This window comes from Apium graveolens, chromosome 2, assembly GCF_009905375.1.
Source record: "Apium graveolens cultivar Ventura chromosome 2, ASM990537v1, whole genome shotgun sequence".
Lineage (NCBI taxonomy): Eukaryota > Viridiplantae > Streptophyta > Magnoliopsida > Apiales > Apiaceae > Apium > Apium graveolens.
The window spans coordinates 218,605,068-218,677,156 of record NC_133648.1 but is presented as its reverse complement, the minus strand read 5'-3'; positions in this window follow the sequence as shown (position 1 = coordinate 218,677,156).

The window sequence follows — 72,089 nt, the reverse complement described above, 5'->3', positions numbered from 1 at the left end:
TATCCCAGGTCACCACACCTTCCCCTTCCAAAGCTTTCTTTGATTCCCACTAGTAATTGGCTTCACCTTTGAGAAAGTAGCTGGCAAAATCCATCTTCTGTTCTTTCTCAACTTTCACCAACGTGAAATCCTTTTCCATCTCCTTCGGCCAAGCTCTTGCCTTTGTAGGATCTGTGGAACCGACAATTTCTAGAGGCTTTATTGCTTGAAATTGCTTGAAAGTGACTATAGGTGCTGCTGGTGGTACTTGATGTCCTGGATGAGTGGCTTGCTGTAACATCTGTTGTTGGAACTGCTGCTGTTGCTGCTGCATTTGTTGTTGCATCATCAACATCTGCTGTTGCATGAGATGAAACATCTGATCCATTTGGTTATTATTGTTTTGGCCCTCGGTATTTTCATTAGACGAGTCGGGTCATACTTTTCTTTTGGGTGCCATCTTTCTGATAATAAAACAAAGGGGTTCTCTTAATAACAATATACTAAACAGGTGTTATGGAATGGAAACAGTCTTTACAATATTAAAACAATGTTAAAACAGTTGATATGGGGAAAGAAAACAATTTATTAAATATCTAAATAAATAAAATAGTGCGATATCTAAATAAATCCTTTTTAAAGTACTTTTAAAATTTTTGAAAACATAAAGGGTACAACATGATTGTAAATAAAACATCTTTAAAATATGTATTGGTAAAATAATGAAATAAATGTAAATGCTTAAATGACTGGAAAATAAAGAAAACCTGAAAAGGTTCATCTTATATATATATGGGTAGGACACCAGCTGCAGGTGTCAATGCTTGATACAAAAGCCTATGATATGTCAGTCGTACTACTATTGCTATCAGTCAAAACTAGTAGCTACAATCATACAAAATAGTCATACAATACTATGCTGCCTCTATCTACAAAAATATACAAGATAGAAGACTCCTCCGTCTGCTAGTCTCAGAATCCTGATGGCACATGGCTCAGCTCCTCCTGCAATGCCTCTAACACTGCCTCCATAAGTCCCATCGCCCTACGGTATGCTACCTCTGCACTCATATCCTGCTGCCTCAGATCCGTAAGCTGCTGAGAACTAACTCTGTGAATCTGGCGTAGCCTCTCCCTCAATATGTAGTCTGGGTGAAGTGCTCGAACGGGACCATCCGCCTGGGTCTCAAACAATCCAAGGATCTCTCTACACTAGTTCTGCCATCTAATCCTCTCCTCTCTCTCTGCCTGAAAACGCTGATATGTAACTGTATGATGCTCATGAAGATCTGTGCGGGAACCTCGAGAAGGTAATGGGCCATCTACTACTACATCGTCCATGAACTCCGGTTGTGAAAACTGATATACCCCGGGAACAGGGGCCTAGATAGCTAAAGGGGCAGGAAATAAGACAGGCTGCTCCATAGGTGCATACACTGGTGGCTCTGCCTCAGGCTCTATCGGTGGAATCTCTGGAATCTCGACTGGTGGCATAGGAATCTGGGGCTTTAGATCCTCCCACTGCGGAAGATCAATCATGTCAGGAATATCGAACATCGGAAACTCTAGTGGTGGAAAATCTGGTATCTCTGGCTCAAAATATGGAAAATAATCATCAAAATCTGGTACCTCTGGTGGAAGTGGCATCTCTAGTACTGGTCCAGGTGGCAATCATGGAGGTGGTGGCAATGGAGGAAAGATCTTCTCTGACACTGGAGCCACTACTGGTGCAACCACTGGATCTGTCTCGGTCCGCTCCGTAGAAGATGATAAAGAATCTATCTAATATACATAACAATAATAACACAAAAACAATCAAATCACAATCCTAAAACTCATAACTTCCAATCACATAAACAAACAATCCTAACACTCTTACTTCTATCCTATCTGATCTTCCTATCTTATCTTAATCCTAACGTTCTTGTTTTCAAGGGTCAAAACTTAAGCTCTGATGCCAACTATAACACCCTCCAAATCCGGGGTATAGATTTGGGGTATTATTAATAACAACTACAAACTAAACCTGCACAAGCGGAATATAAATATGATAATTACCCCGAACTACTGCTACTCAGGATCTTTTAAGGTTAAGAGTTGAAAACAAGAACCACACACTAACTTTATTACAAACCCAAATAAAAACAATCTGTCTCAAGAACTCTCTTTGTTATAAAACTTTATTCTATCTACATTCTCACCACACAACTTTTATTCAAACTACACAAAACTTTTATTCAACCCAACATTACTACTTATCCTGTTACACCTGATCTGGTAACTCAAAGCTCTCTTCGGGAATAGGAAGGAACACTCTTGGTATAAGAGGGTCCCGCTGCTTGACTCGCTTCTTGACTACGCGGGTCCTGATGGGTTTCATTCTCTACCTTAACTGTAAAACAATAGGAATAACAATAAAAAGGGATGAGCCAAAATTGCTCAACAAGTCTGCAACAATATATATAGTATAAAGAGAGAGAAATAAGTGAACCAATAAGCTGCTGGTTTGAATAACCATCTGTATCTGTATAGGATAATAATTTGCCAACACTGACGAGTGCCAAATAAACAAGACTGGAAACAAGAACCAACATATGCACTATAACCTGCTGATCAGTCAGGATACAGTGCGAATCTATACCCAACTGCATAGACCCAACCAATATAAGGATTACTCAGTCAACTATGGCGTATTAATTAAAGGTCTGGGTAAAACCCAGTCCGCATCGTAACCATCCAGTCCAAAGCCTAGCATCTGGAACAATCGGAATGCTTTTGATGTATCCCAATACTAGGATATATCAAAGTATATGTAACAAGGGTAAAAGTATAGGAATACGAATAAAGGATTCAGTAAATTGGGAGGAATCAAGAATCAAAGTGAAATAGAAACAAGATTCAATAATTGTGTAACAATATATATGAACAAAATTATCAAAGATAACTGATATGGGAAAATGAGATATAATCCACTATTCTGAATTGAGAATAGGGGAAATCTTGCCTTGCGCGTACTTAACCTGGTTCAACTCAGCGCCTTCTGTCCCTAGCCTGATCGGCCTTGCTGACACTGAACCAATCATAGAAAGATAGTCGTTTAGATAACTTACTATATACGTGTATCTCGAATTGATACCACGTAACCTTATCAGTCTACCCATGCGTTTCTATCTGACTTGCATATAGACACATATAATTATATAGCACGTAAGGTTCACATAACCATGTAAAGCACATAGCACATAAATCACATAATTAATTTTTGGAATCGATTCTAGACTCATATCTGCATTAACTAGCCCTATCTGATTTTATTGCAATTTTTCGGGATTTATTTGACTCGATTCTACCCCTAATAGGGCCTATGAACAATTAATTATCACAAGACCACTCTCTTCCGGAAGAAATTATAACTTACAATTATTTTTATTGGATTCGTTTCATTTTTCTGAGTCTAGGGTCTTCGTTTCGCTCAAATCGGACTAACGGTTTAATTATTATGAATTAAACAAGATTTAATTAATTAATAATTAATTATAAATAATTAATCATAATTAAATAATCCTTTATTATATTTTTAAATAATTAACTAATAATTATTGTATTTTAAAATAATTAATCCCTAATTATTAGGATTAATTACTATTTATTACAATTATTTACAAATTAATAATACTTACTCCATCAGATCGATTATTTATAAATAAACAATCGATACAACTAACTGATACGCTATTTATCGAATAAATACTAATTACTCGAATTATAATCTAACTCAACGATTAACTACTCGTATAAATACGAGCTTCTCACTATTCTCGAATACTATCGAATCGCTAGTATTACTATACCTATACGATTAATTAATCAATTAATTAACTGTATTTAATTATACGATACGAACAATTATTACGACATTCTTCGAATAAATTATTGCTCGAATAATAATTCTCATTATCGAATCACTACTCGTATGAATACGAGTTACTCGTAATATTAACTAATTATCGGATTATTAATCATATTATTTAATCCTAATTTATTAATTAATTACCTAATTATTAATTAATTACCTAATTATTAATTAATTACATAACTAATAAATAATTAGATAAATAATTAAATAATTAATTAAATAATTAAATTCGAATTTATAAATTAATAAGATAATTTAGAAATTAATTATAATAATTTTCAGAATTTAAAACTGATTTTTAATTAATTATTAGAATTACTAAAACTGATTTTCTGATTTTAGAAAATATAATAAATAAATAATATATCAGAAACATGTTTCAGGGTTTCAGATTAGGGTTTTTAGGATTAAACCCGGGTCGAAACCGGGTTGGAAACCGGGTCGAACCCCGGTCGCGAAGAACACCCATGGCTGCCCAGAAACCCGACGCCGGCGGGGATTTTTTGGCGATTCGAACGACGAACCACCAACACAATTCCAGGCTCGTTCTGCTCCGTTTTCTCCTCGCCAAAGCTTCGAGACCAGCCCCAGCCTATTTTCTCCTTCGTTCAGCGACCACGACGCCGGAAACGCAAGAACAGCGGCGGCGTCGCCGCTTTCCGGCGAGCAGAAAACAGACACCAACAGGCACGAAACCGGTGCCCTTCGACTCCAAAATCGACGATCTACACTTCCCCCTCAACGATTTCATCAACCAATCACTCAATCGTAAAACCCGAATTCAAAGATCAAAACCGAAAAACGAAATTAAAATCAAGTAATCAAATACTAAAAATAATTGCATAATCAGAAACTACGATTCCCGGGCTTCAGTTTGACTACTTACATGTGCGATTTGGATGCCGGAATCACCTTCAAATCCGTGATTGAATTTCTGCCCTGTTCTTCACCAACAAACCCTAATTTCAGAGAATTGGGGAATTTCTTGATTTTTCTGATTTTTTTATGATTAATTAACTAATTAATTACCAATAATTAGCTATTTATATTTATGTAAAATTATACCCCCAAATAAAATTAAGGGGCTAATTACACTCCTAATAAAAATATTTGGCCCCAATTTTTATAATTTTTGGGTATTAATAATGAATTTTTAAATATCAAATAAATACAAAATTAAAGTCAAAAATTCCCAAAAATTGTGAATATTACAAAAATGCAAAGAAAAAATGATATATTATAATTTCATGATCATATAAAAATAAAAATGTGATTTTTGTGGGTTTTTTGGTACCCGAAGGGGTCCGAAAAAGTCGTTTTTCGCGAAAAAGTTAAATTTGTAAAACGTCTAGGGGTTCAAAATAGCGATATGGTATAGGGCATTTTTGGCAAAATAGGACCAATGATTTTGTTTGAAATACGGGCTTTTAAAACATGGTTTTGAGCTGTACGGGTTTTGATATAAAATATATATCTTACGATATAACACTCAATATATATCCAAAACATGTTTGGATCAAAACAGACAACACGTAACACATAGCAGTTAGGGTTTAATGACTCAACACATTTAATCACATAATAATACACATAATTTATCTCTATTATGATATAATACAAGCGTCGCTCGTTACATGTGGTATAATAATTATTTGTTATATAATCCTCTCACCCGGTGGATGTCAAATTGTCATCCGTCGGGACTATATTAAATCATTAGTCAGGACTATATTTGATTATCGATCGAGTGCTACAAAATCCACTAAGTTAAATCTACTAAGGTGTTTTGTTTAATTTATCATCAATTAAACAGCTTCTTTTAAGTGCTGAATCAGTAGGATCTTTGAAAAATGCAATTGACCTAGCCAATAGCTTCTTCTCATCTGGCCTAGGTGTCTCAAACACAGTATCCATAGGATTTTTGTCTGAAAACTTTGAGTAGTTTCTTTTAGGCTTCAATACCAGATTTTCCTTTGGAGACTTTATGCAAGATTTTTGACTCTTTTCTAGATAATTCAAACTCATTTCATTCACAGAAATCTACCAAATTTCTGTTGAATTTCTGCATCTATTTTCCACCATTTTTCTTTTATTTCCTTCTCAGCTGCTGCTACATCAATCTTTAGCAGTTTGTCATTTGATTCCAGCTTTGCTGCTGCCAGATTGATGAAGTCAATGTTGTCCATAGCTGGTGGCTTAGAGAAAGCAATTATAGGCATAATTACTTTGCTGACTTGGATTGAGCTGTTTCTCCCCCTCACTTGATGAGCCTTTCTCCCCCTTTTTGTTAGAATCAAGTTGTTGAGTGGAAGGGAGTTGAGCAGCCACCAACTGTTGGAGCAGAGAAGTCTGAGTTTCTTGATTATCAAGTATCTTGTCCATTGACTTCTCCACGTCAGATGATCTAGAGTCCATGGCCTCAACCTTTTTATTGAGATCAGCTTCCTTCCTCAGTTTTTGAGCTATCTTAGTCATGGTGGTTCCAGGAAGTCTAGCATCCAACCTTGCTATGAAATCCTGTTTTACTTCAGAGACTTCTTGCTTGATTTCATCCACACTTTGACTGTGTTGGAGAGCTTGAATTTTATGCAGCTGAAAAGCTTCAAGATGTGCTGTAAGTAGTCTCTTTGTGCTGGAATTTGTAGATGCTTGAATGGCTATTTGGGTGTCATGAATGAGCTTAAATAGTGTGGATTGGAGATGTGAGTAGGAACATTCTTTAATTAGAATCCAAGCAGGAATATCTGCATCTCCCCCTATGCTCATGCTGTCTTCCTCATCATCCCCACCAACATCCCCAAATGATTCTTCAGCCAGTTCAAAATCACTGCCAGTAGTTGAAGGCAAAGCAGTGATTGCATCCTTTGCTCTTTGTAGAGATTGAGTAGTGTGCACTAAGTTGAGCATCTTTTCAGCCTCCTCATTGCCCTATATAGCTAGAGTTTGATAAGCTGTAGCAGGATGAGTAAATGTCTCAGCATCTAGGGAAATAGAATCTATGACAGCTTGATATTCTTGCTGAAATAGTCTCTTCCTTTCTGATCACTGACATTCATTGACTCACTAGCAATGGTGTCCATCCTTATCTCTCCAGTACCTGCATTTCTCTCATGTTCTTTCTGTTTTTGCATCAAGGGCTCCCCTTGGCTTCCCACCCTCACACCCTCACTTCATCATCTAAGGTGCGACTACCCTCACTCACTTTTTCCAGTCCTGAAGAAATGGACTGCATAGATTCACTCATTTTCTCTCCTTGTTCCTGGGAGCAACCCAACCTCTCACTTAGTTCACTCCCTTCCCTCAGTCCTAAGAGTGATTGTACTAATACTAAGTCCTCTGTACTTGTGATAATTGAAGAAATTTGAAGTTGTGCAACGACTCCCGACGGATGAGGAATATCCATCGGGGTAGAAGTTTGGATAGCCGATGGATGACTGCTGTTAGGCACATCGGGATACAATCATTACTCAACGGATGATTGATATCCATCGGGATAGAAGAAATGAATGAGTTCGGAGTGGAGACTATTGTAGACTCTGTGCAGATTGATAAAAATATGGGAAAAGATGTCTCAATACACTCAGAAAGAATTGGAAAATGAGTCAACAAATCATCTAAAAGATGATGCTCACGTGCTTGAATTTTTGGCTTCAGCAGATGGAGAATTTGGAAGTGATGTATTAATCATGTCTACATCCATTGAGTGTGTGGGTGAATTTGGTGTTTCAGGTGCTTCTATCACTAAAGATTTTGGCTGTGACTCCACATTTACTGGAGCCACATCAACCTGAATTTGAGATGGTGCAGTGACTGAGTCTGTTGCTTCAGTTTGCACTGTGTGTGTTCCCTGTGCATCCCCAAGGGCTTTAGATCTTTTCTTTCTAGCATAAGTTTGTGGTGAACTTGTGTCCCTAACTCTCTTGACCTGTGCTCCTGGTTGGGAGCTTGTTTCAATAGTAACATCCTTTTGGGAGGATGAAACTAGAAGTGAGCTTATTTCCTTATTAACAACCACAGTTTATTGAGAAACTGTTGTTGTGGCTCGGCTTAGGTACACTCATCTCACTAGCCTTATCCTTAGGGTTTCCTTGATTTTCACCCTGCCCCTCACCTTGCTCACTCACCTTCACACTCCCCTCTTTGTGCTTAGTAGATTTTGCAATTGGTTTATTTGGGAGAAACCATAGGGGGCTTTCTTAGCTTTGGATTTTGAAATTGTTGATTTGGTAGCTTGGGTAGGCATCTGTTGGGTCATTGACACAAATTCCATAGCTACACTTGAAGGCAAAGAAATGTGTGAGGTTGGAAGAGTGGAGACAGTGGTGCTTACCTTACTTACCTGAGGTCCCTCCATGATTGGAAAGTAAATGAGGGGCACCTCTTTGTGGTGACTTGCCCTGTTGAGATCAACAATGACTCTCCTTTCTTGAACCCAACAATTTAGTTTGTTGGTTGGGTTCTCAACATCAATATTCTCAATAAGATGGTTATCAAGCATCATAAAGAATCTAGCATAATATACACTTTTACCTCTCTTATTAAGTTCTCCCAACTTATAACCTAACTCAAACATGATCAAGTCACTGAAAATAAAGTACTTATCAGTAACTAGCATATAAAGCATGTTAAGCATGAAGATGTTAACAGAATCAAAGTAGCTAATTTTACTAGAAAATACTTTAGTTACCACATTACACAGATAGCTTCATTCCTTTCTAATACCTAGCCTCACTACGCCATAGATTGGATACTACAACCCTAAGAAACCGTAACTAAAGGCCAAAAAAGCGTTGCTAAAGGCCAAAAAAAGGCTATGTCGACGCTTTTTCGGGGTTGCAATTTTAGGCGTTGCAATAGAGTTTTTTGCAACCCCGGTGACACCCTATTGCAACCCTTGGTTATCGTTATAGAAACGTGCTATTGCAACACCAGTGGGGTTGCAATAGGTCCTGAAAAGTGTTACAGAAGGGTTTGGGCTATCAGTATAATATCTGTGGGCCCCACAATAGGGCCCACATGTGGGGTATCGATGCAACCTTTTTGCAACGCTTTTTAGTATTTTTTGCAATGCTTTTTAGTATTTTTAGCAACATTTTTTAGTGATTATTAGCAACACTATAAAGACCTATGGCAACACTTTTACAAAAAAAAATGCTAGGAACTGTTCGTAAATTAACATGCCCATAAATAAGACCATTGTCTTAGAACCAACATAATCCACAAACCATAAACATTAGTCCACGAACCATAACATCAGTTTTCCCATACTACCACTACCTTCACCATAAAACAAAAGCGGAAGTTTAAACAAGTTAAAGTTACAATTCAAAATCTAAACATAGTAGTACTGAGAAAAATAAAGTAGAACAAGAATGCTGCTAGAACGCTTCAGACTAGGTAGAACCACCTCCAGTAATAAGAGGTGGTTTACCTACAGGCTGAAGAATTTCTTCCTCCAACTCAGCGCTTTCTAATTCTTCAAGTTCTGCTTCTAGTTCATCCTGCAACATAAAGAAGACATTCAGACAAAAGAATACTTTCTAAATCAAAGGAACATTGATAAACAGAAAATAATGTATTTTAACTTGGACTGCAAGAATCAAAAAATAAAATTAATGATATAGGTGAACAACATACCTCATCAAAATCAGCTGTTGCACCAATGGGAGTGGCCAGTGCTTCTTGAATCTGTTTCATGTTTTCTGTTTGCAGAAAACAAGCATCCGGGCAGAACATAAGAGAAATCCAACAATTTTTATGTTTCTTTCCTTGCATGAAGCTTGCACAAGGCGCCCCCTGCAACATTCCAAGCAAACACACATTTTCCAGCATCTTGTAAACTATTTGCATAGTCGTACACAATATGATGAATAGCAAGAGCATCATCATATATATCATTCATTTTGTGCTTACTCTGTTCTAATTCTTTGGCACCGTACAAAATCTGCATATGTAAGTTAAAGCTCAGTTTTAGATATTTCATAATTCAGCCCCTTCTAAATTTCAGTTCTAATTCTTTGTGTCGACTGTACTGCATCATATATTAGAACTAAAATAGAGGTATATGCATACATGTTGGTCCTCTCCATATGATGGGGAAATAACTGGGCCTTGAATTCTTTTGGGAACTCAACCTAGTTTAAAGGAGAAAGCGGATACAAAAAAAATAAAGTTGAATGCATATCTACAATTTGAGTGTATTGCTTTTAACATTACTATATAACAAGCATTATGAACCTTTTTTAAGATCTATCACTTTGTACAGAACGATAACTACTTCTGATATAACTTTGTACTATAAGATCTTCTGGAAAATGAAATTAAATTCTTTAATTTAAAATGATAACCAAAATGCTACCAGCAGTTTCCTTGCACAATTAAGTTAAGCATCTTATTTAGATCACAGAGGTGTTACAAATTTACAATCATCTTATGTTTTCAACAGTTACCAGACTATAATAGCTAGACTCAAATTTAACTTTCAAGGCTATTAATGTAATATGCTAAAAGAGTAACAGGGAGTCTCTTTTAGGAGGGGAAAAGGCACTTTAACATACAAATGTTTGCAATGGGCACCACCAGATCTCTACAGGGATAAGATAATGTGAAGAAATTTTATAGTTATGCATTAAAACAGTAAAACTTAATTAAATGTATAGCAAGTACAGATACTATAAACTATACGCTCTTGTATACATGTGTGTGTTCAACACTCTATGCATCATAAGTTCTTGGGTTTGAACTAAAAGAATTCACCGGTCAGCCATATATAATTGTGGGCAAGATTAAAGCACCACAAGCTTTGTATGAGTGGATCTGTATGTGAACTCGAACAACTTTTGAATACAATACACAGAATGATAGGACACATACCATCTGGATGTTAATAAAGTCTTCCGTGTCATCAATATACTCCTTTAGCTGAGATTGAAGAAAAGGAAAATTGGTTAACCAGCGACTTCCATTTACACTTTCAGTGAGATACATCTCAGCCATATCTCCATTATCGTCCATTAGTTGCTCTATCTCATCCCTAACCTATACAAATAACAGTAAAAAAATGCAATTTTATGTCGAGTATCTGCATAAATTTAAAAAAATTAACAAGGGGCAGGAAAACGCGTGACCTTCTGAATCTCCGTGTCAATGCAACGAGCCTGCTTTTTAACCTACGAACTCGCTCCAAGTTTATGGTACTTGTGGCGCCCTCCAAACCCGGGTCAGAAGTTTGGGGTCCACAACACATGCACAATATAAACCTGTATAGGAAATATTATTTGCAATGACCCTGTTTCACATAACCACAGATCGCAACAGGTTAAAGTATGAAAACAAGCCACAATCTTAACCTTTATTACAACGTACCAAATCCCAACTAATTTAACTTACAACTGATAATAAAAATTATTCTTACAATCTTACTATCTCACTACCGCAATAAGCTCCTGCTAACTCGATCCAACTTAATCTGGGGTCCTAGCTCGTTCATTGAACTAGGAAACTTCACTATCAGCTGTATCCTTCTTTAACTGTAGAATACATAAAAAGGATTCGCAAGAGTGAGCTAACTAGCTCAGCAAGTCACCATGACAATAATTGAGGTTACTCAATGATCAAACAAGATGATTCAGAGAAATCAAGTTCATTGTTAAACAATCATTAGAATTGGATATTCATTTTAAGTTTCAAAATCAAGGTCAGGCTGCTGATCAGTCACGCACTAACCCCGAGCAAAGCACACAGCATTACACTAATTACTGGATCCAAGGCACACATCGGCCTAACTTGACCATTGGTATGGTCTGACCATGAATCTGGTCCACATATATAAAAACTATACAATCCTAAAGCAGTTCAATACGAGAAACAGTATAATTCGATAACACAAGATCGTAATCAATGATGATTAAATATTTGAAAAAATGTAAGGAATTCATGGATATCACAAGAGTATATCAGGGTATGTATAAGAAATGGTTTTCAGTTTGTACAAGGGTCAGGTATCAGACCAGTAATGATTTTTCATGATATGGTTCTTTGATGTTATTAAGAATGATTGGAGTATAAAAGTTTCTGTGTTTTCAAATCATTCTCTTTCAGTGTTTGGTGTTTGGTAATTATATCTTTGAAGAGTAGTATTATATTTGTATGGTTTGGTGTCTGAGGATCAACAAAGGACGGTTTGCAAAGAATAAGGCTTACGGCTCCAGATCAAGAACGAATCAGGGTTTAAGGGTAAATAGTTTGAAGCATATGCATTATAAAACAGGAGTTATGGTTAATAATAGTAACATGTTATGAAACAGTTCAAAAACATTGGTAATATATCTTGAAGAAAAGTTCAGAAATACTTGCCTTACAAGGCTTTACAACTATTACTGATCAACTCTGAGCCGACTCTGCTGCTCAGGTTCTAACGTCCAACCACTAGATCGCATTGGATTCGACTTCGACACTCAGGTCTTTCTGTTGAAACTCTACTGAGCTCGTCGACTGACCATTATGTTATCTTTAGTCCATCATCCACTTTCAGGTTCCCGACTATAACCGGAAGAGACGAATTCGCGGAGCTCGCCGGAAAAGAAAAGAAAACAGAGGCGAATGAAATCGGACACCGAGAGCTCGAGAAGAAACAAGGAAGAAAATAAAAATTAGAGAGAGGAGAAGTTGAGAGATTTGTTGAGAGAGATCGAGATGAGAGATTGAGAGGTTTCGAGAGAATGATAAAAACAGGGGAGGAGTGGTATATTTTGAGTGTATTATTTCGATTGATCCTGTGCTGCCACGTTGCAATTCAATACCTAAAACTTTAACACGTGTCCTGATTTATACCGCAATCCCTGATTTTTGCTCGCGTTTCGCAAAATAACGAGAGATTTTATTGGTAAAATTTTACCCTAAAATTGCCAAAATAGTTTTAAAATATCATAAATAATTCATAATTATTAAAAATAAATTTTCGTAATTTTGAAAGTATATTTGAAACGTAACTCATATCCGTATTTAACAATTAATGATCCGAGCTGCACTTAAAATAATTTCAGAAAATTACAAAAATAGTTTTAAAATGTTACAAACATCCCGAAATTTATAGAAACATAAATTTTGAAATTTTTAAACAATTTCTAAAACGCAACTTGTACCCGCTTTTATCAATTAAACGAATCGACGCGCGGGTGAAACTAACTTCGAAAATTCCCAAAATAATTTTAAAATTCTCAAAATAATACGAACTTAATAAAATATAAGTTTCATGATTTTTGAAGATTTCCATAATTAAATATGGATTTTACCATTAAACACACTCAGAAAATCATTTATGAATAAATAATTAATGAAATATTGATTTCTCAGTTTTATAAAATCCTAAAAATAATTAATGTAATTATAAAATCATAAAAACAATTTTAGAGACACTTCAAATATTTATACAAGTAAATTTATATTAAATTCACTTTAAAAGTGAAACAATTTAATACAATTCCTTAATTAATCACACGAACAACCCGATACATCATAAACCACACCTAGATAATAATCAAACAACACATAGCGGTCAAAACTAATATATATATTTTATTTACTAATTTCCATAATAATCACATATTTAAATAATTCTAAAGTACACGGGTCATTATATCCTTCCCCCCTTAAAAAGATTATGTCCTCAGAATCTGGTCTAATTATATAAATAAGGATATTTGTTAAGCATATCTGACTCTAGTTTCCAAGTAGACTCTTCTACTCGAGGATTTCAAACGTACTTACTATAGATATATACTCATTTCCAATAACTCGCCTTTAACGATCAAGAGTTTGGATTGATCGCCCTATGCAAAACAAACTTGGACAAGAGCCCATTGGCTCCTGATCAATCATTTGATTCGAATCAGATACTTATCGCCTTAACATTGACACACAAAACACATTATATGTACATACTGCTATAACGGTAATATCAATTTATGAACAACTTTATCTATATTTATCAATACCTCGAATGGTTTACTAAATTTAGGACTTAACTTGTCCTTTCTACTCAACTTATCCAATCTCTTTCAAGACGACATTTTTACTAATACTACTGGTCCTATTTCTATATTCATACTCTCCCTCGATACAATTTCGCTTCTTTCTTTGTTTACTCTGAGCTGCTTCAATCAATATCGTTACGCCCTTGGTGTGCTGGATTAACTTAGAATTTAACAATTTTCTTTCTCCCATTTTATCTCGATAAAAATGGGGACCTACACTTGTGTTCACATAAAGCTTGGTAAAGTGGCATTTCAAAGCTGACATCGCTGATAAATGATCATTCCAGTGTTTCCTTAAAACTTCACCTCTCAACATATCTTACATTTCCTAAATCAGTTCCGTACTTTGACTCTCCGCATAAGGATGTTAGACATTGCTCATTTTCCACTTGGTTTCTAAATGTTTAAGCATCTCTTATCCTTTTTTTATTAGTTAAGGCTGAAAAGTAATCTCATATATTCACGTATTATCACCTTTAAGTATTTAAACATCAGGTTCCACTCCTTTCAATTCGTTTATTAACTCCTCGATGGTCTTAATTACATCCAATCCTTTCTGTTGGCATAAGGCATCTGTTATCATATGGCTTTGCTCAGGTAGTTGTTAACGGATTAATCAGAGTCTTTTGTTAGCCTTAGTCAAAATTTCATTCTTGAAAACTCAACGCATAGTTGCTTTTCTTCTGATCCTTGGAAAAAAATCCTTGGGCATTCCACGCAGACTTTCTTATTCTTTGAGTAGCTGAGGATGTTATTAATAAATACAGTTTTCTTATCTAAGTACTCCTTATACACCATGATCCTTAATTCCTTATAATTATCTGATACACTTCATGATTCGCCTCTTATAAAATCACTTCCTGAGTCTGCCTTATCCACTAGGCCTTCCGATACTTCTTCTTAACTCTTTGATATGTCCAACACTTCCTGATCTATCTTGAAATTTCCTTCTTATACTTGGTTATCACTATTTTTCTTTAAATTTCTATATATCTTGGCATTTCTTCAGTAAATTAAATACTTTATATTGTGAATTCCCTGTGGGATATCATTTCTTAATCCTTCTACTTATAGCATCCAAGTGCTAGAAGAAAATCTAGGAATATCGTGATTGTTCTTCCGGGTGCATAATCTTCCTCTTACAAACTGTTATTATCGTGATCCATTATATTCTTTTGTCATCTCCTTATCTTTTCTTAGCAATCCCGACTGAAGGGTCATACTACCCATCTTTGTTTCCTTGGAATTATATGTCTGATTTTCAATTCCAACTTCTAAAATTCCATAGATAATTCTTCTGGTACAGTTTCTACGTTCATTCTCTTCCTTTTGCTTATCGCCTACCTCTACATTTGCTTTTCCTCGTGAGTACATACTTCAAACTCTTATGGTCTGTATAAATCTTACATCTTTCTCCATACATATCATGTTTCCCAATCTTTCGAAATGAATATTATTACTGTTAGTCCCAATTGTGAGTAGGATACTTCTGCTCATAAGGTTTCGGTTGTCTGGGTGCATATACAATAACTTCATGGTGCTGCATCAACATACTTCCTACTTCCTTATGAGAAGCATCACTATACACTACCAAATCTCCTTAATACTTTCAAAATGATAAAGCAGGTGCTGAAACCATTCTTTCATTTAACTCCGCAAAACTTTCCCTTCACCCTTCTGCATTTCACAAAACTTCTTGCTTTTCCTGGTTAGCTTCATCCAAGATATTGCAACTTTCAAGAAATCTTGCACAAATTTCCGATAGTAACCGGCCCATGATAGAACTTCTTACTTTTGTTGGTGTTTCTGGTCTCTTTTCATTCATAATAATTTTAACTTCTGCTGAATCTCTTTTGATCTTCTCTACATTGACTATTTATGCTAAGAACTATATTTCATACAACTTCTTTCTTCTCCAACTTCCCAGTTATCCTTATATGCTTTACATGATTCTCCGTTGACTTTAAGTGTTACACTACAGCTTATCCAGATATTCCTTAAAGTTTCTGTCCATCAAGTTCAAATATTACTGGTATATTGGTTGATCCAAATGGCAGTACAAAAATTTTATAACACAATACTTAGTTCCGAAAATTATCTTTGATATATCCATAGGTTTAATCTTCAATTGGTGAAATACCAAATTTTAAATCGATCTTACAAAAGTACTTTGCTTCCTTCATCTGATCAAACAAATCATTGGGTCAAGGTAACAGATACTTTCTCTTGATAGTAAACTTGTTAAACTTTCGCTAGTCGGCGCATAACCTCATACTTCCATCTTTCTTATTAGTAATGAATACCGGTGCACCTTATGGGGTACACTAGGTCTAATCGCTCCTTTTAACGTCTCTCACATCTGCTTTGCAAATTTTCTCCTTGTAACTGGTGCCATTTTATGTAAGGCCTTGGTCACTGGCTCCGTCTCAGGTGCTACGTCAATCACGAGCTTCATTTCTCTATCTGGAGGAAATGTTGATAACTTATATGAAAACATATCTTCAAACTCTTTAATTGCTATAAAATCTTCAATTTTTGTTTGCCTCTAACTTTTATTTATCTCATAATTACCATAATACTCACATCTTGATCATCGTAATCAACGTTAACCAATTCTTTACCTTCCTTTTTCCTTTATGCCTCATCATATCCTCATCTGACGTCTTCAGAGCTATCTTTTCATCACAACGGTTTGCTTGGGCATCATGCTCCCATAGTCAATCCATTCCTTAGAATAATGTCAAGTCCTCTTGTCTCAAATGATATCAATTCTTCATAACTTATTGCCAGAAATCTCAATTCCATCATTGGTATTCACTTATGTAACAATTACACGTTCTTGACTTGCTAGTACTTTAATCCCAATCTTATCAACAAAACCTTGGGAGCTAAACAATCAAATGGCTCTCACATCTTTCAATACTTTGACGCATAAAGTATCAATGATAATTATTCACATTACCACATCCGTATTCTGAATAACATATTTCACAGGAAAATCACAATTTCTCGTTCTCAGAGACGTATTCCTCATTGGAGTAGATTCCCTTGACTCTTAGTGCATCCCTGACTGGGTTAGTGATTTGCAATTCTCGCCATATGCCCTTGTTTGCTTTCCATGCGTGAGAAGTAGATGGAACTTTGCCCGCTTGTCCATAATTTGTTGATTTCTGTTTGAAAAATTCTTACAAAGAACGACAGTATAAAGAAGCAACTAGAAGGATTCACAATTTAACAAAATTTAGAGTTGGAAAGAAAGAAGAAACAAGGATTTGAATATGAATGAGACAACCACATTGATACTTAAGATGGCCAGTCTTTCATACCATTTGGCATACAACACATGATTAGGTGGCGTCCCACCCGACTCTTCGTCATTCCGATAAAGTGTCTCACCATAACACTGTTTGTCCCAATCAAAAAGCAAAACTTGAGGAAACAATTAAATTTGAAAGGAATGCAATATCCTCCTTTTCGATATCATAACAAAGAGTTTATTTAAGGAGAGAAGTTCATAAATTTTTAGGAATTAAATTGGAATATATACTGTAATATTGAAGACAAGAATGATACCATTGGTTACCATCCATATTTCATTTGTATTCACTTTTCGAGCTTGTTCGATCATATCCCAATTGCGTCATATAACAACTTTAGAAAGTCCGCTGAAATGTCTTCACAACCTAGCATTATAATGAATTCTTACTTGCTAAATTTTGCGTCTTTAACATCGCATTTTCACGTATAATATCTTAACAATTCGATCATAATGGTGTTCCTACCTGGTAACTTCGAGATTCCTCTTTTAATTTAGAATAACCACGTACCATTCGACATAACGATCCTTTTGTTAATAATATTCTGCTTTTAGAGAGGTCTGGAAATCTTTCCAATCTTCTGCAATCACGCTCCGACTTCTGTTAAATTAAGGAATTCTCTGAACTCTGATAGTCCTAGTAATTGAATGTATAGTTACTCCGTACGCTGATTCTGTTGTAAATTTTATCAAACAATACTTGCACTTTACTGTTAGGAATAATCAACTTCTTCATAATCATAGGTTACTTTGTTCTCGAAATTAGCAATACTAAGTCTGAAGTAAGTATCCTTCCAGGCAATCCAGGTTTTTAACAAACAAGAAACTCAAGTAGTAACTTGACAACCAAGGTTTAAAAATCATTTTATTCGAAAAGGGTTTTAGAAATTTGTAAAAGAAAAATCTTTTTCGAAAACTTGTTTAAAAAGTTTGGAAAATCACAAACCTGGTTGTCCTTACTATATGAGTTGGTTGTTGTCCTTCCGACCTATAACAAGGTACCAATTTAAAGAAACAATCACACATAAAGGTCCGTTCACTTCGATCTACCTTTTCTCCTTTATCGAGTCCACTTACCTTCCTTAATCGACGAAACTTCAATTGTTGTCGCACATTATCTTATTTGTAGCTTCACATCAAGGCTCCCATACATTATCGTTACAGTAGTTAAGTAGAACAGGCTATCCAATAGTCAACAAGTCTATTTCATAGAACAAATTTTGCCCATATCACATCACATCACTACTTTACATATCGCATTTATCATAGCACCATCATTTAATTTCACCAAAAATTCCAGATTTATACCTTTCTCTCTAACTCTTTCAAAATTCAGCTAATCCATCCCATAATTATTCACGGGTGGCTTAGTCACTAATGGCTTCTTTTAACCCGATAACAGCTCTCCTCTGAAACACTTAAATCTTCTCTCTAAACTTCTTCTCACCTTTATTTATATCTCAAGTGCTCACCATTTACTGTAACTCTCAAATCCATCCTCGTAGGTACAATCGCTTCATAGGACAAGTTCTAAACTGGGGGTATAGAACATGATGTAGGGTAAACTAAAGAGATATACTCACAACCGAATGTCCAATAAAATAAAATTAAACAGAGGGAGGTTCTTGAATAGGTAGTCTCGTATTAAAAGGTAGTAGAGTAGCGTAGAATAGCTTGAAGAGGTGCAACTGACATAACGGAAGGTAGTGCCATTAATACTGATGGAGGAACAAGGTGCAAATCCAATCTGAGAGAAGATGACAATCCTCGAACGGAAAGCTCCAAACGATCAAATGACATCGGGAAATCAGGATCTGCCATTGCCGTTGTCTGGAAATCATATCGCAAGCTGAGAATCCTGAATCGCAATACGAACTGTGTCGGAGACCTACTATGTAATCGCACTCATCCTCGCGACGTCTTATCTTTCTATTTCCTATTCCTAATCCTAAGCCTCTACCCCATCCCGACAATCTATGCTTATTTCAGTGACTTATAACCTGTAGCTCCAATATCAACCTGTGGCGCCCTCCAAACCCGGGTCAGAAGTTTGGGGTCCACAACACATGCACAATATAAACCTGTATAGGAAATATTATTTGCAATGATCCTGTTTCACATAACCACGGATCGAAACAGGTTAAAGTATGAAAACAAGCCACAATCTTAACCTTTATTACAACGTACCAAATCCCAACTAATTTAACTTACAACTGATAATAAAAATTATTCTTACAATCTTACTATCTCACTACCGCAATAAGCTCCTGCTAACTCGATCCAACTTAATCTGGGGTCCTAGCTCGTTCATTGAACTGGGAAACTTCACTATCAGCTGTATCCTTCTTTAACTGTAGAATACATAAAAAGGATTCGCAAGAGTGAGCTAACTAGCTCAGCAAGTCACCATGACAATAATTGAGGTTACTCAATGATCAAACAAGATGATTCAGAAAAATCAAGTTCATTGTTAAACAATCATTAAAATTGGATATTCATTTTAAGTTTCAAAATCAAGGTTAGGCTGATGATCAGTCACACACTAACCCCGAGCAAAGCACACAACATTACTCTAATTACTGGATCCAAGGCACACATTGGCCTAACTTGACCATTGGTATGGTCTGACCACAAATCTGGTCCACATATATAAAAACTATCCAATCCTAAAGCAGTTCAATACGAGAAACAATATAATTCGATAACACAAGGTCGTAATCAATGATGATTAAATATTTGAATAAAACGTAAGGAATTCATTGATATCACAAGAGTATATCAGGGTATGTATAAGAAACGGTTTTCAGTTTGTACAAGGGTCAGGTATCAGACTAGTAATGATTTTTCAGGATATGGTTCTTTGATGTTATTAAGAATGATTGGAGTATAAAAGTTTCTGTGTTTTCAAATCATTCTCTTTCAGTATTTGGTGATTGGTAATTATATCTTTGAAGAGTAGTATTATATTTGTATGGTTTGGTGTCTGAGGATCAACAAAGGACGGTTTGCAAAGAATAAGGTTTACGGCTCCAGATCAAGAAAGAATCAGGGTTTAAGGGTAAATAGTTTGAAGCATATGCATTATAAAACAGGAGTTATGTTTAATAATAGTAACATGTTATGAAACAGTTCGAAAACATTGGTAATATATCTTGAAGAAAAGTTCAGAAATACTTGCCTTACAAGGCTTTACAACTATTACTGATCAACTCTGAGCCGACTCTGCTGCTCAGGTTCTAACGTCCAACCACTAGATCCCATTGGATTCGACTTCGACACTCAGGTCTTTCTGTTGAAACTCTACTGAGCTCGTCGACTGACCGTTATGTTATCTTTAGTCCATCGTCCACTTTCAGGTTCCCGACTATAACCGGAAGAGACGAATTCGCGGAGCTCGCCGGAAAAGAAAAGAAAACAAAGGCGAATGAAATCGGACACCGAGAGCTTGAGAAGAAACAAGGAAGAAAATAAAAAGAATTAGAGAGAGGAGAAGTTGAGAGATTTGTTGAGAGAGATCGAGATGAGAGATTGAGAGGTTTCGAGAGAATGATAAGAACAGGGGAGGAGTGGTATATTTTGAGTGTATTATTTCGATTAATCCTATGCTGCCACGTTGCAATTCAATACCTAAAACTTTAACACGTGTCCTGATTTATACCGCAATCCCTGATTTTTGCTTGCGTTTCGCAAAATAACGAGAGATTTTATTGGTAAAATTTTACCCTAAAATTGCCAAAATAGTTTTAAAATATCATAAATAATTCATAATTATTAAAAATAAAATTTTCGTAATTTTGAAAGTATATTTGAAACGTAACTCATATCCGTATTTAACAATTAATGATCCGAGCTGCACTTAAAATAATTTCAGAAAATTACGAAAATAGTCTTAAAATGTTACAAACATCCCAAAATTTATAAAAACATAAATTTTGAAATTTTTAAACAATTTCTAAAACGCAACTTGTACCCGCTTTTATCAATTAAACGAATCGACGCGCGGGTGAAACTAACTTCGAAAATTCCCAAAATAATTTTAAAATTCTCAAAATAATACGAACTTAATAAAATATAAGTTTCATGATTTTTGAAGATTTCCATAATTAAATATGGATTTTACCATTAAACACACTCAGAAAATCATTTATGAATAAATAATTAATGAAATATTTATTTCTCGGTTTTATAAAATCCTAAAAATAATTAATGTAATTATAAAATCTTAAAAACAATTTTAGAGACACTTCAAATATTTATACAAGTAAATTTGTATTAAATTCACTTTAAAAGTGAAACAATTCAATACAATTCCTTAATTAATCACACGAACAACCCGATACATCATAAACCACACCTAGATAATAATCAAACAACACATAGCGGTCAAAACCAATACATATATTTTATTTAATAATTTCTATATTAATCACATATTTAAATAATTCTAAAGTACACGGGTCATTATAGTACTGATTTTTGATGTCAGTTCATCTAGCAGTGGATAAGCTTCAATCTCCAATTCTGCTGCCTGACAGATTTTAAAGTTTTGTCATATACTGGTATACGAAAAGATGCAGCCAGGCTACCAGCAAAAACACACACCATTCTCTAATTTTGATAAGGTAGCAGAGATGAACACAAGACTGACCCAAATGTACCCATGACACGAGTAGACAGGTAGTTTACTCTGCCTTCAGGTGCCTGTTTTGCAAGGCCAAAATCAGCAAGGCCACGTGCGGCATCAAGAGCAATCTTCATCCTGGTATCCCAATCGAGAGGACAGTTAAGTCCTAAAGGACCTGCATTAACAATAACATTAGCAGACGATTATCCGGAGTGCCTTAGTTTAGGTAATTACTTTCTATGTTGTAACTCTAACTGATAAGATTTTTAACCCGTTGTATAAGTTGCAAACAGAAAATTTTAATTTAACAATTTATTTAAATATAGGATGCCACAAAGGATTCATGTACAAGAGTTACCATGGAGCCATTGTTCCAAACATCCATTAGGAACCAATTCATAGCACAACAGATTTTGTGAAGAGTCACGACTGCTGTAATAACCAACAATTTTAATAAGGTTACAATGATGCAACCTACTAAGCATCTCAACCTCTACCAAAAACTCTTTACCCCCTTGCTGCCCTCCACTAGTAAGCCGCTTTATTGCTACCTGTGTACCATCAATCAGACCCATCTCATTAAGACCCTCCATCTTGGGGTTCTACACAAAATCCAACATTATTAACTTATCAACTGGACAAAATAACGAGTTACAAATAAAATAAAAGCTCGATTTATGAATAATACCTGATGAAATAAGAATGCAGTAGTTCAAATCGATCGAAACCCCCAAACTTCAAATCCAATTGTAGAATCCCCAAACTGGAACCCTAGTAATCAAACCCCGACAAAGTCCAAATCCATGCCGTAATCGAACTCCAATTTAGGCAAGAGATGAACGAAGTGTAAGATTTGTGAGATTTGTGAGATTTGTAAGAGAGTGCCAGATTTGTGAGATTTGTGAGAGAGTGCGATTTGTGAGAGAGAGATGAAGTGAAGTGTGTTGGTTTTGCTGAGTGAAGTGTGTTTCTATTTTGTGAAATTTGTCTAAAAACCAACTCCCCGCTTTTCCAAAAATTGAACTCCCGCCCACAATTTTAATCCCAGCCCAGCCCATTTCACTATCAGCCCAGCCCCATTTTATTATTCATAAAAACACAGCCCAACCCAACTTGGTTTTTCTCAAATTTAAATTATTAATTGCTCTTTTTTTAATAAATATTATTTCAAATATTTAATTACGAGATTATTAAAAATAATATATAAATATTTTAAAATGATATATATTATACATATATAAATAATGATTTGTTAAGTTTTATATATCACGTACCTAATATTATTAACTTCTAAAAATAAATGAAATATATAATTCAATTATTATATCATTTCTATGTAATAATTATTAATTAGTTAAATTAAAAAATCATCTTTAATCATTTATGTCATTTTGGTAACACATTTTGATTATACCGCAACATCAAAAAATAGGGGTTGCGATAGACATGGGTTTAGAATGCTATTATTACACTTTTGTTTGCAACCCCAGTGTGAACGGTTGCAGAATCTAATATATGGCGTAATGTAGGTTTATTATTTAGCGTTTCAGTCATTTTTAATATGTCCACTTTTAAATTTATATTAGTGTAATTATTATAACTTTTTATATGATTGTCCTTTATGTTTTGTTGAATGATTCAATTACTTGAAATTGTTAATTTGTATAATCTTTTAATTAATCTGTAGATAATATTGTAAATCACTACACTATTATTATTAACTTTTAAAAATGAATAAAATATGTATTTCAATTATTATTTTATTTATATATAAATAATTATTAATTAGTTAAATTAAAAAAAATCATATTTATATAAATGTCATTTTGGTAACACATTGCAACTATACCGCAACATCAATAAAGAAAGGCCACGATAAACATCTCTTTAGAAAGCTACTATTACACTTTTTTTGCAACGCCATGATGAAGGGTTGCGGCATCTAATCTATGGCCTCAAAATTTCACTTAACTTAGAAGTAGAAAGTGCATAGCACATAGAATTTAGCATGTTAACTATATCATTATCTGTGTATGGAACAGTAGCAGTGTTATCTGGAATTCTAAAGCATGATTTGACAATGTCACTATTGATGCAAAACTGTTTACTTTTAAGTGTAAAAGTTATGGTTTTGTCAGATGAGTTGTAAACGACAGTTGTCCATATCTCCTCCACAACTTCACAGTAGATTCTGGATGATTCCAGCATAGCATAGCTGAGTTTACAGCTCTTCACAAAATCCATCATCTTGTGAAAGTCTCCAGACTGAGGAATCTCCTTATTCACAAGAGGTACAAAGTTGTTCTTTTCATAGATATATCCAGATTGAGACATGATTTTGACTACTGGTGCCATTGTTAGAGAATGAGAAATTTGCAGAGAGAATATTTTCTTAGGAAAAGAAAGGAAGTTAGAGCAATTGATTTGAGAATGATAAAAGAGTAGAATAAAAATGAATTTTGCTTTTATACTATCTCAGAAGTAAACTGTCAAAAATAATAAAGTGAAGTAAAGTAATCAATCAAAATAGCCCAAAATAGTCGTTTAAAAATAAATAAACTGTAAAAATTCTGTCACTTATCCGTCGTGTTATACTTACAAACTGTAAGTATACCCGATGGATAACGTTTAGAGTTTTAACGGCTAAGATTGAGACAATTCGACGAATGAGGATAAATAAATTATCCTTCGGGTTATAAAATAATCCAATAAAGTAATTGATTTTTATTAACAAATAATATTCCGAAGGATGATCAAACTCAATAGATAATGAGCATCCGCTGGGATGTAAATTTTGACAGCCAAAATTTCATCCAAAACAGAAAAATCAATTAAGTTTCTGGCTGCATTTTAACTAGCAGAAATATCTGAAATAATAAAAGAATAATTAAGCATACCTAACTCACTTACCAACCTTGAAAAGGTGGATTCATCAAGTGTCTTGGTAAATATATCTGCAAGCTGCTTTCACTTGGAACAAAATGAAGTTCCACAGTACCATTCATCACATGTCCCTAATGAAGTGGTACTTGATGTCTATTTGCTTTGTTCTTGAATGCTGTACTGGATTTTCAGTGATGGCAATTGCACTTGTGTTATCACAGAAAATGGGAATTCTACCCACTTGTAGACCATAGTCCAACAATTGGTTTTTCATCCACAAAATCTGTGCACAGCAACTACCAGCAACAATATATTCAGCTTCAGCTGTGGAAGTAGAAACTGAATTTTGCTTTTTACTGAACCAGGACACAATCTTGTTCCCTAGAAATTGACAGGTTCTTGTTGTACTTTTTATGTCTATTTTATAACCTGCATAATCTGCATCTGAATAACCAGTTAGATTAAAACCAGAATCTTTAGGGTCCCAAATGCCAAGTTTTGGTGTTCCCTTGAGATATCTGAAAATTCTCTTAATAGCTACTAAGTGAGATTCTCTAGGATCAGCCTGAAATCTAGCACAAAGACAAGTAGCAAACAGTATATCTGGCCTACTTGCTATTGAGTACAGAAGTGAGCCAACCATGCCCCTATATCTTAAAATATCCACAGAGTTTTCAGTAGTATTTAATTCAAGCTTAGTTGGAGTGGCCATGAGAGTTTTGCAGATGTGCAATCCATTAGATCCAACTTCTTTAAAAGATCATGAATATATTTAGTTTGACTAGTGAATATTCCATCACTAACTTGCTTAACTTGTAAACCAAGAAAGTAAGTTAGTTCTCCCATTATGCTCATTTCATACTTACTTTGCATCAATTTGGCAAACTTTTTGCAAACTTTCCTTCTGTAGAGCCAAATATAATATCATCTACATAGATTTGAACAAGTATACTAGAGCCATTAACATTTATAAAGAATAAATTTTTATCAACAGTACCTCTTATGAAGTTTTTTCCAAAAGAAACTTTGATAAAGTGTCATACCAGGCTCTAGGTGCTTGCTTTAGTCTATAAAGTGCTTTCAAGAGATAGTAGACATAGTCTGGAAAATTTGGATCTTTAAAACCAGGAGGTTGACTGACATTGACTTCCTCCTCCAAATCTCCATTTAGAAAGGCACTTTTGACATCCATTTTATAGACCTTGAAATTGGTCTGAGTTGCATTGGCTCAAAAAATTCTGATGGCTGCAAGTCTTGAAAGTAGCCCTTTGCAACCAATCTAGCTTTGTTCCTGACCACTATGCCATTTTCATCCATCTTGTTGTTAGTCACTAAACACGCGCTAATAATACACGCAAGTATACGCGTTCCCAAGTAATATAGAATCTTTTCTAGTTCGTTCCCACAAAGACTGTATTGGTTAACTAATTAATTCATGCACTTAGGAAATAATGTATGGTTATTATTCAATACAAAGTCGATAACAAATTGAGGTTGTTTATAACTAAGAATTAAACTAACAATTATAACTTAGAGAATAAGATTGATTAAATTAATATATATGACAAACATGGGATTCTAACTTCATTAGATACTTCATTCAATAGCCTTATTTTTCTCAAACTTAGCATGTAATGGTGATGACACTAATTAGACAACACGAAACTGATAAACGCCGACTTTTGTTACACGAGTACTATACTACCAGACATCCACAAAAGAGATAGAAGCTGAATAGACACCAATTTTATTGAGACCCTATATGTCTATAGAATTTGACAACATAACGGTTTAAGCACAAGTTATCTATCTTGATTACACAGGGAAAGTAAGATGATTAAAATTACCTAAAAATCATGCATAACAATACATGAACCTATGCTAGCATGGCAAGTTCTAAATCCTTAAATTCATTGTCGCTTCATTAAGAATTAACACACTATCTTATAAGTTCGCGACGCTCATAAGATGAATACGAACAACCAAAACTAGGCTATAAATCAATCACCACATACTAAGGTATCGAAACAATTTAACTAAAGAAATCCATAAATAAATCCGCTAGAACCCCACGATAATGATTATCCCATAATCGGACTCATCATCAACGTGGGTTCCGATGAAAGCATGGTATAACAAACGTAGTCTTTATAACGAATAATTAAAACCAAGTACAAAAAAAGAGTAAGGTTCACAAGTAAGAAAAATAGCATCCAAATACAACTTAAAACAAAGATTCACAAGTAAAAAAAGATCTTCTTCGTCTTCGTTGAATCGTGCTAAAACGGTCTTCTTACGGCTCTCCTTGCACTCTGGTCCTTCTCTCCCATGAAAACGTTCTTATTTGAATATATATAGCAGCCCTTTGCAATCTGAAAGTCTCCCCAATTAGAATCGAATTAGAATCAGGATTCATATTTTTCGCACCGGCGCGCTGCCTTTCTGGAATCCTGGCGCGGGCGCACGCTATCATAGCGCGGGTGCGCCGTCCTTCTGGGAAAAACTCAGATTTCATCTTTTTCCTTGCTGCTTCGAGCCGGCTTTCCACGAGTTTTTATTCCAACACCACCTTGACACCAAATTAGCACCAAAACAATGCTAATTCACCTGATTCACAGATTAATGCCTGAAATGCAAAACACTAGAAAACATGTTAAAACACTTAACAACTTGAGTACAAATGCATCAATTTAAAGCTTATTAGAGCATTATAAAGTGTCATAAATTCCGCTCAACACTTGTTTCTGAATACCCACTTGGTGTCAATTGGATTCTTTCCTTTAGGTTTTTGGTACCAGCTTCGATACCTTGTTCCTTTCAAATTGGTTTAGCTCCTCCTGCATAGCTAAAATCCAATCAGGATCCAACAAATCTTCTTCTACCTTCTTTGGTTCTTCCTTAGATAAGAAGCTGCTATATAGACATTCGTCTTGAGTTGCTCTCCTTGTTTGAACTCTAAAAGATGCATCACCAATGATGAGCTCAAAGGGGTAATCTTAAGTCCATTTTCGTTGTTGAGGTAGATTAGCTCTAGATGAAGAGGCTTCATTGTTGTCTTGATGTGTGACTGAGTTTTGATTATGAGAAACCCCCCTGAGTTTGTGAATCTTTGATTTGAGAAAGGGGAACTTTCTGTAGGTGATCTATTCTGACTTTCAGCTTCTCTTAATGATCCGATGGATGATGTACTTTGTGTCATGACGGATGAAGTTGATTGTCTCCTGACGGATAAGGCAGATTGTCTCCCAACGGATGAAGCATTTTGTAACTCTACATATGTTGAATTATGTGCTTCATTAGTTGTAGATTTTTCTCCGTTATCCTTAGTCACTTTTTTCCTGATCACTTTCATCATCACTGTCATCACTAACACATTATCAAACTTGAGGCTTTCATGGAAATCTCTATCTTGTAGTCCATCAATCTTTTTATAATCAAACACAACATGTACTGATTCCATAACAATGTTGGTTCCTAGATTGTAGACTCTATATGCCATTCCCATAACATATCCAACAAAAATTCTTTCATTTGCTTAAGCATCAAACTTTCCATGTTGGTCAGTTTGATTCTTTAAGATATAACATTTACAGCTAAAGACATGAAGGAAATTTAGAGTTGGCTTCCTATTCTTGAACAATTGGTAGGGTGTCATGCACTTTACTTGATTAACCAAAGAGATATTCTGAGTGTAGCAGGCAGTATTCATAGCTTCAACCCAAAAATATGTTGGTAACTTTGATTCTTCAAGCATTGTCCTTGCAGCTTCAATAAGAGATATGTTCTTTCTTTCCACTACTCCATTTTGTTGTGGATTTCTTGATGTAGTAAACTCATTCATAATCCCATTCTTTTCACAAAATGATCTCATCACAGAATTCTTGAACTCAGTTCCATTATCACTCCTGATTCTTCTTACTTTAAAATCAGGATGATTGTTAACTTGCCTTATGTGATTGATGATGATTTCACTAGCTTCATCTTTAGACTTTAGGAAATATGTCCAAGAGAACTTTGAGAAATTATCCACAATTACTAGGCAAAATCTTTTCCTTGAGATGGACAACACATTGACTGGTCCAAATAAATCCATGTGTTACAATTGCAAAGGTTCTCCAATTGTTGAATCAAGCTTCTTTCTGAATGATTCTTTGATCTGCTCTCCTTTCTGGAAGGCATCACACAATCTATCTGTAGTAAACTCCACTTGAGGAATACCTCTAACCAGTTCTTTCTTGACAAGTTCATTCATGGTCTTGATGTTTAGATGGGACAGTTTCTTATGCCATAGCTAACTTTCATCTTGACTTACTTTACTGAGAAGACAAGTGATAAATTCTGCATTTGATGAGTTGAAGTCAGCTAGATACAAATTCCCTTTTCTCACTCCAGTGAGAACCACTTTGTTGCTCTTTTTATTAGTCACAACACAGGCTTTTGAGTTGAAGGTTACTGAGTTGCCCTTAGCACAAAGTTGGCTGATACTCAACAAATTATGCTTGAGACTATCCACTAAGGCAACCTTTTCAATGATGACATTGTCTTTTGAAATCAAGCCATATCTCACATTATAACCCTTGTTGTCATCTCCAAAAGTAATACTTGGGCCAACTCTTTCCTTGAACTCAGTGAGCAGGGTAGAATCTGCAGTCATGTGCCTTGAGCAACCACTATCTAGATACCAAAGATTCTTTCTGTTTCCCTGCACACATCAAAATGAAATCAAGTTGATTTTGGTACCTAAGTTTCCTTGGGTCCTTCCTTATTAGGTTTCTTCTTTGGTTGCTTAGGTTTGATCTCATTTGACTTGGGAAATTCTGATTCATCCTTAGTCATCTGAGTTAGACCTTTGAAACCAGTCATTAAAACAGAATTTTCATGCACATTTTGATTAACAGGAAAAGGCATGCTATTTGCAAACATGTTATTACAGTAAGACATGCTAAATGGCATTTGAGGCATATTAAATACAACATAATAAGGATTAGGTGCAAATGGCATATTAGCAAATTGTGCATTCATAATCTGAGCAGACATATCATTTATAGGCGTGGTAGGCATGACAGTCATGTTAGGAAAAGAAGAGGGTACATACATAGGAGTAGGCATGACAAGTTTGTAATTAACAGACAAATAATTAACACTACAACACTTAACACAGATTTTTATTGGAGCATATTTATTAGATGTGTAGTTGTTATGCTTGTTAATTCCTACTTTCCCATTTCTATTGTTTTTATTTTTAGCTTCTATTTTAACCTCAATCTTTTCTAATCTGTCATTCAATTGCTTGATGGACATATGAACAACATTAACTTTCTTTTCCTTCCTGACTTGACTTGATTCTCCTGGAGTAGAGTTCTTAGAAACTGCGCCATATTTCTCATTTAACTTGGCTAGCTTAGCTTTGCTCACAAGTTTACTCACAGCATGTGGCTCTTTGTCACTCGATAGTTAATCCTTTTGATTATCCGACGGATGATTTTCATCATCCGTCGAGTCCCTATCTATCAACAATTCTTCAACCAAATTAGATTCCAGCTTCTCCATACTCTTCTTCCAGGCTGCATCACAAAAGGACTCAATACCTTGAAATTTAGTGATTTGAGCATGGACATTTCCGGATGATTTTCATGCTTTAATCACTTCTTGTTCTCGTTCAAGCTGCTTCTTTAAAATCTCTTCTTTCTTCAATGACTCAGTTAATTCATCCTTAGCAATTTTACACTCAATTCTCAATATTTCAGATTCAATAAACTGAGACTCTAGCACATTATTTCTCTCACTTAAAAACAAATTATTTTCTTTAATTTTAGCATTTTCCTTAGTGAGGGACTTAAGTGTAACACGCAAGTGATATAATTATGTGGACATGTCATTGATTGCGTCATTACACTCAACATTAGATAAATGTGCTAGGTTAGTGGTGATTACCTGATTACTTGAAGAACTTGTTTCTGTTTCATTAGACTTGGCCATCAGGGCTAGGTTGACATAGCTTGTTTCTTCATCTTCATCCAATCCATCAGCTACCCAGTCATTTTCTTGTGCAATGAAAGCCCTTTCCTTTTGCTTGAGCAACTCAAAATATTTCTGTTTATAATCAACAGGCTCAAACTTCTTCTTGCTAGAATCTGACTTTCTACACTCATTGGCAAAATGCCCTGCCAAGCCATATTTGAAACATTTGAATTTGGATTTATCCACCATGTTTCTACTTGGCTTGGATGCTCCAAAATTCTTTTTGAATTTGAGCTTGGAAAATCTTCTGAATAGGAATGCTAAATGCTCATCAATATCATCCATGTCATCTTGGCTCAACTTATCTTCATTTTCAGCTACCAGCCCTTTACCCTTGCTTTCACAGACCTTTGATGTAGACTCAACAACTTCTACCTTCATCTCTTTCTCTTTCTCTAACTCAGCAACCAGTGCTATGGACCCTCCTTTCTTCCTTCCTTTCTCCATTTTCTCATCTTGCTCTATTTTAAGCTCATAAGTTTTCAGGATGCCATACAGTCTCTCCAAGGTGAACGCCTTGTAATCCTATGAATTTCTCAATGAGACTGTCATTGGCTTCCACTCCTTTGGAAGAGATCTAAGGAACTTGATGTTAGAGTCTTTAGTTTGATAGACTATTCCATGCAACTTCAGAGCATTTAGTAGCTTTTGAAATCTACTAAAAATATCAGTGAGAGACTCACTTTCTTCACAGTGGAAGTGCTCATATTGCTGAATCAGTAGCTGCATCTTGTTCTCCCTTACTTGCTCAGTACCATCACAAATAATCTGGATTGTATCCCAAACCTCTTTGGATGTTTTACAGTTAATGATGTTATCAAACATATCACCATCAAATCCATTGAACAAAATGTTCATGGCCTTCTTATCTTTCCTGACTTGCTCAACATCAGGATCTGACCATTAATTCCTAGGTTTGGGAACATATGGTTCATTACCAGTTGCAGCTCTCATTGGTACATGAGGACCTCTCTCTATGCAATCCACATAGGCCTCATCTTGGGAAAGACGATATAGGTGCATTTTCACCTTCTGGTGGTGATAATTATCTTTGTCCAGAAATGGAATTTTGACTCCAACATCCTTCTTGTTCATCTTGCTATTTGTTGTGATCTTTACACTCTTTGTACTTCAAGAGCTTGCTCTGATACCAATTGTTATTCCCTAACAATACAAAAAGAATTACAGAAGGGGGGTTGAATGTAATTCTGGCTACTTTTTCAAGATTTTAAAAAACTGTTCTAACTGAATATATATAAGTGTTTGATTTGCAGAGTGCGGAATGAAATAATTATATAAATCAAAACACAAAGTAATAAAAACACAAGCTTTTAAAACTTTCCGGTGGATTTGAATGTATCCACCACATATATATATATATCAGTTTGAGAACTCTTTGTAGCTTAAAATGGCTCACAACTGCTTTACAAGTAGAACAAACAAACTACAGAGAAATTCTTGACAAGTACATATTTTTCTATCTCTCTTTAAAATGTGTTTGCTTAGTTGAATGTTCTACTAGCTACACTTGGTTTATATATCACCAAGTTTACATGACAATAAGACAAGATAATAAAACAAACATATCTTCTCTAACTCCATGCTACTTCACTACTCTATTCTAGCATCTTTGAATATCTTTACAATTGCATGTAAATGGTAACGCTTCTTTGTTCTCAAATTCCTGCTTAACAGGCTGCCACATTCCTTTTGCAAACACCCAACGCATGTGACTGTGTTGTCACTGTCAACAAATATTTGAATTTGATCATCCGTCGGGTACATGTTTATCATCTATCGGGAAGCTTTGTTGATCATCCGTCGGGTACATGTTTGTCATCCATCGGGAAGCTTTGTTGATCATCCGTCGGGTAGCTTTGTTGATCATCCGTCGGGTAGCTATTTGTCACTTGACTCCATTTCACTTATACAGAACTACAAGACATCTCATATTTACAATTAATCAAACTATTCTGCATATCCACTAGTAGTCAACATGACTCATATACTCCTACATAATTTACACAAAGTTGTTCGGAGAAATGTGCTACAATACTTATTTGTTACATAAGCTACTCACCCGGTAGATGTCAAATTGTCATCCGTCGGGACTATATTAAATTATTCGTTGGGACTATATTTGATTATCCATCAAGTGCTACAAAATTCACTAAGTTAAATCTACTAAGGTTTTTTGTTTAATTTATCATCAAGTTCACAACATATTCCTAACAAAAACCTTGTATATATGTAAGTATATAGAAGAGAGAGAAGGTTTTTGAGAAGAAGTGTGTGTATAGAATTTAAAAGAGATGAAGAGAAGAACTTCTTGAAAAAATCCCAGCAACTTTGTGGCTTTTTATATTGAAAAAAATGGGTTGGGGTGGGGGCTTATTTATAGGAGAAGTTGGGTGGATTGAATGGTGGAGATTTGAGGAAAATGGATGGTGGATGTTGTATGTCACATGGATTAATGACTTGGAAAGTAGGTTGTGTTTCTTTAACATAGCTATATAAAACAACTTTATGGGTTCAAAAACTCAGCTGATATATTTGAATAAATATATATTTTCCTTTTCTTTTAATCATAGTTTAATCACTTAATTAAGGACTAAACATCATTAATTATGACCACCTTAAAAACTACTAAATAAACACCATAAAATATATGATAATTAATTAAATAATATAAAATGATGTCCTGCAAGTTTTGGTCAACTTTGGTCAATGTTAGCTAGGTCAAACGTGGTCAACTGTGGGACCAACTGCCTCGATTTTTGTGCCCGGACAAAAATTCTCTGAATGTTACGAAATTTTTACCATACTCAGAAAATACCATTTAAATGATCCATACCAAATTTCAAGTCATTTTAGCACTTAGAGTATTTTATCTAAAATAAAACTGTTCTGTCACCCTTTTATTTCTGAGTAAAAATATCATTGGTCTTGAAAATGAAGGAGATGGATCTTTTGACCATAGTTTTAACTTGAATAAATACTTAAAATATATTTTCTAATATATAAAATATATTTGGATGATAGGAAATGCGTTTGAGTATTTTTGTATAATTTTCTCTGATAAGTGCTGATTTTACGAAACGGGAGAAAATTACTGTAAGTATTCATTAATGAGTTGCAAAACTGGATTTTAATATTCCAACCATGAATATTAATAAAATTTGAATAAAAACTCTTTTTTATTGATGTGAGAATATATTTTTGAGCGAAGAGTGAAATATTTTTGATATAGCACGAGACCTCTAAAGAATATTTCTACAATATTCCTTTTTCGAGCTTGTTGCCATATTCCTGTTGCAGTACAAATCTAAGAAATGTCATATCTTGATATTTATTCTTTGATCATATTGCCTTAGAGATATATTCCATAATAGATATAATTTTTATATTTTGAAAAACTGGAATATCTCTTTTATATGTTTGAAAGAAATGATTTTGCTAGTTTGACTTTTTGACTTTGATTTGGATCAATTAAATTCATGTCCTAATGGAGAGGATCTATGTGCGATTAAATTTTATGCTTAATCGTACAAATACTAAAATAAATAACATATCGAAGATATCAAACAAACATAAAATTTAATTTTTGCAAGTATGTGCTTCCCCTTGGTGTATGCATGAATTTTTGGAAAAATATTGTGCACATAACACATTTAATCACTTAAAGGGTTTAAGCTCCTTTCTTAAACTCCTACAAAATGATTTGTTAGATTTATCATAAAAAATAGAAGCACAAACAGATCCTTATCTAGCAAAAGTAGCAAAGTTTTAAAAGTTTGAAAATGAGGGGGTCTAAATTCTCTGCCCCTTCTGTTTGGGAAATGCCAAAAAGAGTATATATATAGTGTTAAACAAAGATTACATCCAATCTTTTAAGTCATAGCATATGGTTCAATCTTTTGTTAGGTCAAATATGATAAGTACATGTATCTTGGTTATTTAAAAAGAAATGAGCATATATGCATAGTATAATAATATTTTTGCATGGATTCAGAATTGATATAAGCATGATATGTTTAACCTTTTTGCATGCATTGGTCTTGACTATGGTGTTTGGTAAAATTTTAACTTTTATAGCCATGTACTTTGCTTACTAACTTAAAAGGTAATTCAATTCTTTGGAGATATATATCATGCAGTTATCAAGATATGAGTTAGTAAATCCGTTTTATCATTCCAATTTTATAGAAAAATTAGGATTACTCGACTGTCTTTTTTTCTGAAAATACTAACATATTAATGTAGGAATATGCATCAAATATCTCGAATTAAGATTTTAGAAAAGTGGTTCGTATCTAAACATATATTACGTAGATTAAGTTTTGTATAGATCAAGCATCGCAGTGAGTTCAATTTACATCATGAGTTCAAATATCTTGTACAACTGGATTCTTACAGGTTTGTGAATCAAATACATTCTAATACATTGCACCGGTCTACTATAATGTAGAGTTCTGTCTCAAATAGATACAAATCAATAACAGAAGCTAAGCACAGTTTTACAAAACCGAACAACTAATACATTCTAATATTACTGATTTGCTAAATATAGACTATACTTAATACAATTACCCAAATTAGCAGCATTAACACTCAATATCTTCTAATACATTTTTCTACTACAAGATGTTTTATAGGATTGGTTCAAGACAACAATCTGGTGTGTGTGTGAAGCAGGGTTATCAGAAGTTGAGAATTTATACCTGCCTTACCTTTAACTGAGAAAACCTTGTTGATTCTGACAGATTGCTTGGAGAAGGTGTTTTGAACAGACTTGAGCTTAGGCAATAGTGTGTTTTTCCTGCAAGTCAGTTAGATACCATACAAGAACCATCCTATGATAATCCTGCAGACTTAATAACACATAGTGGTTGTACAGAAATATATTGTTGTTAATCATGATTTAAAGAATTGATAACATATACATTGATAAAATGTTAGAATATAGTAAGTACAGTAGATTTTATATCATTTTAGGTTCATAAACCTTGAAGATTCTACATAGTGGTTAGAGAAAACATATATTTTGATTGGGGATTTTTTGTAAATATCACTTTTAAGTATAAATCAGAATTACTTATATTTTCAGATCAAGGTTTTTGAATAATGCAAGATACTTTGCATGGTATAATTGTTGAGCAAGATTGAAGCTGTATGTATATCTCAACAATACTGGTTTGGATAACTCAACATAGAACAAGGACTTTGAAATAATCTATATCTCACAAGGATCAGTACAGATTGGTTATTGGGTATATGCACAAAAGGTTTTGTTAGCTGCAGTGAAGAAGACGTCAATAGTGATCCGTATGAAGTTCATTAATATGTTCAGGCATCGGAAGAATAAGGTTGGAATCATTCGAAGCAGTTGTCAGAATCAGTGTGAAGACCTCAAGGATTCCTAGTGTAGTTGGTTATATTTGGTAAAAAACTTAACAGTGGTTTGTACGGGTATAATACGAAGGCCTGAGAGCGAAACTAGTCGTCTGTGAACCAGACCCGTGCACGAGACGTCAGTGATCCGTGAAAGGAAACAAAGTATTATTTTTAGGAACACTGTTAAGTGGGTTTTGAACTCGAGGAGTCTGGAAATATATTAAGGTACAAAACCCCGGAGATTAGAAGGCCTGAAGATACATAAGAGTACAACTCAAGGATTTACAGGATTAATTTTTAATCAATGAATGATTTTTTATTAAATAAATAAATGGAAATCAATTCATTTATTTATTTAATTCTATATCACAATTGATTTTAAAATAAATAAATTAAAAATTGATTTTTATTAAATGAATAAATGAAACTCAAAACATTTATTTATTTAATTTAATATCAACTTTTAATTTTGGAAAAATAAATTGAGGTTTGATTTTTAATTAAATAAATAAATGAAATCGAATTGTATTTATTTATTTAGTTAAATTAAAAATCAAATATTTATTTTTTCCTGAGAATTATCAGCCAGATTATTATGCGTGCATGCGTGTGGACTATTAAATAAAGAAATGGCAGGTTCATTTGGCTAAAGTATTAAAAGAAAATATCAAAGTGGCAGCTCCTGAGCAGCGCGCGTGTGTAGCGCAGTTAACCTCCCGTGTTTCAAAGTATGGCACGTGTCCTGCACTTCACCTTTTGGCACCTGTGTTTTTTTTCACGCAAACAATCACTCCTCCTGCTGTGCATGTTGTCCAACTTAAATAGTAAAGAAAACAGTTGGCTGGCTTATTCTCTTGTACTCACAGTGAGTCGCCATAGGCGAATGTGTCTCAAAGGCAAAAGACGGTGCTGAATTCCTGTTATCGCCACAGAACTGTCCCTGGTCGCCAGAAAGATTCAATAAATCATTTCAAGTGCTGTTTCTATTTTGATCGCCACAGAAGTTAAACCTTGTACTAGTCGCCAGAGAGAACTTCAAAGAATATTCCCCAGGCTGTCAAATTAAAATGCATGGACCAGTATCAGCCACGTAATTCTTTTTATCTCTCCTACATTCTACCATCTACAAAACCAACGAATTGTAGCAACAAAAATACTTCTCAGCAAAAACACTATCAAAGCTCTGCAGAATTTTTCTTGTAGAGTTATTTGATTTCATTTATTGAAATTAAGGAGAGAAGTGTTGCCCAATTTATTTCACACCAATTAAAGCCTTACACACTTGTAACACTCATTATTTAAAGTTCTTTTGATTGTATTTATCTTTTGATAGAAGCTTTGAATTCTTAGAGTGATAGATAGAACCCTAAATTGATAGTTATTATTTTGGTTCTCTCTATATTTGTTGCTTCGAATTATTTATATTCGGAGTTGTAAGCAAACCTTTACGGTTTAATTTCTTAATAATAAGAATAATTCCGTGAATCTCCTTGTGTTTGTTTTTTTCATTTTTGAGGTTTATTTTCTACTGTAATTAATTAACGAAAAATGAAGAACATACATTCACCCCCTCTATATGTATATTTGGACCTAACAATTGGTTTCAGAGCTTGTTGATTGATATACAGATCTGATCCATTAGATTAGCAAGTTTGTTGATTGTGGTTGTACGGAATTTGGGAGTATCAGTTTGATAAATTGAGATATAATCTATGGAAAAAGAAAATGCTATTGTATATTCGGGCATCGATTCCGTAGTATATGAGAGTATTGAGAGAAGAAAGACATGTGCCGATGAAGGATCATCCGGAGTTGCCTAATATAAGAATGTCATGCCCTGAAGCAGAATGGAGTGCTCGTGACAAAGAACTGATAGCTCTGGATGAAGGCCTACAGCTTATTTTGGTGGATTCGATGGATGATGATATGAGTCACCAAATTATGGTCTGTAAGAGTGCAAAGCACATGTGGGAAACCATAGAACTGCTTATGGAAGGAACTGAAGATGTCAGGCAGAATCGATTGGATATATTGACTTCACAATATGAGGCCTTTAAGTCCTTGCCTGGAGAAAACATTACTCAAGTCTTTGAAAGACTGAACAAGCTGTTAAATGAATTAAGTATTCATGGCAAGACTTATCCTCAGAGAGAATTCAATAGGAAGTTTATGCTAGTTCTACCTTACCACTTAGAGAATAAGGCTTCATCTATTCGTGAGCGTGTTGACTTTGAAACCATGACACTTAAGAAGTTGTATGGTAAGCTAAAGACTCATAAAATGGAGCAAGAACAAAGGAAGATCATCTATGGCGGTGGTATAGTTGATAGTAAGAATGCTGAACTACTCAAGACAACTGCTCTTGTAGCCAGTGGAATCAAAGAGCTTGACATTACTGCTGAAAAGCCTAAGTCTAAAGCTGAAACGCTCATTGAGGCTGAGGTGGATGATGGAAACCTCTCTGGGAGTCCAATTTACTACTACACCACTGAGGAGCTGCAAAACATGGAAGATCTTACTATAACCAATCTAGCAGGGATGTTAAGTAACATCAGGTTTAGAAGAAAGCAAGGCTTTAGGGGTTCTGGAAGCAACAACCATGGTCAGAGGTCAAGTTCATCTTCTGGATCAGGTTACAAGACAGGGATGGTAGATAGAAACAAGTTCAGATGCTATAACTGTGATGAGGTTGAGCACTTTGCAACTGAGTGCAGAAAGTCTCAATAAGGAAAGGATAAAGGCAAAGCTTATCAGAAGAAGGACTCAGGTAGATCAATGAAGTATCCAGTAAAATCTTAAATAGGTGAGGGGAAGATCTGGGATGACACTGATGATGAAGAAGAGCAATGTAGAAATCTTGCATTGATGGCAGAATCTTCATCTCAGGTAACATTTCCAACTATTCGTGCTTTACCTCCAGATAACTTGTGTGAGAATAAACACTGTCACCTTCAGGCAGACTGTCCTAGTGTATGGAAATGCTATTTCTCATCACTATCTTAAGGCATGATGTAATACAAAGAAATGCATTGAGCAACATGATACCGTAAAAGAAGTGTATAGAAATGTTAGTATTACACTAAGATGTACTTTGCTTGATGTCGAAGACCTTAAAGTAGAAATAAAGAAAGTTAAAGATGAAAATGATAAGTTAGTTCTAGATAGGGTCAATGTTGATAATCTTAAGCAAACCAATAAATATTTAGAGCTTCAGATTACTAAGCACCTTGAGACAGAGGAAGAGCTAAGGAACAAGAATGCAGAATTAGAAACTAAATTACATGCTTTTACTGATTCTGCAAATCTTGCTAAGAAGCTCATAGCTGATCAAGTAGTAGGTGGAAAGGTTGGAATAGGTCTAGAATACGACGAACTTAGAAAAGCTTCTAAGAAACGAGTAGTTGAAAATGACCCTGCAGAGAAAGTTGTTAATTCCCCTGATACACCTAATATTCTTAAGGAAGCTAAGAAGCCTCTATTTAAGAAAGCTACTGTTGAGCCCTTTAATGAAGATAATCTTTATATTCATCATGAGATGCTTGTTGAGGATATCGAGCTCTCAAGGAGACAAAAGGCAAAGAAACCTACGTCTGTTGCTAGTGACTCTGACTTATCTTTTGTCGGACTAGGTTTTACTTCCAAGAATAAGAAGAATAGAAGTAGAAATGGCAGGATAGAAACTAATGGCCCTAGGAAGTTATGCAACAACTTTGGTTCTGCTGGTCACCTTACTCATGCTTGTAGAAAGGTTAAAGTAGACAATGTTAAGAATGCTTATGTGCACAACATGCCTAATATGCCTAAAGTTTCTAAGTGTAATAAATCTGTTTGCATGCCATGTGTAGTATCTTTCATGCACACTTATCTTGATTCCACACACTCACATAATACATCTCATGATCATGATAAGCATGTTAATAAGAACACTGGTAGATCAAAGACTGTAAGCCCTCCTAAAGCTAGGAAAGTGCACCTATCACCAAGCCCAAGAGCAAGTCTGTTGGTGCTCTGAAAGTGACAAGGAAACGGTCAATGATAAAGCAAAAACTGTTAAAACTATCAATTCTGTGAAGAGAAATGTTATATATTCAAATGCTTCTAAGTCTTCTGGACCCAATGTAGTTTGGGTACCAAAGAAAACTTAATCACTTTTGTTTTCAGGGCATAAAGCAGAAGAAGGTTATGTGGATTCTGGACAGTGGATGTTCAAGGCATATGACTGGAGATAGAGCCCTGCTATCAATGGTGGTTGAGAAAGCTGGCCCATTGGTTACTTTTGGAGATGATAGCAAAGGTTATACTACGGGATATGGCTGTTTGGAAATTGGCAATGTCATCATTGAAGAAATCTCTCTAGTTGAAGGTCTTATGCACAATCTTCTCAGTATTAGTCAGTCCTGTGATAAAGGATGCGAAGTTTTGTTCAAGAAGGAGAAGTGTTTGATCTCTAATCAGAATAATGAGAAGCTAAACCTCAATGGAGTTAGAAAGGGTGATTTATTCGTAGCTGATTGGAATTCTGCAGATGGTCAAGTGATGTGTTTCTACAGTTAGCCTCTCCAGATGAAAGTTGGTTATGGAATAAGAAGCTCTCCCACTTGAACTTCAAGACCATGAATTCTTTGGTTAAGAGGGAATTGGTGAGAGGATTTCTCGAGATGAAATTCAGTCCTGATGAACTTTGTGAAGCATGTGAGAAGGGAAAGTCAAAGAGGGCATCACACAAGAAGAAGACAATGACTGACATCACTGAACCACTACTACTCCTTCACATGGATTTGTTTGGTCCTATCAATATCATGTCTATGTCAAGAAAGAAATATGGCTTAATGATTGTTGATGACTATTCCAGATACACGTGGGTGTTATTCTTACATTCAAAGGATAAAGTACCTGAGATGATTATTGATAACATCAACAAGATTGAGTTAGAAGCTGGAGTGCCTGTGTGAACAATCAGATCAGATAATGGAACAGAATTCAGATATGCCAAGCTATATGATTTTTATGTCGAGAAGGGCATCTCAAGACAGTTTTCAGCACCAAGGACTCCACAACAAAATGGAGTGGTTGAGAGGAAGAATCGAACACTGGTTGAAGCTGCAAGGACTATGCTTAATAAAGCCAATCTTCCTACTTACTTTTGGCCTGAAGCAGTTAACACTGCATGCTATACTTAAAACGAAAACCCTGATCAACAAGATATATGAGAAGACCCCTTATGAGTTAGTGGCAAACAAGAAACCAACAGTGAAATACTTTCACATGTTTGGAGGAAGTGCTTTGTGCTTAAGGACGATGAGCATCTTGGCAAGTTTGATGCTAAAGCTGAAGAAGGTATCCTTCTGGGCTATTCTCTAGAGTCAAAGGCTTACAGGGTGTATGTGATTAGTGATTAAAAGGTTATGGAAAGCCATAATATAACATTTGATTATGCCAAGCTACCAAGTATTCAGAAGGAAGATGATAGTGACAACCTTGATGTTGAAGATCTTTCTGATGGAGAAGATGAACCTGAAATTATTCCAGACAACAATGACAATGGCAATGATCCTGATGATCATAATTCTGATGCATATTCTGAAGGCAATGGTCATGAGACAAGTCATACTATCTCAGGGACTAGTTCTCAAGCTTTAGATTCTGGAGATCATGCTGGCAACAACTCAGGGGGAGCAGAACAAGGAGAAGTACAAGGATCCGGTAGTCAGACTCAACACAAGTCTGGAAATGCTGAGTCATCAAGGGCTAGTCTACCAAGACATAGAGTATAGAGTAAAAACCACCCTCAGAACTTGATACTTAGTAATCCTGATAGTGGAGTCAAGACTAGAAGAGCTATAACAAATGAATATTTCTATTATGGGTTTCTATCTCAAATGGAGCCAAATAAAGTAGATGAAGCTCTTGGAGATCCTGATTGGGTGATTGCTATGCAAGAGGAACTCAATCAATTCGAACGACAAAAAGTGTGGAAGCTTGTACCCAGACCTAAAGATAAATTAGTGATTAGCACAAAATGGGTTTTCAGAAACAAGCTTGATGAAGATGGAATTGTAACAAGGAACAAGGCGAGACTGGTTGCTAAGGGATACTCTCAAGAAGAAGGGATTGACTACGATGAGACCTTTGCACCAGTTGCTAGACTTGAATCCATCAAGGTGTTTTTAGCATTTGTAGCACATTCAAACTTCAAGGTATATCAGATGGATGTGAAAAGTGCTTTCCTGAGTGGAGAGCTTGAAGAAGTTATCTATGTGGAGCAACCCCCAGGTTTCATAGATCCTGAGTTTGAAGATTTTGTCTATTTTCTCTTCAAAGCTCTTAATGGTCTAAAGCAAGCGCCAAGAACATGGTATGACACTCTCTCTGAATTTCTACTTGAAAATGGTTTTACTAGAGGTGTCATAGATAAGACTCTATTTCATAAGAATCATAAAGATGATACCATATTTGTGCAAGTCTATGTTGACGACATTATATTTGGGTCTATGAATGATGCACTTTGTGCAAGGTTTGCTAAGCTTATGCAGAGTAGGTATGAGATGAGTATGATGGGAGAGTTGAGCTACTTCCTTGGATTACAACTGAGTCAGAAATCAGATGGTATCTTCATTTATCAAACAAAGTATATCAGAGATCTTCTGAAGAAATATCAGTTGGAAGACTCAACACCTGCTAAGACCCCGATGGCAACTGCAACAAAACTTGATCAAGACAAGTCTGGTAAGATGGTGGACATCACTCATTATCGAGGCATGATTGGATCATTATTCTACCTGACTGCGAGTCGTCCAGATATTATGTTTTCTACATGCTTGTGTGCACAGTTCCAAGATGATCTGAAGGAATCTCATATGATAGACGTTAAAAGAATTTTCAGATATCTGAAGGGTACACCTAATCTAGGTATCTGGTATCCCAAAGATACGGGCTTTGATCTTATCGGCTACACAGATTCTGACTGCACTGGTTGTAAGATTGATCGGAAGAGTACTTCAGGAAGCTGTCAATTTCTTGGGAGAAGATTGGTTTCTTGGTTTAGTAAGAAACAACATTCAGTTTCTACATCTACTGCTGAAGCTGAATACATTGCTTCTGGTAGCTGCTATTCTCAACTTCTTTGGATGAGAAACCAACTATGAGACTATGGACTTGATTTGAAGAATATTCCTATCTACTGTGACAACAGAAGTGCCATAACAATCTCAAAAAATCCTGTTCAACACTCAAGGACCAAACATATTGATATAAGGTATCATTTTATTCGAGAGCATATAACGAATGGAATTGTGGAACTTCATTATGTTCCCATAATGGACCAAATTGCAGACATTTTCATGAAGCCACTTGATGAAGTTACCTTCAATAAGTTGGTTAGTGAACTTGGCATGTTGAATTTGTCCAATTAATTGGAAATCAACAAATGTAATTTGGTGTGGGTAAACTTTACATCCCCAATGATGATGCTTTGAGGGGAAAGTAATTTTACATATCTATTCATTATATATATCCATGTTTGTAAACTTGTTTCGAAGCTAACTGATTACCATGTGTTACATGATATATGCTAGTGGTAAGTAAGTTAGAATTTTTGATGCAATATATGAGTTGTATGAATGTTTACATGATATATGTTTTTATCTGATGCAAACACTTTTGATATTGATATTTATTTTAGCACACACAGATCTCATTTTATTTGCACATTGGGTTTAGATCATGTAATCTCTTTTGTGATCCTATCATAACTCTGATTTATAGGTTTAGATCATGTGCAACTAATTTGAATACTTTGTTTATATATGTGTGATTATATCATATTTTCTGAATAATTCTGTATGTTTGTTGAGTTTCAGATCCTAGGTAACTCTGACAACGGATTCCTTGGTCACTCTGACTTTCTGTTCATGCTAGAATAACTCTGTTTGTCTTGTGCTAAAATAAATATGCAACATAACTAGTAATAGTTATGTTATGATTGATTGTCTGACTTATATGTTGATCTTATGTGTAACTCTTATGATCTTGCTATGCTTATACTATGTTCTGAATATTAAATCTTGATATATTCCTTATACTCTAATTACCTTATACAAGTCTTATAAGCTTAAAATAGTGTTTATCTCTTTCCTCTATAGTATTGATCTGTATTGGACTAACTTTGAACTGTTTTGAGTTGATGAGATTAGTTTGAGTAGCATTGTCAAAAGAATCAGAAAGCATGATCACCTGAGACATCCTTCATGAATCCATATCGTGGTAAGTAAAGGTAAATGATTTATGGTTCTAAAATCACTCTGTTCTTGATCATCAAATTCTCTGATATTATACTTCGGATGTTTGTGAACTTCAACACCCTCAGTGGTTTTAGGAACTGACTAAGAGCCTATCAAACCTCATAGGTTCTAGCCCAATTCATTAGAACCAAACACTTCCCAAACAGTATTCCATTACCTTACTCTGATATATCCCCCAAATTTTGCTCTTATTCACTTAATTTTCTTGAGATATCAACTTAGTGATCAGAAAAAATTACCATTTGGTTTTGGAGTTGTGTTGAGGATGAGGGAGATAGTTCCAAGAAGCACCACATAAGGAAGGAAATGTCAATCCTACAGCTCTATCTCTCACAAAGAAGTGGAGTATGTATAACCTGAGACATCTGTAAGCCCATCTGTATTCTCTCAAAAGGATATAGAGCTGAAAAAGGCATATAAACAGTTACTAGGTGCATTCTCCAACAGAATGTTATCTATTGAAAATTCGCTTGTCAGCCAGGGCATCTGTATGAGAATCACTACTCCTTGATTAAAATGTTTCCAATACACATGTTAGATTCACATATAAGGAAGGTATTGATGCAACAATCATTGTCATACCATATCAAGGTCAATGGCAATAGGTTGAAATCCTGGATCATGTTCTAATCGTTATCTCTGATTTTGAATAAGAACTTATGATCCTATTTGGTTACTTTGATAAGTCCTCACAGAATTTAAAAGAAATCTTTTATCCCTAATGGCATATCATTGATTATTGGTTATCTTCCCAGAATTCAAATCTGGATCTGATTTTGACTTAGTCAAAATATCAACTTGTAAATGAGGACTCAGATATCAACTGACAAGTTTATAAGGTATACTTCTTCATGGAAGTTGAGGGATATCAGGAATTCTGCCATTTAAAAGAATCCCAATTTCTCCTCTCAGAAGGAACATTTCTGAAACTCTTGACTGAGAGTTTCCATCCTTGAAGGTGGAAGGAAACTTTTCTATGAAAAGGATTTTCTCACAGGTACACTTGGATGTTTGGAGCTTTGAGTGAGTGACACACTGTGAGACTGAGTGGCAAACACTTGAGTGTAAAGTGGAGTGAAACACAATATGAGATCACTAAACAGAAATCACACACTTGCACTGTGAGGATTAGTTACCAAATAGTCTCTTCACTTGGTTGGTTGATCTTAAGGTTTCACTCTGAATACAATTTGAAGGATTACTCAACTAAGGGGGAGAGATTATAAAGAGATTATGGACTGATAGTCTTTCTGTAACTAAGAAGAGGGATTTCTAACTTTATTGTACTAAGGAAGGGATTCTTCATCTTAGGGGGAGAGATTATTGAGTTTTGGTTCTAAGTTCCAAAATGTAGTCTATGTGCTTTATGGGAAGATCTGAGGGTTATTGAAGACAGTGTTTGGAAGACGTATCTATCTGCAACATTACATAAGGGAGTGAAAAATATGTTCTCTGCTGAAGCTGAATGCATATAGAAGATGCAGTAGATATAAGATAGTATTATTTCCAAGTCCAGGATTGAAAGTTGAAAGCTGATTGAAGATTTTTGGATAAGGTTAGTTCAGTTATCCTCCAAACTGTTGCTTCTCCATTAATATTTGACCGTCAGGTGTAACAGTCAAATAGGGGGAGATTGTTGAGAAAGATTGAAGCTGTATGTTTATCTCAACAATACTGGTTTGGATAACTCAACATAGAACAAGGACTTTGAAATAATCTATATCCCACTAGGATCAGTACATATTGGTTATTGGGTATATGCACAAAAGGTTTTATTAGCTGTAGTGAAGAAGACGTCAATAGTGATCCGTATGAAGTTCATTAATATGTTCAGGCATCAGAAGAATAAGGTTGGAATCATTCGTAGCAGTTGTCAGAATCAGTGTGAAGACCTAAAGGATTCCTAGTGTAGTTGGTTATATTTAGTAGAAAACTTAACAGTGGTTTGTACAGGTATAATACGAAGGCCTGAGAGCGGAACTAGTCGTCTGTGAACCAGACCCGTGCACGAGACGTTAGTGATCCGTGAAAGGAAACAGAGTATTATTTTTAGGAACACTGTTAAGTGGGTTTTGTACTCGAGGAGTCTGGAAATATATTAAGGTACAAAACCCCGGAGATTAGAAGGCCTGAAGATACAGAGGAGTACAACTCAAGGATTTACATGATTTATTTTTAATCAATGATTGATTTTTTATTAAATAAATAAATGGAAATCAATTCATTTATTTATTTAATGTTATATCACAATTGATGTTAAAATAAATAAATTAAAAATTGATTTTTATTAAACGAATAAATGAAACTCAAAATATTTATTTATTTAGTTTAATATCAACTTTTAATTTTGGAAAAATAAATTGAGGTTTAGTTTTTAATTAAATAAATAAATGAAATCGAATTGCATTTATTTATTTAGTTAAATTAAAAATTAAAAATTTATTTTTTCCTGAGAATTATCAGCAGATTATTATGCGTGCATGCGTGTGGACTATTAAATAAAGAAATGGCAGGTTCATTTGGCAAAAGTAGTAAAAGAAAATATCAAAATGGTAGCTCCGGAGCAACGCGCGCGTGCGGCGCAGTTAACCTCCCGTGTTGCAAATGTTAGATATATTTGAGATGTCATGTCTAATATGATTTGTGTTTAGTTTTTCAGAATTTAACAACAGGACAAATCAGGACTTACTGGAAGTCATAACTTCATATCAGAACCTAAGGTCATATCAGAACTTAAGTGCGGGACGACTTACAGTTAAGAAAGGAAGCTGATTAACAGTAGAAGATCGATACTAAAACAAAAGAAGATATGCATGAAAAGAGTTAGAAGACTGGAAGACTTGTAGAAGATATCTGATTGATATATTTTAGGAGACATAATAATATCCCATATCAATTAGAAGTTATCTTGTAACTTTGTACTATATAAACATAGACTTCGGGTTTACACTAGAAGTGTTATCATTATCAAGAAGATTATACATTGTAACCTAGCAACTCTTAGTGATATTTGTTCATCACTGAGAGAGAACAGTTCCATTATAACAGAGTTTATTATATTGAATATATCTATTTACTGTTACTTGTGTTCAAGATCGATTTGATTGTAATAACACTGTATTCAACCCCCTTCTACAGTGTTATGTGACCTAACAAGTGGTATCAGAGCTTATCTGTTAACACACATATAGTAAAGATCCAAACAATCATGTCTGAATAAGCACAAACTCCAACCAAGCCCACCAAAACTGAAGAAACTACAAACACTCAAATCCACAATCGATATGAGACTATTAGGGTTCCCATACTGAGACCTTCTGAGTATCCCATATGGAAAGTGAAGATGGCTATATTTCTGGAAGCTACAGATCCAGAATACCTTGATAGGATTAATGAAGGACCATATAAGCCTACCAAGCTCTCTGCTGCAGTTGCAGATCAACCAGCAAAGTCCATACCGTAGGAGAAAGGTGATTACACAGCTGAAGACATCTTATCTATTGCCAAGGATGCAAGGGTAAGACATTTGCTACATAGTGCCATTGATAATGTCATGTCAAACAGGGTAATTAATTACAAGACTGTAAAGGAGATATGTGATGATTTGGAGACAAGATGCCAGTGAACTGATGCAATCAAAAAGAACAGGAGGACTATACTTACTCAAGAGTATGAGCACTTTGACTCAAAAGTTGGTGAGTCATTAACTGAATTATGTGATAGGTTTGTCAAAGTCTTGAATGATCTATCACTGGTGGACAAGGAATATGATCTTGAAGATTCAAATCTAAAATTCCTTTTAGCTTTTCCTGAAAATTGGGATTTGAAGTCTACTACCATAAGAGACAACTATGCTCTTGATGAAACTACTCTTGATGAAATTTATGGTATGTTCAAGACTTATAAACTTGAGATGCATCAAAGAAGCAAGAGATATGGGACAAAGTCAAGGATAGTTGCTCTTAAGGCTGAGGAGGAAACTCCTAAAGTTGTTGTCTCAAAGAAGGGCAAATAAAAGGCTCTCATCATAAAGTCTGATTCAGAGTCATCATATTCTGATGATGACGATTCAGAAACTGAAAGCTTACCTGAAATGGATGATGATGCAGAGATGATGAAATTGTGTGCTCTTATGGTGAAGGGTATTACAAAGATAGCCTATAGGAAATTCAGAAAGGGAAATAAGTTTTCCAGGAAAGGTGTAAGTGCTGATAAGAAAGGGTTCAGAAACTCTGAAGGCAAAAGTGCAAAGTCTGATAGAGGAGACAACTCAAATGTCAAGTGCTACAATTGTGGTGAAAGAGGCCACATATCTCCTGACTGCAAGATAGGAATGAGTAACAAAGGCAAGGCACTTGTCACAAAGAAGAAAAGCTGGACATACTCTTCAGATTCTGAAGTTGAGGTGAATTATGCCTTGATGGCAAATGCTGATGGTAGCCCTGAAACTGCTGAATTGAAGGTACCTCAAACAACTTATGCTTTTCATACTGATGATATTACTGAGTTAAGATTATATCTTAAAACCATGTTTATTAGTTACAGAGATCAAACTTTAACATGTGACAGATTAACTTCTAAAAATCTTTCTTATAAGAAAAGGAATGACTATTTAGAAAAAGAGTTAGTTATGTTCCATCAAACTTGGAAAGAAAGAGATGATGCTTTTTATGTTAGAGATGAAGTGCTAAAATTGAATGAATCTCTAAAAACTTAGTTAGAAAAAGAAAGAGAGATTATCAGGACTTGGACTAACTCTGGCAGAACAACTCAGAATTTATTAAGTAGTGGAAACTGGAAAGAGGGCTTAGGTTATGGTGATGATAAAAGTGAAAAAGGAACTGAACAAATTGAGCCAATTGTTGTTAAACAGACTGCTAAGACAAAGATGAATCTTGTTAAGTTTGTAGCTAAAACTGTAAAGTCTGATTCTGAAAAGATGAAAGAGTCTGTAGCAGAAGTTAAGGAAAAGTCAACTTCTGACAAAATAGAACAAGATAAACCAGCTGAAGTTAACATAGGCTTAATGACAAAGAAGCAGCTTAAACATAAGCTGAAAGAAATTAAGAATGTCAACAAGATAAAGGCAGCTAGGAAAAATAGGAATGGAAAGGAAGGTGTGAACAAAAGAAATAATTATATATCTGTTCCTAATGCTCCTACAAAGAAATGTTATAACTGTGGAAACTCTAACCATCTTGCTTCTTTTTGCAGGAAGAATAAGAATATAAAGTCTTTACCTCGTAAGTCAGGAATTAAGAGTCAGTCTGTTAGGTTTAAGCCACAAAATCCTTGTTTTTATTGTGGTAGTTTATGGCATTCCATTTATACTTGTAAGGAATATCATAGTTTGTACTATGATTATTATCAAATGAAACCTTCTTTGAAGAAAGTTACTTTAATTCCTTCTAGTGTAAAGTCTGATGAAAAGTCTGATATAAGTTCTAATAAACAACATGTTAGCATAAACTCTGATATTAAATCCGCTGCAAATGCTAACAAACTTAAAAAAACCAAAGGATCCAAGCAAGTCTGGGTCCTTAAAACTAACTATTAGTGGTCTTTGTGATTGCAGGGCAACAGGGAAGATATCCTAGTGCTGGACAGTGGATGTTCAGGACATATGACTGGAAATAAAGCCCTGCTATCAGACTTTATGGAGAAAGTTGGCCCATGAGTTTCTTATGGAGATGGCAACATGGGAAAAACTCTGGGATATGGCAATATCAATCTTGGGAATGTCATCATTGAAACAGTAGCTCTTGTCTCAGGACTTAAACACAATCTGCTAAGTGTGAGTCAAATCTGTGACAGAGGTTATCATGTGGATTTCTTTGAAGAACACTGTGAAGTTGTAAGTAATTCAACAGGAAAAGTGGTTCTGAAAGGTTACATGCATGGTAACATTCATGAAGCCTGACTTTCAACAAGTACTGATGGTTCTGCAATTGGTCTGATGAGTAGAGCATCAATTGAAGAAAGCTGGAATTGGCATAAAAGACTCTCTCATTTAAATTTAAACAACATAAATGAGCTTGTAAAGAAAGATCTTATGAGAGGATTGCCAAAATCAGTATTTTCTCCTGATGGCCTTTGTGATTTATGTCAAAAGGAAAAACAAAAAAAAATTTCTTTTAAGAGCAAAACTGAATCCTCAATTCTTGAGCCTTATCACCTACTGCATGTTGATCTATTTGGTCCAGTCAATGTCATGTCTATTGCAAAGAAGAAATATGCTATGGTTATAGTGGATGAGTTCACAAGATACGCTTGGGTGTATTTCTTGCACAAGAAGAATGAAACGACATCTACTCTAACTGATCATGTCAGACAGCTGGATAAGTTGGTCAAAGATACTGTTAAAATTATAAGAAGTGATAATGGCACTGAGTTCAAGAATTCAATCATGGAAGAGTTCTGCAAAGAGCAATGAACCAAATAGGAATTTCTGCACCTGGAACTCCACAACAAAATGGAGTTGTAGAAAGAAAGAACAGGACTCTCATTAAAGCTGCATGAACTATGATTGATGAAGCAAAGCTACCTACCTACTTTTGGGCTGAAGCTGTGCAGACTGCTTGTTTTACACAGAATGCTACACTCATAAACAAGCATGAAAAAATACCATATGAGATGGTGAAGAAAAAGAAGCCAAATCTGAAATACTTTCATGTATTTGGATGTAAGTGTTTTATTCTTAAGACTCATCCTGAACAGCTGTCAAAATTTGATTTAAAAGCTGATGAAGGAATTTTTGTTGGATATCAACTTTCCACAAAAGCCTCCAGAGTCTATAATTTAAGAACAAGGGTTATCATGGAATCTATCAATGTATCTTTTGATGATAAGAAGATGACTGGACTAGAAGATTTTAATGATCACGATCAGCTGAGATTTGAAAATGAAGATTTAAATACCGATTCTGCAAATTCTGATAACTTAAACTCTGATCCTGTAAGTTCTGACGGGTTAAGTTCTGATGTCATTGATACTGTGGTAACAACTCCAAAGGAAAATGCACCTGTCCAGAGGGAGCAAGCTGAAGATCCTACCACAACTCAATACTCTCAAGAAGCATCAGAACCTGTCACTGGCTCTTCAAGTTCTGATTCATCAGGTTCTGATGAGCCAAATTCTGGTATTCTGGAAACTCTGATTCTTCAAATCCTGAAGGAACCAACTCAAATTCTGAAATTTCAGAGAGCATAACTACAGGGGGAGCATCAGAAAATGCTGATGAAGATAGCATGGATCATGGGGGAGGATCCAGTTCTAGAAATCAACTTCTATCTGCAAGGAAGTGGACCAAATCACATACACCCGACTTAATTATTGAAGATCCTGAAGCATGTGTCAAAACTAGAACTGCAACTTCAAATGAATGTCTCTGTCATTCTTTTCTATCTCAGACTGAACCAAAGAAAGTGTAAGAAGCTCTTCAAGATGTTGACTGGGTACAAGCAATGCAGGAAGAGTTAAATGAATTTGAAAGAAATAAAGTCTGGACCCTAGTGCCAAGACCAAAGAACAGATCAATTGTTGGCACAAAATGGGTGTTCAAAAACAAAACTGAAAGTGATGGCATAATTACAAGAAACAAAGCAAGGTTGGTTGCTAAAGGCTACTCTCAACAGGAGGGTATTGATTATGATGAAACATTTACACCAGTTGCTAGATTGGAAGCCATAAGAATCTTTTTGGCTTATATTGCTCACAAAAAGTTTAAAGTCTTTCAAATGGATGTGAAAAGTGTTTTTCTCAATGGAGAATTGGAAGAAGAGGTGTATGTTGAACAACCTCCAGGCTTTGTAGATTCAAAATTTCCAAATCATGTCTATAGGCTTGATAAAGCACTTTATGGCCTTAAGCAAGCTCCAAGAGCATGGTATGAGACTCTAGCTTAATTTCTTCTGGAAAGTGGATTTCACAGAGGCACAATTGATAAAACACTGTTCTACCTCAACCATGGAAATGACTTACTTTTGGTACAGATATATGTTGATGATATCATATTTGGTACTATAAATGCCAAACTCTGTGAAAGGTTTGCAAAACTAATGCAGTCAAGATATCAAATGAGTATGATGGTAGAACTTAGTTATTTTCTGGGACTTCAAGTCAAGCAAAATGAAGAAGGTACTTTCATCTGTCAATCCAAGTACACCAGAAATTTACTCAAGAAATTTGGAATGCAAGACTGTTTAACTGCATCCACTCCCATGGACACTGCAACCAAGTTAGATAAAGATACTGGTTCATCAGTAGATATTACTAACTACAGAGGTATGATTGGCTCTTTACTCTATTTAACTCCATATAGACCTGATATCATGTATGCTACATGTCTTTGTGCAAGATTTCAGGCTGATCCAAGAGAACCTCATCTAATAGCTGTGAAAAGAATTTTCAAGTACCTCAAGGGTACAACTGATCTAGGATTGTGGTATCCTAGAGAATCAGATTTTAAGCTAATAGGTTACTCAGATGCAGATTTTGCAGGGTGCAAAATAGACAGGAAAAGCACTAGTGGAATCTGCCAATTTCTTGGAGGCAGATTAGTTTCTTGGTTTAGCAAGAAATAGAAATCAATTTCTACATCAACTACAGAAGCATAATATATTGCTGCAGGAAGCTGTTATGCACAGATTCTTTGGATGAAGAATCAGTTACTGGATTATGGGTGAGAATTTACTAAAATACCTATTTACTGTGATAATCAAAGTGCTATTATTGTGACAGGTAATCCAGTTCAACACTCAATGATAAAGCACATCAGCATAAGGTACCATTTCATAAGGGAACATGTGATGGAAGGTACAGTGGAATTGCATTTTGTTCCAACAGATCAACAACTAGCAGATATCTTCACAAAACCACTATATGAAGCTACTTTTACAAGACTGGTAAATGAACATGGAATGGTTTCAGCTTCTTTCTCTAAATCTGCTTAGTTTTTGTTCTCATACATCAGACTTTATGATCAGTGTTTACAGATTATGTTATCTTCATGTAATCTGTGCTTAAATTGAAAAACATTAAATGTTGATTGATATCTGATGTGGATCTTTATACTCTGATAGTGATTTGAATGTTCTGTGACTATTCAATCCAATGAGGATTACTGTGCTAGATGCTGACCCAGTAGTCTTTAACATACTAGACATCCCATGTCTGAATTAGTTATTTATGTGAAAATTGATTAACACAAGCAAATTCTGATCTTGAGCTTAGTCAAATTTACTTTATGTATCTTATTACTAAGTCACAAACAAGATTCTTGCTTCTTATCTGTCAAATTCTGATGTCATTAAATCTTAAGGTTGAACTAAATGCTGATAAGCCTCACTTATCAAAAGAAAAGAAAAGAAAAATAAAGTCAGGTACTCCTTTGAGATCTAGAGTAACTATGTGGAAGGGAAGACCCAAGTGCATTGCTGGTATTAAGTAATATGCATTAGAAAAGCAAATAATTTTTTTTCTTGGTAACTTTTCACATTTTCTGATTACTGGAGAAATACTCTGATAATAGCATAAATTCTGATAAGCAGTTGTGACTCACTTACACTGAGAAGCCACTGTAAAAAGGAATTTCAAAAGATGCATAAAATAAGCACAAACAGTTGAGGTGGACACATGCACAAATTTATCTTATAGTAGACTTCATTATTAATGACAGATTTTAAGCACTTTTCTTAGTTATGCCTTATTTCTAAGATGTATTGAAGTATATCAGAATTTAATCTTTATCTGATATTTTGCTAAATGCACACACTATCACTTCATATGAATGATGAAAATTACTGTGGTGATTAAATTATTTTTGACAAACAGTTAAGTGTCATATGCATAAATTTTGAGGACAAGTTCTGATGGATGTTATGATGATTAAACTCTGAAGAATCAAGTCAGTATTTGTATGAAGAATCACAGAAAAAGATATTCACTTTTTGAGTTGATAAGTCATGTTCTGATGACTGTTAAAATCTGATAATAGTCAAGTTCTGATATTAAATCCTGATGGAAACTCTGATGCTTACATGAAATTATTCTTTACTTGACTTATTTATGGTAAATACTGAAACGGTCATATTTAATCAAAATATATTTAGGTGAGATAAAAACAGTCATAATCATTTGGGTTAGTGGTAAATGTGTTTGTCTTGAAAAACTACATGTGCACAGTAATAATTACTTATTTCCCGTGCCCATTAACTCCTGTTTTAACTATTGACTGTACACATATTGCCTAAATTATTACACATCAGTATAGGGGGACGCTCTTTAAGTTAATCCACACTTAGTCATTAATCAGTCCTCTAGTCCCTTGATATTCCATTGGTTATTTAACCAATATTTCATCTCAGACAAATCATCTTCTATTCTCACACAAAATCATTCTCTCTCTCTTTTAATACTCACCATTTTCTTCCTTCATAAAAATGGTTTTTGTAAAAATATTCATGAACTATGAAACCTTCAATGTAGAGTTCAGTTGTGGTGACTAGGAACAGGAATGGCACATCACTGCCATTCCTGCTGAGATATGGAACTTGGTTCCACAAGAGGTTCAGACGAATCTCTTATTCTTCCAGATGGACTATCAACTCCATCTTACTCGGTTGGAAGAAGAACGAAGAGAGGCTCTTCTTCAGCAAGAACGGATCATCCGTTTGTAGTGCTTTTTATCAGCAGTAGGAGGAACTAATAGATAGCCTTCCTTCTGAGACCTAGGCTGTTCATGTTCACTATCTTAGACTAGGATTATCTTGTAATCTTTTGAATGTAATCTATAAATTTCATGAATGTAATCCTTGGATATTTTAATGAAATTTCTTTTGATTGCAAGATTTAGTCTTTGTTTATCTCGTATTATGTGAATGTGAATGTTATCATTGAAACTTATTAATCTTTACTTCATCCACTTGAACTGTAATTCTTGATGAATGTTTTGATTAAAATCGTGGTTACTAATAATCTGTGGTGATTTGACAAACAAATATTGAATTTGAATCGACATATTCTAAGTTACATAGTGAAGAGGAAGCACAGGTTCATGCATCAGAACCTGTGACAGTTGAAGCTGAGAATGTTACTTCTCAGAAAGAAACTGCAGCTCAAAGTTCTGATACTTTGAAGAGAACTAGATCAGTAAATTCTGCTGCTAAAGCAACTCCTTCATTGGCAAGGAGATTAAAGAAGATGAGGGAAATGTGGTATAATGCTAAGCCTACATCTGAGGATACAACTGAAGCTGAGGAAGGAGATCAAGAATCTCTGATCTCAAAAGAGCCAATTATCATTGAATCTCTGCCACCTTCAGCTAAAGACCAAGACACTGTTCCTGATACAGTGGTAACACCTCCTGTCTCTCTTATTGAAGCTACAGATGATGCTGAAGAACAAACTACAAATTCTGAAATAGATATTCACAATCTGAATATACCCAATGTTCTTTAACTGGAAGCTCCACCAACAACAACTCAGCAATCTCCAACTCATTCTCCTATCTTAAATGTTGATACCGAGATACCATCTACACCATCTACACCAAATCTGGAGATAAATTCTGATGCTCAGAATTTAGATGAAGTTTTTGCTGAATCTCCAGTTGCATCACACAATGTAGTGCTGTCAGAACATAATGAATCTACTTCAAGTTCTGATGACAGTGTTTCTGTTGATACTCCAGCTCCCATTTTGGGAAAGGAAGCATTGGTTAAGAAGTTTGTTGAGCAAGCTACACCTGTTCCTTGGGAGGATACTCATGGAGGTGTAGAGTGGACCAAGAAGTGGAATGAAACTGATTTGATTCCAAACTCTAAAGTTCTGACAGAGCACATTGCTAAAGCTGATGAGCTTGTGATAAATTCTGATGTCAACACACAACTCAAGATCACTGCTCTATCCACCAAGAATCTTCAAGGTCTACACTGTGAAACTCAAGAAAAGGTTGATAAGCTTCTAAAAAAAGCTGATAAGCTAGAAATAGAGACCAAGCTTGACAAAATGAGGTTTATCAGACCTATTTCTGAAAAGGTAGAAACAATTGAGAAAACTCAAGGGAAGGAACAGGCCCAAATTTCTGAGGTTCTGGCAAATCAAGCTTCTCAACAGTAGAACTTCTTCTCTCACTCCTATTATCATATGATGCCAAAAGGGGGAGAAGATAGTTAATTCCAAATGCTCAGATGATCAATTACTGAAGAAGAAAGATGATGAAGCTGATGATCAGGGAAACCCTAGCAAGGGTGGAGGTCAAGTTCAAAATAAAGGGCAGTGCAGCAAGGTTTTTTCAAGGAAACTAAGTACTGATACAAGCAAATCTTTTACTCAAAAGAAGACAAGTTCCGAAGCTGCTCAAACTCAAAAATCTAATAGCAAGTACTGGAACTCAAAATCTGATATAAAGTTATGATGAGCAAAGTCTGACAAAACCTGATGTTCTGATACAAGGTGGAAGTCAAGATTCTCAAAAGTTCATGCAAACTCTGAAACTCAAGGGAAAGAAAATTACTGTCTACTACAAGGATCCCAAGATTCAGACACTTGATGAGGAAATTGCTAGAAGATTAAATCTGAAGCATAATCCAGGAATGGATTTAGAAAATCTCAAGGAGGAAGAAGCTATATTCAAAGCTGAAAAGACAAATCTAAAGCCAAAAGCTTCTGTTGCAAAGAAACCTCCAAGGCCTAAAGAAAAAGGCATTGTGATCAAGGAAAAGTTATAATCTGAGGCATCTAAAACCAAGACTAGATCATAATCTAAGATTGATCCCAAAGACAAAGGGAAATGAAAAGTTGGTGAACCAACCAAGCCACTGGAGATGAAAATTCCTCAAATTTTGATAAAGCCAGTGTGCAAAATGGTTCAAAGTACTGATGATATTCTTGCTGAAGATGAAGATGTTCAAACTCTAAAAAGAAGGAAGATTTCTGAAGAATTAAAGACAACATCTGACAAGGCTCAAGTTTCTTTTTATCAGCTACTTCCATTTTAGAAAAGAAAATAAGTCTAGTTCTCTGATATTAATTTCTTTTTGATATTTTTTTATAATTATACGTACGCACCGGTTTCCGAGTATCTCGACAAATTTTAGAAAAAACTATCACAACATTACATCGTCATGATCTTTATTAAAATTCGCACATTTTCCTGAAATTGAACCAAAATATTTAGGGGGTAAACTCCTAGAATCCTTAATCTCTAAGCATTGGGGTTAGCCGGCCGAGTTAGCTGCTATTAATTAAGATGCAAGAGGAAGTGCAGTAAGACAAATGGGTCAGGAAATAAGTTCAGCATATCTGTTCAGCATATCGATAATCTGGAGCATCGATTCGGGTATTGACTCGAGACAAAACAAGAGCATAGCAAAAAAGGAGAAAAGCAGCAACAATATCTTGACCTGTTTCCGAAAAAAGGCATACACCAAAAACGAGATAAACCAATTAATGATTGAAAGGTAGTTTATTAATGGAAATATAAACTAAATCTATGCTCTATATATGGAGTAGTGCTGCCGTGCGATAGTTACCTAAAATTGAATATAAAAGATTATTTCGTGGCGAACCAATGAGACGTCACTTTGAACTATTTTAATTGTTAATATTCATATGTGAATACGTGAAGTCAATTTTCACATACATGTTGTATGTGAAAAGAAGCGAAAATGGAGATGATTCTATGACATGAGTGATGAGACTCTGAAAGTCCAGAGTTAGAAAGAGAGAGGACAAACCAGTTTAACCTTTAACTACAAAGATGCCGTGTAAATGACTCACTGCAAGTCAAGATTAGTATTATATTATTATAATCCTATTTATACAAGGGATAGAGTATAAATTTTAATTTTGTAACAAGGTTAAAAAATTTAAATAAATTTAATTTTATATTTCGATAAATCTCCGATTTTTAGATAAATTGCAAATCAGTAACTAAACCAATTTAGTTTGAAGAGGGATTTGTGTAACATTGGACATATATAGTACCCTAACCACATTTTTATTGGTTTTATGTAATCACCCAACCCACTTGCTCCTCTAGTAGACCTAAAATGTGCCCTAGATATTAGTAAATGATCAGGAAAATTGATTAAAATCAGCTTTCACTTCATATTTACATCCACCACCTTCCTTCTACTGTGTCCCTTTAAAGTAACATGGTGGTGTCTCCTCCTCCACCACTTTCTTTGCCTTTTTACTAAAAATCATTTTTTTTAATTTTACCTCCGTGGAAAAATGTCAAACCATCATATCCAAAGAAACTTTCGTGGAAAAATGTCAAACCATCAGATCCAAAGAAAAGCCAATTGTTGTCTACATTCATGACTATTGGGTTAAATGCTAGAGAACCAAGAGACAGGGCTGGACTAGGTTCTGATGAAGCAAAGATTAAAACATGAGTTGAAGTTGCTACTAGAGATCCATTTTTATTGACTGACAGACCTCTTGAAGATGTTACACAGAAGCATCTTGATAAAGTTATATCTGTTCAAGTGGTACCGGATGTTCATAACAAGGACAATGTGAAAGAAAATCTGATTCTATTTCTTGAAGATGGAAGGACATATCAAATGACAGAATCAGATGTGCTAAACAAATCACTGAAAGAACTTCAATTCTTTCATTACCTTTTAGAGGTAAAATCTGATATTACCAGGAGGTGGTTAAAGTTCATATTAAAGACCATCAGAGATAAAGCAAGAATTTTTGGTTAAAGAGTTACAGAATTCGTTCCTAATATTGTTATGACGCCCTCCAAACTCGGGGTTTAGATTTGGGGGTCACTAGCCAATAAACCATAATAAAAATAATCATAGCGGAATAATATAAAAACTATGACCCCTTGCATGAACTGGATCGATCACAGGTTATAGTATGGAACATGCACTAATACAAACCAACTGTTATTACAAACCAGAAGTTTAATTAGTTTTATAACTTATTCAAATTTTATTACAAGCCCCTAGACTAGTTAAGCGTCCCAAACTATCTACCTGGAAACCACACCAAACTATTTACAAGCACACAACCTCTGGTCAGACCTGGAACTCAAGCTTGTCATGGTCTAGCTGAAAGAATTAGGATATGAAACAAGTATGAGCGAAAGAAATGCTCAGCAAGCAGTATATAGCTTATGATTTAGAACAAAACGACAATATATCTGAAGAGCAAAACCAAACAATAATACCTGAACAGTATCAAAAACTGATATAAGTTTTGATAATAAATAATATTTTTGTAAATCCTTTTGTTTTGGATCAGAATCCTCGGACGACGGTATGTTGCCGCCGATGATCAGTCGCGGAACAACACCGGTATGCCGAAGCATATCCAACTAAACAAACGGGGCACCCAAGGTACATATTGGACAAGCGAGGTATTATAATCAAGTATAATACATGGCTCACATTGGACCGCTGTCGCGGCCTCTTACGCTTCCATCTAATCCATAAAAACAATTTTCCGTCAAAGGAGTCGAATTAAATGACATCCTTCACCATATAACTCCCCACTTCTCATGGTCCTGAGTTATCTCAACAACCGATGGTGAAATAACTAGAACAATTAGTTATTCGCTAATCTCAAATCAAATTTTTACTGTATAGAGTAAATTGTAGCGAAATATCAAAATTTTTAACTATTCTGAACTAAGAATAGTATAAAAATTGAATAATAAAGTCAGAATAATCATCACTTGAACGATAAGTGAAGATATAAATATTTGCAGAATAAGATTCATAGTAGTATCACTTGAATGATAAGTGAAGATAGGTATATTTGCATTATATAATTCGAAATAAACATCACTTGAATGATAAGTGAAGTTAGTAGTACTTGCCTGGTATGCTCAACAACTTCTTACTATTATTCTGACGTATAGCTGCTGGCTACTATCTGCGTCTAACATTTGACCGCACTCATTACTACTTGATTCTAGAAATAAAAGGACTAACTTAAATGGACAGAACACAACTCAATCGACGTAACTATACGTCTTGACATTTACCCGATCGTTTATAACTAAGCATGACATTTTAAACTGTAAACAGATAGCATGCATATCACATAGCACGTAATCATGGTATTCGTATAACATGTAATCACATATTTCATGTAACATATAAGTCAGATCATTAAAAGATATGTCTCAATGCGTTCAGAAAAAAAATCGGATCATTAATAATATTTACCGATCAGATATCGACTCAAACTAATACACAAATCAAATGTCATTGCAATACAAAAGAAATTTGGACTTAAAAGTATTTTTATTAAAAGCGTAATAATTTTCTGAGTCTATACGCGTTCGTTTCGTATTAAACGGACGAACGGTTTAATTATTATGAATAAAATAAGAAATAAATGGAAATAAATCAATTAATAATAACATTAATTGATTTTTATATACCAAAATATAATTTTTAAAATTTAAAAATAATTTTTAGGAATTATTCGAATTAATTATAAATAATTTACATTTATTTAACTATTTATAAATAAAATTAATTGATTAATTGATTTTTAATCAATTAATTAAATTCATAAATAATTAAATAAAATGAATTATAAATAATGAAATCAAATTGGATTTTTGAAGATAATAAAAGAAATAATTTTAGGAAATTAAAATAATTAAGAAAATAATTTTTAGAATTATAAATAATAAGTAATTGATTTTTGAAATTAAATAAATAATTTTTAAAAAAAACAAGAAAATGCAATTTTGAAAGAAAGTAATAAAAACAGATTTTAGAAGACATGCTTCTTCTTCGCTGGATCGAACGGCGGCCCTGAAGAACGGACTTTCGCCGGAGGTCGAAGAAGGTGACCGGCGTTTCGTAGGTTTCTGGAAAATTCCAGATTCCGGTCAAACGTCCGGCCAACTCCGGCAAGTCCTACAGCCATCAAAACAACGATGTTTTCTTCCGTTTTTAACACCAAAACATCTGTGATTTCTCCAGGAGTATGATTCAACCGTCCCCAACCCCAAACGATCCCGGAAAATCATTCCTCGGCCAAAAACCGGTTAAATTCCGGCGACCACCACCCAAAATCCCAACTTCTTCAAAACTAAACCAAAATTGATGATTTTGGTATCAAAATGACGCTAAATTCACACACAAACTATTCATAATATTATAAACATCAGAAAATCAACAATAAATCCAGAAATCGAAAACAAAAAAATGTAAAAACCCAAGAACTCGGTCACATCGATTCCGAACTCAAATAATTCGAATAAATATATGAATCTGCTCTAAACAATATTAGGAAGCTTATTCAATCAACAAGAACAACCAACAATCACTTAAAAATCAAAATGAAATTCAAGAACATGAACCCATAATCGATTTTACAGAATACTCACCCTCAATTCGTGATTTTGATATCAACAGGAAGGGCTTGAAACAAGGATTATTTTGGTTACAAGAGCATCAACAGGGCATTCCTGAATCTCCCAAAGATTTTACCCCCAAACTGTTCTTGGTTCTTATAAATTTTTCTGAATTTTTAATAAAATAAAAATAAATAAATAAATAGTTCAGCTATTTATATATACAGAAATTTAATACCCCAAAATAAATTAAGGGTGTTTTTATCCCTTAATTACAATAACTAAGTCCCAAAATAATAATTACGGGGGAATAATTTTAAAAATAATAAAATATAAAATTAATGTCAAAATTTCCCAAAAATTGCGAATAATTCAAAAATACAAAAATAAAGGGGTATTCAAAGTACGAATAATTTTATAAAAATAAAAACACGGATTTTGTGGGGTTTGACGTCCCGGTGGGGTCCCGGTCCGTTGATTTTTGAAAAACAGGAACGACTCCTAAATTACCAGAAAATCCCGAAAACACGTAGAATACATTCGAACGCGCATAAAATAAAATAAAATGAGTGCCTTAATAAAGACGCTACTAAACACGCGTCCCGATTGCAGATAAATTCATATAATTGCAGTTTAACACATATTATCCAATCGAAAAATTTTCTGGCCCGCACAGAAACATGCATAACAACTGTAACATCTAATATCATGACAATAATTACTCTAAATTTATAAAACACATTATATTTATTTAACATATAATATTCACATAATTTTTCCCGGATATTACATCCTTCCCCCCTTAACAGGATTCTGTCCTCAGAATCAGCCTAGGAAAACAAATGAGGATACTTGGATCGCATTTCGCTTTCCAACTCCCAAGTCGACTCTTCAACCTTGGGATTCCTCCACAAGACTCGTACTAACGACACAGACTTATTCCTAAGCACTCTTTCTTTCTTATCTAAAATCTGCACTGGTTGCTCTACAAAAGATAAATCTGGCTGAATCTCGATTGGCTCATATTTTATCACATGGTTGGAATCAGGCAAATAACGCTTCAACATTGACACATGGAACACGTTGTGAATATGCTGCATGTGAGGTGGTAACGCCAACTCGTAAGCCACTTTTCCCACATGCTTCAAAATCTCAAAAGGGCAAACATAACGCGAACTTATCTTTCCTTTCTGCCCAAATCTTGATAAACCCTTCCAAGGTGAAACCTTCAATAACACTGCTTCACCAACTTCAAATTCCATATCCTTTCTGGTAGGATCAGCATATCTGCGTTGGCGATCTTGAGCTGCCACTAATCTTTTCCGAATGAGTTCTATTTTCTCTTTTTCTGCTGGATCAATTCTCGACCCAAAATCTTTCTCTCACCGACTTCTTCCCAACATATTAGAGATCTACATCTTCTCCCGTACAAAGCTTCATAAGGTGGCATTCTAATACTGGCATGATAACTGTTGTTGTAGGAAAATTTAACCAATGGCAAATGTTCGTCCCAACTTCCATCAAAATCTAGTGCACATACCCTTAGCATATCTTTAATAGTCTGAATCGTCCTTTCACTTTGACCGCCTGTCTGCGGATGATACGCGGTACTCATGTTCAGCTTCATTCCGAGACAATCTTGAAAACTTTTCCAAAATCTTGAATTAAATCGAGGATCTCTATCTGAAACTATGGATACTAAAACTCCATATCGGGTCACAATTTCCTTAAGATATAAACGAACCAATTTATCCAGTGAGAATCTCTCGTTGATAGGAAGAAAATGCGCTGACTTCGTCAATCTGTCAATAATAACTCAAATAGCATCATGATTTGCCCTGGTCCTCGGTAATCCAACTACGAAATCCATCGCTATATGTTCCCACTTCCATTCTGGAATGTCCAATGGTTGTATCAGTCCACTGGGTCTTTGATGTTCCGCTTTGACTCGCTGGAAAGTGTAACACTTACTTACCCATTCCGCAATTTCCTTCTTCATACTTGGCCACCAAAAGTTTTCTCCTAAGTCTATGTACATCTTCGTACTCCTGGGATGAATTAAATATCTGGAGTTGTGAGTGTCTCAAAGAATTTCATCTTTCAGCTCGGCTATGTTGGGTATTCATATTCTAGAAAAAAATCTTAATATTCCTTTATCATCCTTTTTAGTCCATATTTCTTCTCCTGTCAAATTGTTCCATTCAAATTTCTAGTTCTTCCTGGTGAGCTTTGTCAATGGCGTAGCTATCTTCGCAAAATCTTGCACGAATCTTCTATAGTAGCCTGCCAATCCCATGAAACTTCGTACTTCCGTTGGTGTCTTTGGTCTCTCCTAATTGATTATGGCATCAATATTTGCTGGATCCACTTCCACTCCTTTATTGCTAATCACGTGCCTAAGAAATCGTACTTCTTTTAATCAAAATTCACACTTGGAAAACTTTGCGTACAATTTCTCCTGTCGCAGTATTTCCAGAACTAGCCTCAAGTGCTCTGTGTGCTCCTCTTCTGTTTTGGAATAGATCAGAATGTCGTCTATAAACAAGATCATGAATTTATCCAAATACTTCTTGAATACTCGATTCATCAGATCCATGAAAGCTGCTGGTGCGTTGGTTAATCCAAATTCCATCACTAGAAACTCATAATGCCTATATCTGGTTCTGAATGCGGTCTTCGGAATATCTTCTGGCTTGATCTTCAGTTGATGATATCCGGATCTTAAATCTATCTTAGAAAACCATACAGTGCCTCTTAATTGGTCAAACAAATCATCGATCTTTGGCAACGGGTACTTGTTCTTAATAGTCAGCTTATTCAGTTCTCGATAGTCAATACACAGTCGCATAAACCCATCCTTCTTCTTGACAAACTGTACTGGTGCGCCCCACGGGGATACACTGGGTCTTATAACTCCTTTCTCCAAAAGATCTTGCAGCTGAGTTGCCAATCTCTTCATTTCCACTGGTGCCATCCGGTACGGAGCTTTAGAAACTGGTTCTGTTCCGGGTGCTAGATCAATCACAAACTCAATTTCTCTATCGGGAGGTAATCCTGGTAGATCGTCTAGAAAGACATCTGGAAACTCATTGACAACTGAAATTGCTTCTAGTGCTGGGACTTCTTTAATGGTGTCTATCACATGGGCCAAATACGCTTCGCAATTCTGACGCAATAAGTTCTTCACTTGAACTATCGTTAAGCACTTCTTCTCTTGCTTATTCCCTCAAAATATTACCTTCTTCTTACTATCCAAAATCTGAAGTCTTACTTTCCTATTCTTACAATCACTATGAATGTTGTTCTTAAACAACCAATCCATTCCTAAGATAACATCAAATTCTCCCAACTTAAAAGGTATTAAGTTGGCATAAAATGATGTCTCCCTATTTCGATTATCACACCTCGGGCACACTCGGTCGACGAAAACTTGGTTCATATTAGCTAGTCCTATCATTAACGGTTGTTCTAACAGTTCAACTTCGTGATGCGATTTATCGACAAAATTTTGAGAAATAAATGACCTTATAGCTCTAGACTCAATTAAAACTTTAGCACCTATGGAGTTGATTAGAAGCGTACCTGCAACCACGTCGGAACTTTGAACAGCATCAGGCATGGTCATATTGGATGTCCCGGTTATGGGTTGAGCTGATGGTTCTTCACTCCTTAGTATCATCTGAGATGATGGCCCTGCAGTTGTTGGCACATCTGTTTCTGGAGCTTGCTTCTTACAGTTTTTAACATAATGCCCTATCTTCCTACATCGGAAACATATAATGTCTGGCATCTGATTACGACACTCATAAGCATGATGTCCTTTCATGTTACACTGGCAACAGATAGCGTTATCCTTGCAAGGTCCATAATGTTTTTACCGCACACTCTACAATCTGGAACTGATGGACAATTAGTCTTTGGTTGATTCGGGTTCTGAGACTGATTACCTTGACCTTTCTTTACAGCTGCTAGTCGTTTAATTCGTGGTGATACACGGCAGTTCCTGTAAAGATGTCCAACCTTTCCACACTTGTAACATGTAATCCTCGACTTTTCGACAGACATTCGATTTTTACATTTATTCGCATAGTGTCCTTTTTGATTTCACTTAAAACATGATATATTAGCCTTACAAACCCCAAAGTGCCTTATCCTACAAGTTCTGCAATATGGTTGCGGTGGATAGTGGAAATTCTGCTGATTGGGATCCTGAAATTGACCTTCTGCTAGCCTACTCTTCCTTTTTGAACCCATTATTCTGGTAAGAAAACAAACAACTTATATAATAATCTGTCAATGCTTGTGTCAAATATGTAGCAATTCTTTAGCATATTAAAATTCTCAAGCATGATCTCTTCTTAAAATATCATAAACTTGCTACCATATTAACACAAGCGACATGATTATCACATAATCCTGCTTATTATCTTAAGAATAACAACACAAAGAAAATTTATGAAGAATTATCCAAACCTTTTTAAACCCTTGCTCGACATCTCAAATAAACCAACAAACAATGGATAGGGTTGCAACACACCTTCCAACCTCTCTTCCAACATTTCTTACCATTCTCAAACCAACAAAATACCAAATCAATAACAAAAAGGCCTAAGGCTTAAACGCAAAACAGGATACCTAAACAACTTAACTACAACCCAGCCCAATAACCTAAAATTAAACCTGTAAGAGCTAAACTACACGCGCCAATCTTATGTGATCTTCCTATGACTCACTTATGACAACCCTAAGCCTGTTTCAGTGACCATAACCTGTAGCTCTGATACCAAGCTGTGAAGCCCTCCAAACCCGGGGTCTAGATTTGGGGGTCACTAGCCAATAAACCATAATATAAATAATCACAGCGGAATAATATAAAAACTATGACCCCTTGCATACACTGGATCGATCACAGGTTATAGTATGGAACATGCACTAATACAAGCCAACTGTTATTACAAACCATAAGTCTAATTAGTTTTATAACTTATTAAATTTTATTACAAGCCCCTAGACTAGTTAAATGTCCCAAACTGTCTACCTGGAAACCACACCAAACTATTTACAAGCACACAACCTCTGGTCAGACCTGGAACTCAAGCTTGTCATGGTCTAGCTGAAAGAATTAGGATATGAAACAAGTATGAGCGAAAGAAATGCTCAGCAAGCAGTATATAGCTTATGATTTAGAACAAAACAACAATATATCTTAGGAGCAAAACCAAACAACAATACCAGAACAGTATCAAAAACTGATATAAGTTTTGATAATAAATAATATTTTTGTAACTCCTTTTATTTTGTATCAGAATCCTCGGACGACGGTATGTTGTCGCTAGTGATCAGCCGCGGAGCAACACCGGTATGCCGAAGCATATCCAACTAAACAAACGGGGCACCCAAGGAACATATTGTCCTAGCGAGGTATTATAATCAAGTATAATACATGGCTCACACTGGACCGCCGCCGCCGCCTCTTACGCTACCATCCAATCCATAAAAACAATTTTCTGTCAAAGGAGTCGAATCAAATGACATCCTTCACCATATAACTCCACACTTCTCATGGTCCCGAGTTATCTCAACAACCGGTGGTGAAATAACTAGAACAATTAGTTATTCGCTAATCTCAAATCAAAGTTTTACTATATAGAGTAAATTGTAGCGAAATGTCAAAACGTTTAACTATTCTGAACTTAGAATAGTATAGAAATTGAATAATAAAGTCAGAATAATCATCACTTGAACGATAAGTGAAGATATAAATATTTACAGAATAAGATTCATAGTAGTATCAATTGAATGATAACTGAAGGTAGGTATATTTGTATTATATAATTCGAAATAAACATCACTTGAACGATAAGTGAAGTTAGGGGTACTTGCCTGGTATGCTCAACAACTTCTTACTATTATTCTGGCATATAGCTGCTGGCTACTATCTCCGTCTAACACTTGACCACACTCCTTGCTACTTGATTCTAGAAACAAAAGGACTAACTGAAATTGACAGAACCAAACTTAATCGACGTAACTATACGTCTTTACATCTACCCGATCGTTTATAACTAAACATGGCATTTTAAATTGTAAACAGATAGCATGCATATCACATAGCACTTAATCATGGTATTCGTATAACACGTAATCACATATTTCATATAACATATGAGTCAGATCATTAAAAGATATGTCTCAGTGCGTTCATAATTAAAATCGGATCATTAATAATATTTACCGATCATATATCAACCCAAACTGATACACAAATCAAATGTTATTGCAATACAAAAGAAATTAGGACTTAAAAGTATTTTTATTGAAAGCGTAATAATTTTCTGAGTCTATACGCATTCGTTTCGTATTAAACGGACGAACGATTTAATTATTATGAATAAAATAAGAAATAAATGGAAATAAATCAATTAATCATAATATTAATTGATTTTTAAATACCAAAATATAATTTTTAAAATTTAAAATAATTTTTAGGAACTATTTAAATTAATTATAAATAATTTATATTTATTTAACTATTTATAAATAAAATTAATTGATTAATTGATTTTTAATCAATTAATTAAATTCATAAATAATTACTAAAATGAATTATAAATAATTAAATCAAATTGGATTTTTGAAGATAATAAAACAAATAATTTTAGGAAATTAAAATAATTAAGAAAATAATATTTAGAATTATAAATAATAAGTAACTGATTTTTGAAATTAAATAAATGATTTTTAAAAAAACAAGAAAATGCATTTTAAAATAAAAGGAAAAAAAGAAAGTAATAAAAACAGATTTTAGAAGACAGGCTTCTTCTTCGCTGGATCGAACGGTGTCCCTGAAGAACGGACTTTCGCCGGAGGTCGAAGAAGGTGACCAGCGTTTCGCCGGTTTCTGGAAAATTCCAGATTCCGGTCAAACATCCGGCCAACTCCGGCGAGTCCTACAGCCATCAAAACAGCGACGTTTTCTTCCGTTTTTAACACCAAAACATCTGTGATTTCTCCAGGAGTATGATTCAACCTTTCCCAACCCCAAATGATCCCGGAAAATCATTCCCCGACCAAAAACCGGTTAAATTCCGGCGACCACCACCCGAAATCCCAACTTCTTCAAAACTAAACCAAAATCGATGATATTGGTATCAAAACGACGCTAAATTCACACCCAAGCTATTCATAATCTTATAAACATCAGAAAATCAACAATAAATCTAGAAATCGAAAACAATAAAATGTAAAAACCCAAGAACTCGGTCACATCGATTCCGAACTCAAATAATTTGAATAAATATATGAATCTGTTCTAAACAATATCAGGAAGCTTATTCAATCAATAAGAACAACCAACAATCACTTAAAAATCAAAATGAAATTCAAGAACATGAACCCAGAATCGATTTTACAGAATACTCACCTTCGATTCGTGATTTTGATATCAACAAGAAAGGCTTGAAACAAGGATTATTTTGGTTACAAGAGCATCGACAGAGGATTCCTGAATCTCCCAATATCATTAGATTTGTGTTCTTGATAAGCTTTTACCCCCAAACTATTCTTGGTTCTTATGATTTTTTCTGAATTTTTAATAAAATAAAAATAAATAAATAAAACAGTTCAGCTATTTATATATACAGAAATTTAATACCCTAAAATAAATTAAGGGTGTTTTTATCCCTTAATTACAATAATTAAGCCCCAAAATAATAATTACGGTGGAATAATTTTAAAAATAATAAAATATAAAATTAATGTCAAAATTTCCCAAAAATTGCGAATGAGTCAAAAATACAAACTAAGCTTGAAGAGATACTGAAAGAGAAATATCTGTGCTACAATGAAGATTCTTCTCATCCTAGGGTAATAAGACTAAATGATGGTTTAGAAAGAAACCATATCTTCTTTAAGGACTACAATCTACCAGATTGGAAGTCAGAATGAAGAGATGAAGTAAGTCAATACCACACTCTCTCAAGTCTTGAGGATTAAAGAAGAAAAGCTGATATCACACTTTATCAAAAATCATCATAGATTCAGATTGACTCAGTGAGATTGGTAAAAGCTACAAGGACTGTAAGTTGTAGTTAGTTATCTAGTTAAACTCTCATTGCATTTATACTTAAATGTTTTTGACATCATCAAATCTATTAACTTGTATATTTTATATAATTTACAAGTTGGGGGAGATTGTTAGATATATTTGAGATGTCATGTCTAATATGATTTGTGTTTAGTTTTTCAGAACTTAACAACAGGACAAATCAGGACTTACTGGAATCAGGACTTACTGGAAGTCAGAACTTCATATCAGAACTTAAGGTCATATCAGAACTTAAGTGCGGGAGGAGTTACAATTAAGGAAGGAAGCTGATTAACAGTAGAAGATCGATACTAAAATAAAAAAAGATATACATGGAAAGAGTAAGTAGACTGGAAGACTTGTAGAAGATATCTGATTGATATATTTTAGGAGACAAAATTATATTCCATATCAATTAGAAGTTATCTTGTAAGTGTGTACTATATAAACACAGACTTCGGGTTTACACTAGAAGTGTTATCATTATCGAGAAGATTATACATTGTAACCTAGCGCTCTTAGTGATATTTGTTCATCACTGAGAGAGAACAGTTCCATTGTAACAGAGTTTATTATATTGAATATATCTGTTTACTGTTACTTGTGTTCAAGATCAATTTGATTGTAATAACACTATATTCAACCCCCTTCTACAGTATTGTGTGACCTAACAGCAAAGTCTGGCGCGTGTCCTGCACTTCACCTTTTTGCGCCTGTGTTTTTTTCACGCAAACAATCACTCCTCATGCTCTCCATGTTGTCCAACTTAAATAGTAAAGAAAACAGTTGGCTGGCTTATTCTCTTGTACTCACAGTGAGTCGCCATAGGCGAATGTGTCTCAAAGGCAAAAGACGGCGCTGTGTTAGGTCCCAATGTGTTTGTAGAAGGGGGGGTTGAATACAAAAAATACCGAATAATCGAATTTAGTGCGGAATAAAAAATTGAAAGAAAATTCAAGTTAAATAAAAATATTATTAAACTTGAAAGGTGTTATAACAACGGTATCGATTACAAGGGATTAATTTCAAATTAATTATCACAAATCTAGAATAAATTTGACATGAACTTTTTCTATTTTTGCAATAAAAAGATTCAAATGCTAAACGCAATTTGAGATTAAGTTCTAGGGATTATGATCCGCTAGATAGTTACACAAGAACAAGATAATGATTTCTAGTAGTTTGGATTTAACTTTACTAGCTAGAAATTGTGATCTTGAATTTAGTAGATGAAAATAAAATATTGTGTTCGGCTGCTTTTCTTTTATTCTTGAGTTGTTGATTTTGGATGATAAATGACTTCTGCTACTTTTCTTCTTTTATAATCATTCAACAGACCTACTTGAACTGGCAAGACAATCTGTTAATTGGCATGACAATAGGCAAGACAATCCATTAAGCTAGCAAGACAATCTGTTGAACCACCATGACTTTCGGTGAGACAATTGAATGAACTAGCAAGACTATCAAAATAAACTGGCAAGACAATTCTCCTTCCAGTATAACTTTCGGTGAGACTATTGAAATGACCTGGCATGACAATCGGTATGACAATCCAGATTGTCATGCTAGTTCAATTTCAATTGTCTTGCTGAATTAAAACAGATTATAATCCAATTAAAATTCTGAAAATTCTTAATATTAATTCAGAATTAATTAATCAATTAATTCAATTAATCAATTAATTAATCTTTGCAGATATAATTTATTTTCTTAATTAAATTATATGACTTAATTAATTAATAGAGAATTAATACTAATCTTGAGCAGCAACCACTCTTCTGAAAATCTTCTGAAAATCACTGAGAATTATGAATCAATTCCACCACTTCAATGTTGACACTCGATGTACTGTCTGGTTCATGAGTGACTAACTTCCGTGACGTTTTTTCATGTCTTGACTTTGACAACTTGATTTTCTTCGGATTAAATCCTTGTAATTCTCTGATACCCTGACGAGATCTCTGTCACTTGATTAAATCCACAATCTTGATTTGTATCACTGAGGCTTGATCAATTTCTTGAACTTCTTCCAGTGAATTAATTCCTCAAGTCTGTAGATGAACGTTGTTTCTGAATCCTTTGACAGATGTTACTTTGTGAAATCTCTTTGACGGTAGATCCAATATTTACTTGTTACATTCTTATTTGAGTTGAGTTAAATCCTCGAATATACACATAGGCTATGACATATGCCTTAC